General features: G+C 31.7%; 7 protein-coding genes and 1 pseudogene across 24 annotated transcripts in view; 4 read left to right on the plus strand and 4 right to left on the minus strand.

Annotated features, from left to right (window-relative positions):
• The window catches only part of LOC100775414 (lipid phosphate phosphatase 2), a 7082-nt gene extending 6733 nt beyond the window's left edge, over positions 1–349 (minus strand). Inside the window, exon 1 of one of the 5 annotated variants that reach the window (XM_006589602.4) lies at positions 94–349. The gene's annotated coding sequence lies outside the window, so the exon portion shown is untranslated. The other 4 variants (XM_006589603.4, XM_041005981.1, XM_041005982.1 and 1 more) reach the window with 4 other exon arrangements.
• A 17639-nt stretch (positions 350–17988) lies between these two features.
• Positions 17989–20644, plus strand: LOC100775954 (neurogenic protein mastermind). Its single transcript, XM_003535668.5, has 2 exons — positions 17989–19344; positions 19538–20644. The coding sequence occupies exons 1-2, from the start codon at positions 18098–18100 to the stop codon at positions 20412–20414; spliced, it is 2124 nt and encodes a 707-aa protein (XP_003535716.1). The 5' UTR covers positions 17989–18097; the 3' UTR covers positions 20415–20644.
• Positions 20645–23301: 2657 nt separating this feature from the next.
• On the minus strand, positions 23302–28498 carry LOC100806450 (elongator complex protein 2). The gene is made up of 10 exons (XM_003536618.5): positions 28190–28498; positions 28022–28109; positions 27797–27882; positions 27513–27666; positions 27258–27418; positions 26474–27145; positions 25847–26168; positions 24642–24859; positions 24220–24397; positions 23302–23886 (listed from the first exon to the last, which is right to left on the minus strand). Exons 1-10 carry the CDS (start codon positions 28340–28342, stop codon positions 23399–23401), a joined length of 2520 nt encoding a protein of 839 aa, XP_003536666.1. The 5' UTR covers positions 28343–28498; the 3' UTR covers positions 23302–23398.
• Positions 28499–30503: 2005 nt separating this feature from the next.
• Positions 30504–35433, plus strand: LOC100776497 (uncharacterized). Of its 4 annotated transcripts, none has more exons than XM_006589604.4 (11): positions 30504–30873; positions 30968–31045; positions 32500–32773; positions 32855–33213; positions 33385–33487; positions 33633–33733; positions 33837–34011; positions 34210–34380; positions 34470–34570; positions 34957–35080; positions 35205–35433. In XM_006589604.4, the coding sequence occupies exons 1-10, from the start codon at positions 30616–30618 to the stop codon at positions 35011–35013; spliced, it is 1677 nt and encodes a 558-aa protein (XP_006589667.1). In that variant the 5' UTR covers positions 30504–30615; the 3' UTR covers positions 35014–35080; positions 35205–35433. The 4 variants fall into 4 exon arrangements, with proteins under 4 accessions (XP_006589667.1, XP_040861917.1, XP_003535717.2 ...); XM_041005983.1 differs by having other exon boundaries at positions 32855–32967; XM_003535669.5 differs by having other exon boundaries at positions 30505–30873; positions 32500–33213.
• Positions 35434–38440: 3007 nt separating this feature from the next.
• On the plus strand, positions 38441–39982 carry LOC100777024 (auxin-responsive protein IAA32). Its single transcript, XM_006589606.4, has 4 exons — positions 38441–38737; positions 39191–39430; positions 39535–39643; positions 39750–39982. The coding sequence occupies exons 1-4, from the start codon at positions 38593–38595 to the stop codon at positions 39829–39831; spliced, it is 576 nt and encodes a 191-aa protein (XP_006589669.1). The 5' UTR covers positions 38441–38592; the 3' UTR covers positions 39832–39982.
• Positions 39983–44307: 4325 nt separating this feature from the next.
• LOC100807517 (receptor protein kinase-like protein ZAR1) lies at positions 44308–46964 on the minus strand. The gene is made up of 2 exons (XM_003536620.5): positions 45228–46964; positions 44308–45117 (listed from the first exon to the last, which is right to left on the minus strand). Exons 1-2 carry the CDS (start codon positions 46708–46710, stop codon positions 44462–44464), a joined length of 2139 nt encoding a protein of 712 aa, XP_003536668.1. The 5' UTR covers positions 46711–46964; the 3' UTR covers positions 44308–44461.
• A 7365-nt stretch (positions 46965–54329) lies between these two features.
• Positions 54330–56449, plus strand: LOC100777547 (uncharacterized; annotated as a pseudogene).
• Positions 56450–62901: 6452 nt separating this feature from the next.
• On the minus strand, positions 62902–68044 carry LOC100808051 (alpha,alpha-trehalose-phosphate synthase [UDP-forming] 5). 11 transcript variants are annotated; one of them, XM_041005985.1, is made up of 5 exons: positions 67387–68044; positions 64918–67016; positions 64352–64625; positions 63658–63961; positions 62902–63357 (listed from the first exon to the last, which is right to left on the minus strand). In XM_041005985.1, the coding sequence occupies exons 2-4, from the start codon at positions 66900–66902 to the stop codon at positions 63659–63661; spliced, it is 2562 nt and encodes an 853-aa protein (XP_040861919.1). In that variant the 5' UTR covers positions 66903–67016; positions 67387–68044; the 3' UTR covers positions 62902–63357; position 63658. The 11 variants fall into 11 exon arrangements, with proteins under 11 accessions (XP_040861919.1, XP_040861920.1, XP_006589674.1 ...); XM_041005986.1 differs by having other exon boundaries at positions 62902–63280; positions 64918–66979; positions 67503–68043; XM_006589611.4 differs by having other exon boundaries at positions 62902–63280; positions 64918–66979; positions 67387–68043.
• Between the last annotated feature and the right edge of the window lie 3709 nt (positions 68045–71753).

Here is a 71753-nt window from a genome sequence, read left to right on the forward strand (position 1 = left end):
ATCACAAACAGAAAATATAAATAAAAGTTAAGGAGAAGCGAATGGGAGTGTTAGTGGGGAAATATCAACTTCCTCTGTTTGTTGTGTTGTTACCTTTTGAATTAGAGTGAGAGAAAAAGATAGATATTGAAGATTTTCTCGAGAATATTATACGATAGAACTGTTGCGTTCGTTTGTGAAGAAGAAAACAGAATGAACTCTCCGCTTCGAAATCAAAATGGTTTGGCGCGGGGCCAGATGGAGCTATTCGTGCTTCAACCAATTCCAGATCCCAGGTAACTAACTCGTTTTCCTTTTCTTAAAAAAACACTGAAAATATAATTAGATTGTAATATTTACGTATTAACATGACTTTTTGTACACCGTTGTTTAATTATAAATAACCCTTTAATTTATTAAGATAATTATTATAAAAGTTAATTAAAAAAAAACGCATGTGTATAATAAGGTGCTACAGTTTAAAGAATTTTACATTCTTGACTAATTAAAAAACATCTTAAATGTGACTTATAAAAGATTATTATAAAAGTAAATAATTTTATCTTACTTAAAAGTTTATTATAAAAGGATAATAAAACTTTTATATTATTTATGTATTTTAATTAAAATTTTGTGATAATTATTTTAAAAAAATTATATCTAGAATGGATTTTGTTATTATCGGATTTGGCATTATCTTACACGATGTTTCTCGGTAGACTCATTTACGAACCTTGATAAAATGTACCTATGAAGACAATTTAATACTCAAGTATCAATAATAGGTTGGAATTATGTTGTCTTATTGAGTAAAAAGGTTTGTCGAATCTGGACAATTGAGTTTTTAACTAATTACTAGCATGTGTCAAAATTAAACTCATTTTTAACAATAATTTATTTTTGCATTTTCAAGTCTGAAATTATATACATGTGTAAAAGTGGAAAATAAATGTTTTTCTCTATAATTCTATTATTTATACATAATAGAAACTTATAGAGGAGAGTAAAAAAATACTATTAAGAAATAATTATATATAATATTGAATATTAATTATTTAATGTTAAAATAATGAATTGCATCAGTATTATACTTGCAAGGCTTAAATATATTAGTGTTTTCTGTGATATATCCGAATTTTATTTTTATTTATTAATAAGTTTTTTATTCGTTTCTGTTTCTTGTTATTTCAAACATTTTGATTTATATCCTTGTGGTTAGTCAGATCTGTTGTTTATCTGTCTGTTAGTTAGACAAGTTAATTGTTATCTGTTGTGTTACATCAAATGACAGAACTGCCAATATGATAAGTAAGTAATGACATGTTTAATCACAAGATTGTTAATAATTAAAAAGTAAAAAGGAATTATTTCTGTCTCCTTATGATCTTCTTCTCTCACTTCACTCCATCTCTTTGTCTTCTATGACCAACCCTCTGCCAGCTCTAGCATGAGGGGTATATGATGGAAACCGAAAGGGATTATTTCTCTTTGGTTATAAGATTTTTATGTGGCTAATTCTTTTGTACAATCTCCCTTTTCAATGATCCCAACCCTCTGCTACCATTGTTGTGGTTCACGGAGGAAAGAGGAGGGTGTGGTGAGACAACTAGAAAGAAGGGATGGATGAGTTGAAGAGAGAAAGAATTTATTTTTCATTTTTTGATTTATTAATTATTGATAGACACCTTATTAGACACATCATCCCTTACTTACTAATTTAATCTAATTTGACACAAATAGACAACCTCTTAAATTAACAAATATATCAACAACTAATATAGACTTGGCTAACGGCAGGACATCAACCAATATATATATATATATATATATATATGAAACACTAATATATTTAAACCTGCTTACAGTTATATTACATGTCACATGTTTTGTTGTGAAAAAAAAAAAAAAGATGTCGCATTCATTTTATCGTTAAATTCAGTCTGACCCAAAAACCTTTCAAAAATAAACTATTGTTAATCATTCCATTGAACTGAATAATACCTTCTTTTTTTTTAAACAAATTCAACGGATCAAATAATGGAACATGGTACACTTTTAGTTATAATTGCTATAGAAAGTTGCTAGCTAAAATTAAAATATAAAAAAAAACACATACACAATTAAAGTAATTTATTCAATGTATTTTTATGGAAAAGTCAGAATGAGTTGGTGGTGCCGATTATTTAGTTATTAATCATTGATAATTTAATATAGAGGTGTACGTTCAAGTGCAATAGATTATAGTTGGATAAATCAATGTAACCTAATTAATTTATACTCCCGATCAAGAGACTTTGATTTATTCATCAAGTGATTAAAATTGTTGATTACTAGTACATGGTAGATAAGACGTCCGCATCACCCATTTGCAAGACGGGATCAGTCCAAGTTAATCGGGCGATTAAAGGTCTCACAACCTTTCCATATGGGACCAGAGTTGCATATGCATTAATGTCAACTTTCGGAGTATATGACAAAATCAAAATAATATCAGTCATAGGTATTTATGCATAATCAATTTCTTTTTATATCATACAGCTATGTTCCCCTCTTTGAATCAATTCTAAATATGAATAAGTATAGTTTGTTTTTGAGGTCATGTTTGTGAACAAAAATATACACTTATATCCAGTAATAAGTTTAATTTTTATGCTAAATAGTGTAATGATTTTTACATTCACAGTCAGCTATAAATTATTTTCCACAAATGCTTGTATTTTTTTTACTCTCATCAAGATTACTATAACTTTCTCTCATACTAAAATCATTATTATTTGTATCATTCGTATTAGTTTAATCTTAAATTGGAATTGAGACAAAAAAATCTTCAACAAAAGTTATGTACGTCTTTTTGGTGGAGTAAGTATAAATGATTTGGTAAATATTTTCAAAGAATCGACTTAGTGACCAGAAAAATTAAAGGATCTACTGATTAGATTTTATTATAACCACTTGAAATGTGTAACAATTAAAAATTTATCTTCCAAAAAAATATTATTCATTTAGATTGATAAGAGTCCAACCATATTACATTGTCAATACTCATATTAGTATATTTGGGAAAGGTTAACCTCCTTGTCACAACCCATTTGCATATACTGTTGCTGACCATAAAAAAAAGGTTATGTATACTGACCTATTATTTTTGCGTATTTCACGTATAGGTTGACTCGTCCATTTTTTTTTCTTTTTATTTATATTAACCTAATCCCAATCTTAATCCAATTCTAAATTTTATTATTAACCAATCCTTTTTCCTATTCATATTTACCTCTGGTCTCATTTAAATAAATATACGTACAGATATTATATTTGTATTTATTATTTAGATGAGTTTCCTTACTCACTTATTTTTAAAAGTAAAAAACAAATATTAATTTGATGGTGATTTTTTTTTTACTTAGAACAAGTTTTATTTAAATAAATGAAAGAGGTATGAAAGTAAATTGAGATGAAAAGATCTAAAATAATTTAAATTAAAGTATAAAAGTGTGAAATTCACACCAATTTTTAAAATTTTCATCTCAAATACATTCAAATGTAAATCAACCAAACATTACCTCAATGTTTGATCAAGATTGCTCTAGTATTTTTTTTTTAATTTTAAAGGTTTTCGTTGTCTTTTTTTAATTAGTCAATGAAATTATAGCTTACGTGTCTCTCCATTGTTCAATTATAATACTAATACAATATTCATATTTCAAATACTTAAACTTGAATGTAATGCTATGTAGTATTTATTAGAATATCGCGTCACAAATTATACTGCAAAAAAAAAAAAAAAACTATGCAAATAAGACTTTGTGACTGAAATACAACTTTAAAAAAATATTAAGATCACTTAATGATCTGATGTGACAATAAAGCATACACGACATAATGTTATTGATTAACTCAAGTAAAAGAGACATCAAAACTCTACAAAACTAAGCATAACCAGAAAAATCAACATATTTGATAGCAAACAAAAATTCAGAATCAATACAAGTAAAGAAGAAAAGAGAGCAGGAATCTAAAGAATAGGCAATAGCAGCGGGTCAAATAATCTGGATCATGAATTCGTCATAGCAGAGGGTTTCAAATTTCAATGAAGCTTTTGTACAAGCGTAAGGAGTAGGGAGCTTTGAAATAGCAACGCGATTACACGCTTCTGAAACACCCTAGAAGAAAAATGTTACACACAAATTATTCCATGACTGCTACTAATATGAACGGTTTCACCAAATACCAAAATCAGCAGCAATTGGGCCATTTCAATGGAAACAAAAATGTGCAGGAAACGCTTCTACGTCACAAAAATAAAAGTCACCAAATGGAGCCTTAATGGTGTGCCTTCTTCTCTGCCGGTCACTTGTTCTAGATTGGCCTCTGCCAAGATTTTTTCGGATTTAAGGCAACTTAATTGTTGGATCTGTCTATATCTGGTGGCATTTTTCTCTATAATTGCTTACAGTAATTTATTTTCACTTCGTCATTCAATTATCAACTTGTAAGCAATTAATATGTAATAAAAAAATTAAGAGAATGTAACTTAATTGACTGAATAAAATGCTTGGATATTATAAATTTTTTTATATTATCTTTAGGTATCAAAAATAACAATGAACCAACGGGTGTTTACATATAATGTGAGTGTTCAAACTCACTAGTTAGTGTGTTTAAAAATGTAATTGGACAGTAAAAAATCACCTTAAATTGATGCAAATAAAATGTGAAAGGTATAATGATTTCTTTCAATATGAGTGGTACCATTTTTTCTCAAAATGAATGGATTTGATGGAAGATGATTAATTAAATTTCAAATAAGAAGTTATACGCTTCTGGTTAAACAAAAAAATAATCATGTTAAATGTAATTGTTGACGTGTGTTCAATCACGTTATAAATCTTGTGAAGAATTTCGTAGTGAAAATAAAATTAAGGACAAAATGGGAATTATTCCTGTATGCTACTGAAGGTCGTAACCCAAATTTAAATCCTCCCTTAAAAAATGTATTTTTATAACTAGGGGAAAAATGTTTGAAAATCTGATTTTACTTATATTCTCGAAAAAATAAATTGGTACGAATCAAAGTTAACTGATTAAGTTTTTTAATGAAATTGAAAATTGAAAGATTATTGATGTGGCCTAACAAATTATTAACTGTTTTTTTCTATGGCAAAGATTAAACGGATAATTTTATTTTATTTATCTCAAGACATTTTTTGCCAAAGTTCTTTGGGCTTCAATTTCTTTCTTTACGTCCACCGTTTCGTTCACTACTAAATTCTGCAATTGGGCTTTCTTGAAGATGATTATAAGCTACAAGCCCAAATAATGGATTAAAATTTAGCAACTTCAAGGGTTTGGGTAAGTGTAATTTTTTTCTTGGTAGTTATTTCCACTTGTGGGTAATTTGTTCTCAAATTCAGGTTCTACCAATAACAGAGGTAATACGAGTTCAGAATTATATATTTGTTTGAAAACAATCGAATAGAAATATTTTATTATTTTTTTGTATTCCAGGCCACACTGAATGGTGTTGCTGAAAATGAAAAATGTTAATATTGAAACAGTTATTGCTATAAAATTTCAACAACAAAAAACCGAGTTAAATAAAGAACTTAAAAGAAAAAAAATTGAAAATAAGAATCTAAAAGAAAAATATTGAAAAATTCAGGTACCAATTTCAATAAAATTATATTTTGGAGGATTAAAACCAATATAGTTAAAGAAGACAAAAATCATATTTAACCCTTTTTTTTAACTTTTTTTTTTTTTTTTGCCAAAGTTCTTCGGGTTTGAACTTCTTTCTTTACCTCGAGAGTTTCGTTTATTGCTACATTCTGCAATTGAGCTTTGTTGAATATGTGAAGGGAACAATTAATGGCATTTCTACTAACTTTGCTAATAACACTGCCCACGTGGTACTCGAGTGTAGCAAGCAAGGATCCCTGGGTAACCATCCACCAACTATGGTGATTCTAGACTACCAGATTAAAAGTTTTCAAGACCAAAATATAATTTCGTTGTACATTACAAACAATAAAATCATATTTCCATTGTTGTTTCAATTTGCAAACCCTTTCTCCCCCCTCTCCCCCAACCCATCAATAACACAGATTCAAAACACTTCGCCCTGAACCCATAAACCCCTTAACAAAATCCAAAAAATGGTGGATTGTGGTGGTGGGGCGTAGGGGTCTGTTGGATCATGGTGGTGCTGTTGGTGTTGAGGTCGTTCGCGCTAAGCCTTGGAGGTTCATATCTGGGGCCAAAGATGGTGCAATTAGGTGGAGGCGCGATGAGGGGGTTAAGGGAATGGGAAGTGGTAGGAGAAGGAGAGGGGTTATGGGGTGTAGGGATTTAGACTTGTGGGTAAAAGTGGCATTTCATCCCATTTGATTGTGAATAGACTTCTGATAGTGGGAATAGTAGTTCCCATGTGAATATAGATTATGAGCTACAAGCCCAAAAAAGTTATGCAATAAAATTTAGCAACTTTCAGTGGATTGGGTATGTATCATTTTTTTTTACTTGGACACTATTGCGATATGATTCTTTTCTTTATTTGTTGATGTAGAAATAAAATAAAAAATTAAAACGACATTTGCTGAATTACAATTGGCAAGACCGAAAACCGAAAAGTCAAGCTAGACGAAAACAAAACAGGAGACAAGAACCAACTTCTTTTTTTTTTTTTTTAATGATGTTGTTATTATACTGATTATTTATCAATTTTATCAATAAATAATTTTTATGGAAGAATTTAACTGACTATTTTTAATAAGATTTTTTATTTCAATCATGTTTTTTTTATTTATAAGAATTAATTCGGAGATAATCATCTGTTATTTGAATTTAGTTTTTTCTTATTTTTCTTTAAATAATAAATATGAATGATGATGCATTTTGATTATGTAATTTGTTGATCTTTATCATTCGAATAAAAATTGATCAATAATTATTTACACTAAAAATTAATTTGAATAATATTTAAATAATTCAACTTTAATTTTAACACATTAATTACTTAATTATAAAAAAGTATAAGTCTTTCTAATTAATTTTTATAGAAACTTAATGTTTTGGACCTTCACCTACGTCTATTAAAAAAACATTTATTTTTCAAACTGCTTGAAGCAGACAAAGACCTCGTAATTCGTAAAATTGGGGGATTGAGGCGGTTGAAGTCGTTGAACTATAAAATCCAAATCATAGAGTAAAAGATTTTTGAAAGGCTAGCTTGAAAATTTGAAGGCCGTTCCATTGTGCACTGGTCATGAATATGATCTTGCAGAAGACATATTTAGTCAAGAAATGCTAAGGCATATTTAGCAAATTGTGGTTTTGTGAAAATCTCGTTTCATTGGGTTGCAAAATTATTTTTTCTTTATCTATTCATTGCAAGAATTTAGCCCCGTGTTGGGATAATCATCAACTATCTGATCCAATGAATCTTACGAATATAGGCAGAGACACGGAATTATGATCGTAATTGATGCTTTCTAAGCCGTGCCTTTTTACTACATTAGTCAAACAAGTTGCTCTTAAAAAAGGTTGATATCAGTATGAGAGATTCTCGTGTTAAGAAAGTGCTACTTCTAAAATCTTTAATATTTCTTTTTAACTTTTTATACATCATTCAATTTTATAAGTTATAAACAAATTATACAAAAGATTATAGTGCAATTAACATAAAATATATGTACACATGTAAATGTTTAAAAATATTATAACATGTCCTCCTATATATAAAAATTATACCAACTCAACATAATATGGTAGATAGTAAGGTAACATATTCATATCCTATAAATATACTAAACAATTCATTAAGAAGATAATTTATCTTATCGTTGTTGGCTGATGCTCTTGGCATAACTGCTACTAAGCTCTCTTAGCTTCCTTGTTTTGTCTTAATTTTCTGAATTAATTTATTTAAAGAATATAATATTTATTGGAGCATCTGAGAGGGAGTAGTTGGGGACAACCTGGGGCTATTAAACGGGGGGTCTCCCTGAGTGCTTGGAAAAGTGAAGCCCAATAGCCTTAAACTTGATGGCTGTTCCTTAAAGAGCACACACTCCGTCTTCTACATTCCACTCTTATTACTCTGACCTTTATGTTCTCAGTCGGCTACAGGACCTTTTTCTGATTACATTATTTTTATAAACATTTTAAAATTTCAATAAATCAGGTCTAGCTTAAAAAAAAACTAATTATACTATGTTATGAATTATTAATTGTAAATATAAACTGTGGATAACTAAAACAAGGCTTTGTATCAGCATTCTTCGGTATAAAATAAAAATTATATGATAATTTTGGTCCCTTATCATTTTTAATTCATAATTTTGATTTTTTTCATGATTTTGATATTTTATTTTTTAAAAATTATAATTTTAATCTAATCTTTAATTATATATATATATATATATATATATATATATATATATATATATATATATTTCTTTTATTTTAATTCAATTGAACCTAAACCTAATATATTCACTTAAAATATTATAAAAAAACAATTTAATTAATTAAAATATAAAATAAAATAAATTTGTACGAATGAATATTCAATCAAAATTACAAATTTTTTAAAACAATCAGAATCAAAATAAAAAAAAAATCGCATATTATAAATTATAAGAGAACCATAATTATAATTTAACATAAAATAAACTACATCATCATATACATAAAACACACATCACTACATCACTAACAGTATAAAAATTATTGGTTCGATTACGGAGACACCAATGAAAAACCATACTGAATCAATAGGTTTTACTTAAAAACAATCCAGTAGAATCCAAAAGGAGTTGGTTTATCACGTGTACATAAAATTAAATAAGCTAAATGATAATCCTATTTTTTATTAAACTAAAATTACTCAAGTAATTTTTTTTAACAAAAAAAAAGGTTCGATGAGTAGTGACCTAGTTATACTACAGTCAATTCCTATATTATAAATTTAAGATTAAGTTGCTCTCAGTTTAAAAATAAATGTTTATATTCACCTCTTTTATCATTTAAAAATATAGTCCCCTTCTATATAAAAAAAATGAAAACGAGCCACAATTTAAATTTTCATTATAAATTAATTTACTAACAGTGATAAATAATTATGGATGCGTTTCCTAAGTAACATATTTTTTTGTTTGTTTGTTTGTATAACTTTCGATGTCACTGACAACTAATTTTAATTTCATAAAAAACAATTAATTTTAATTTTATATGAAAGATGAATTAATCAGATTTTCTTAGAGAGATTATTATCGCCAGAATTGATAAAAATACTCCATGTTTATAATATAATATTTATAAAAAGTTATATAATCATGATAAAATAAGAACCCCAGACATTGTATTACGTTATGTTAATTCACCCATAAATTAGCAGTTATTATTATTTTGTTACCCCAAGCATCCCTTCAAGTTATTGAAGTGATTCTTGCACGGAGAAGCAAGAAGAATAGAGTAGGGGTGTCATCATTGACCACCTACACATACACCATATATTAGATTAGGCACTGTGTTAAGCCTAAAAAAACAGTAAATTAGTGATAATGGACCCATAGAAAATAAGGTGAAATATTTGAGACCCACCTCATTGGAATGGAAAACTTTGGAATAGTGGGGCCATTTATGAAAAGACCAGTGTTTGTCTTAGAGCGGCATTAATAATAATAGGGCGAATATTCAATTTTAGTAGCCTCAACACATATCACACTACAAATTCAATCCATATCTTTCTCTATTTCGGCTATAATATAGGATCATTACTATGATTTAAATCTTGACTACAACCCTTCAATGATGGTAAACCATACTTTCTTCTTTTACATTTTGTCGCTAATATTATATTATATTGTTCAAGATTGATCGTGTCCCCATGTAAAGACATGGTTTTCCAACTAGTTTGTCTTTAAGCAATACTATGCTTTTACCCTCCCTGAAGATGCTGTTTTGTTTTGAGTAAAATATTGACTTGAACTTAAAATTAGTACCATTAATTAATCTAGTTTCTAATATTTTTAAAAAATATTTTCTAGCTACAACATTTACTAATTAATAATTATTTTATCCATAAAATCGATACTAGTAGATAATTTAATCCTTAAAATTTGGAATAAAACAAATTCAATTCGTTAGTTTTAATATTTTATGAATCAATTTGGCCTTTCATGCACCTGTTAGAGACTAAATTGACAAATGTACGCCACTATGAAGTTGACTTTTACTGAATTCATGGATCAAGTTGATTTGTTTATTTATGTAATATTTATGAAAGATTAAATTGACTAACAATGTTGGCTAATTTCAAGATCAAATTATTGTTTTTCTGTAATGTCAGTGATTACAATGATAAATTGTATAATATTTTACATAAAAAAATTTGTATAAATTTTTAGTACGGACTTAATGTTTTACTCATCTGCTCTTCTTCGATTATTTCTGGTTTATTTATATGACAAACTAAAAAATATATATCATTTTTCAAGTAAACGTACTAATTTTTATGGGAGTTGGACCATAAGCACGTTTGAAAATCAAATGGAAAATGATTTTTGAGGCAAAAATAATTTTACAAAATTATCAAAAATTCTTATTTTTTTATTCGTTGGATTTGTATTGGAGCATGGGTCATGAAAATTTTAACTACAAACCAAACATATACTATATTAGTAGTTAGTCATACTTGTAAAAACAACACAAGCCTACTTTGTTAAATCTTTTATGATATTTGTTCTGAGTGAAATTTATTCTTATATTTGTTATTCATTTATTTTTTTTAATTTTACTTGAATTCTTAATATAGTTTTTTTAATTCGACTGAAAAATAAATGCGAGTAATCAATGTTAATTTGGTCATAAAAAATTTAATGTAATATTTAAGTGATTTATTATTTCGATTAAGGGCATGGATAAAAAAGCCATTAGTTAAAAAAAATAGCAATAGGATGATAATATTTGCATATTAACACCAACAGGATGATGGTATTTAAGTGATTTACTGTTTTAATTAATGGCATGAATAAAAAAAGATACACTATTATTTGAAATTACATTAAAGTATCTTTTCTAAACTTTGATTCTAATTCATTTATTTAGAAAGTTATTTCTCATTACTAGATTTATAGAATTAAAATTAAAAGTATTAATATAAAAATACTTAGTTTTACTTTAATTTTATTTTTATCCGTTAAATTTAGATTGAAATATGCGTCAACAATTTTCACTGCAAACCAAACATAGGCTATGTTAGTGGTTAATCATGCTTATATAAAAAAAAAGACCTACTTTATTAAATCTTATATGATATTTGTTTAGAGTGAAATTTATTCTAAGATTTGTATTTCATTTAATTTTTGTAATTTTACTTGAATTCTTAATATAGTGTTTTTAATTTTACTAACAAATAAATGTGAGTAATTAATATTAATTTGGTCATCAGAAATCTAATGTAACTATTAAAAGGAATTGCGTTTTGCCGAGAGTCGAACCCAGGTCTATTACTTGGAAGGCAATTATCTTAACCTACAAACGCTGTTGATGTTGTTAAATTGGTATTTGTTATCTGCACAAACTCGATTTTAATATTAAGTTAATATTCTTATTTATTTATAACTGTTAACAAAGATAATTATTTTTTTTAATGTACACATTTCTTATTCATAAACTACTCATTAATATATATATATATATATATATATATATATATATATATATATATATATATATATATTCATAAACCTTTAAGATAGAATTATTATCACTCTCTTTAAAAAAATTATTATCATTATTTTTTTAACTATTTTTTCTTTTTTAAAAATAAAAATAAAGACACGAAGTGTCTCTTACTCTCTTTTTAAACTAGTTTCTTGGCGACAATGTACCATTAAAATCACTTGAAAAAGGGTATGTTGTAACTTGTGATAATTGAGGCTGAAGCTAATTTTAGAAAAAGGCGAAACAACAAGAGTGGAGAGGAGATGGAGAGAGAAGAAAATTAAAACAAATTTCTTCTAAAGGGTTCTTTCACTCAATTCTTTAAAAAAATTATGTATTTTCCTTTTTCCTTATGAAAATCAAGTTAATTATTTTTAAGAACTTTTAAAAATGTATTTCACTTAATTTTTTCTTTTAAAAAATAAATCAAATATTACCTTATCCCTATCTTATATGTTAAACATCTATCCATTGAAATGCAACTGAAAAACGTGTGCTGTGTAGAATAATGCTAAATACGTAGTTTTCATTTTATATAACACTTTTTTTATTAATCAAACACCTACCATATTAACTAATAGTTTACTTGCTTTAAAACAAGACTATCAGCTTACCTATCATTATCCGTTAAACTACGTGTAGTTGATCATATTTTCTATCAGAGTATTTAATCAAATACAAATAGTTTTTTTCTTATGAAATGAATTTAACAGTTAGCTGTTTCATTAAAATTTGATATCTAGTTAATGAGAAAAAATATAACATACGTGAAAAATCTACTAGGTTCAACCTTGTGATAGAAAATTTGAACAGTAAACATGAAATTGTAGGTTTTAACCTCAGTTACACGAGAAAAATAATATGAAATTAATGTTTACGTACGTGTTATAGGTCTATTTCAAAGAGGTTTAACGTGACAATTCTAATATAATCTTATTTGAAGTTTGCACTAGATGGCACTTTGAGATTAGAGAATTTAAGTTGCTGACTCATACCTTCTAGGCAAATGTCTTTATATTTTTAGGAATTGTTGTACGCTAACGATTGTTATACCGGTATAACAATCGAATAAAAAAAAGGCTGTTGTATCCACTCACGCTATTTCACGACTAAATATATATTATATATTCAGATGTTAGAATTATAACCCACTCAATTCTAAGCCTAAGCCTTATCAACAGAAATAAAATACCTATCATAGACTCATACTACTAAATATTTACTCTATTAATTTATGTTTTTTTTTTTGGTGAAATATTGACCACAAGGGCGCAAAAAGGATGGAATTAAAATCCATCTGAGAAAGAAATCTGAATTACATTAGTGAGAACTGAGAAAGCAATAAAGGACTAGAATAAAAAATAAAACATCCAATACAAGTCAGACCATACTTAACTAGTAACTTAAATGTTAGACTTTCACATGTATCACCTATATTCTAAAATAGCATTCTCACCCTTTTCAGCTTGGAGTACTAAAATTGGGCTAGATCATTCCGTTTTATATATTAAAAACAAAAATTGGGCTAGATCATAAAGTTACCCTCCATTTAACAAGTACTTTTAGTTTTAGTTTCTGCATCAAGGTGTTCGCATTTTCTTCAGAGCTTAATTTGTGATGCTTCAAAGTGAGGGTGGAGATGAGCCATACGTTTGTTTTTTTGGCTTCATAAATGAGTTGGCAACGGCATCTTCCAAAATTGGCTGGAGGTGGGCCATACACCCATGTCATCTTTTGAGAAAATAATTACTAATTATAAAAAACATTTTTACAATTCAATAAATTTAAATAAATGTAAACTTACTTTATTTATAAGGCAATAAATGTGCATGGAGTGATCGAACTGTCATTTAATAAACATAGTGTGTACTCTACACACACGCATGCATATATAATTTTTATTATTAAATTGAAAATCTTATTAAACAAATTAATTTTTCATTTTTATATAAATTTATTTTCTTTAATGCTTTGTACACAATAGTTTTTACTAATTTAATCGTTAAACTAAATATTCTTATTCAACAAATCAACATTGCAATTTTTTTAATATTTAAAATCAAAAGAATGTTGTAAAAGAAGTGAAAAATAAAATATAACAAATAATAAGATGAAGGAAACAACAAATATAAAAAATTATATAAATTATTGTATGTGTATATCTGATTTTAATATGCTATTTTTAAATTCTAACTCATGATAACAAATCCATGATATAGGAATAAACTCGTGTTACAAAAGCCTAATTCTTTGTCAAGAGTAGTACTCCTTTCAATTATAAAATAAACAAAAAGACATGTAAGCAAACACATAGCACGGAATTATCGATTCTACTTCTTTAAGATGCATGATTTTTTTTTTTTCATTTTGTCTACCAATAAATACTAGAATAATTAGTGTTTCACGTAAAATGAGTAACTATGAAATTAAATTGTAATTTTGAGTATTTTATGCTAATGTTATTGTTGGTTTCGAATCAATGGAAATATCAACTAACACTGATACAAAAAAGTCTTTTAACATCTAATAGTTTTTAGATTTTAGATTGATTCCATGGGTAGAAGTAGAATCAGTTAGTAATTTTTAGATTGATTTTGGAACGAACATAAAACATTGTTTGTGAAAACCAATGTGAAAACTTCAAATTTCACATTAATTTGTGGCTAGAACTTGTATATAACAATCGTTTTCTACATCACACCTCTTTCAATATATTTCAATTATAAAACAATTTCATCCCATTTATATATGGTACATCTCAAATGTAAAAATACAAGTACAAATTTTTTGTTACAAAATGACCAATAATATATTTTTTCCTTCTAGTTACATGTGTCAAATGCGATAAATTTAACTATTTCCTTTTGTTTTTATTTGACACAATAGCTACACTAATTCTTTCCTCCAGGTTAACTCAATTTTTTCATATCTTTTGTTTCACGTTTTTTTTTGTTACTCCCAGGACAATGTTAAGCATTAAATACAACATTCTCTTTCAACAAACATTTAAACTTTAGTTCATTATATTTTTTAGAACTAGCCTCTTCCACCAAACCTAACCTCATTAGTTTTAATGCATTATTTGAATAATCAATATATATTCACAAGAAAAAAAATTAAAAAGTTAAAACAATCAATTTTCCTTTATGACATTATTAATTTATGTACTTTAATCTTATAAAATCCTCTTATCTAATTTCTCCAAAAATTAAGATATATAAATTAATTTTAACTTATAAATTATTTTCTTTTTTTATAAATTTTTATTAAAGACCTTTTATATCTCAATGATAAAAAAAATATTTATTAAGAAATTGCATAGCTAAATAACAGGTAATTGTGTTTGGTATTTATGCTGTTACTTTGTAGCATGGGATCATTTAAGTAATTTTTTTTAATAGATTACAACTTTCTTTTTACTGAAAATAATTATGCTGGAATTGGATAAAATTACTTAAACAGTACGAGATAACGATTTAATTTTCATGCTGGGATCCGAAGGAATTTAAGAGTATTTTTATTGGATATATTTTGTTTCTAAGCAAATGTTCCATTATTAAAAGCTAATAAAGTTCCAAAGAGAGAGTGAAAGAGTCAGAGAATTGGGTAGAAATAAATATATATTTTAAGAATAACAGTTAATATTTTCTTCAACTTTTAAATAGACAAGGAAATAGACTTTTTTTAAAAAACAAATAATCAAGCATCATAATATAAATTATTTATTATTAAGGTAAGATATATATTTATAAATTAAGAATTTTAATTATAATGCTATTCGACATAACTTGTGCTTACGGTAGCTTTTTAATTAATGGAATTTTATCTTATTAAAAAATATTTTTAATTATAATATAATTTATATATTAAAAATATTTTTTTAATCAAATTTAGTTATACAAAATTGAAAAAATTACATGTTGTATTGACTAAAGTATCAGTGTAATTAGTTTATTTACACACTTAATTATATCTATATTTGTTTGTGGGTATCATAGTATTTTATTTTCTTGTTTGTCGAGTTCAATCCATCATTCTCCATTGCTTTGCATCGTTCTTCAGTGTGTGTCAAAGAGAGCGAATATTTGTGAAGACACCAAGTAATAATGAGAATGAAAAGTAGTTTTACATTAAAAATCTCATCTTTAAATACGCATATTAATGGGTCTAGAGTCCTTGAGCCTAGTCTTATTGTTACTGTGGTGTCAAGGAATGGTTATCTAATGATATTATCTTAATCTCAAGATTATATCCTTGATGTCGTTATTGTCAACTGCAATAATGACCTAAAATCTTGATTAATAAAATATTATTTTATTATGCAGTTACCTAAGCATCTATTTGAATGGAGAAAAAGTGGAAGGAAAGAAAATTAAGAGAGAAAAAAATACACATCAATATCTTTTTATTCTCCTTTATTTTCTTTCCTTTGACTAATTAAAGATAAATATATTTTCATAAAAATGTGGTGGCTTAGCTTTGAATTTCTTTCCATTCATTTTTGGCTTTTTCCTTTTCTTATTCACGTTTGCAATCTTTTTTTTTTTGTACGTAAGGATCTCGTTAGAATGGCTTCTACTTCTACTAGGCCGTGAAGTAGATCAGAAAATCCACTAGATAATGAATTACAATGAATCAACAGTTAACAATTCAAAATGCTTAAATTCAATTTTGTAAATACAAATAAACCGATTTGTAAAAAAAGTGTTATAAATATTTCAAAAAAACATTAAAATCATTGAAAAAGTCCATTGGTAAAAAAATATTATACTAACCCACAAAATTTTTATTTATCTTATCACCTAGATCTTGTTGCACTTAAGATGTAGAAGATCATAACATGAGTGATTAATCCAACTTTTTTTTTCTCCAAATTTTAATCTTCTATCCCATTATTTTAATTTTGGAATCGAAATATCTAATCTAAATAATTAATTAGGGTAAGGCTAGAATGTCTCTTAATCATCTTATTAATTTTATTTAATGCTTTATGAAAAAACAGTAAAAGCTTAATATTGTGTTTTATAAATATTGATAGGGAAGCGGGTGAGTTTGCAAGCACAGCCAATCCTAGTGAGGCAGGCGTCAGGTGAAAACATTACTGTGGCAGTTGTCAGTTGTCACTTTACAGCGTTGCAGCTTATGGGCGCCGTTTACCCCTAACCCCCACGCGCCTTCTATGCTAAGGAACAAGCAGCGACGCTTTGATGCGCGTGGAAGCTACTCATCCTCGTATATTTGTGTGTATCTTGCGTTCTTCCGTTCCGTATCGTATCGTATCATATCCGTTTTAACATAAAAACGTCATTACGTGGTTACGTTACGTCAGCGGCTACATACCAAATTTGCTCAACTATGGTTTAAGGTTCCAGTACAGATTACAGAAGGTAAGCGCGTACGATTAAAACCACCTACTCAGACCCCTAAATGCTACCTATTCACCATTTTTATTTTTACTAGTCTAGTTTATGCTATTAACCCTATTCATTCTATTTCCCCATCAATCAGATCAAAGCTTATATATAAACAATTTCTAATATATTATAATTTATTTTATATTTACTTATAACTTGTTAAACTGTTTAGTAATCTATGTTTTTCTTTAAATGTCCATTGAAAAACATATTTCTTTTATTGACCAGTTTTAAAATTCTAGAATATTAATTATTATTTTATTTGTAACTTTATCTCTACTTTTTTTCTTCCTCTTTTGACATAAAACTAAAGAGAGCTAAAAAGAAGAATAATTAATGAAACCAATAAATAAAACAATAGAATATTTGGAAAAAAGAATAATAATATATTTTATTAATGTTAAAAGTAACTTAAAAATAGAAATTTACATTATACAAAATTTACAAATTTAGAATAAATTCAATACTACCAATTAAATTAATTCTTATAAGTTAATTAATTGAGTCTTATAAAAAAATTTTAAAAATACCACTTATAAATTTTAAGATGATACATATTTTTTTTATCAAATATTAATTATTAATTTTTTTATTAGTGAAAAAATATATAAATTATCTTTTTAAATAACAATAAATAAATAGATAGAAGATGAAAAAAAAAGGATAAATCTTACTAAAAAAATATGGATGATTATTTAATCCAGAGTGGACAAAATGATGATAATTTAAAATTTAAATATAGATAGGCAAAGTTACTTGATTTGCATGGTTTAGTCATTAAACCCAACTGGGTCCAATGAGTAATCTAGCTGTCAAACTCTTTCCCACAGTATTCCTATTCCACCCCCAACTTGGCTTTTTCCAAGGCACAAAAATATTTTAATTAATTAAAAAACGGAAGCAAGTTAAGTTACTATAAGACCATCACCTCAAGCACGTTACTCCCTCCCTTCTCTCTCTCTCTCTCCCTCACTCTCACCATGGAGGCGCAACCACCAACCCCCTCGACTGCGCCGCCGCCTCTGCCGCCACACCTCAGCTACCCCGACTCCGTGGAATCCTCGCCTCGCTCCCGCAACACCGACTCCTGGGACGAGCCCTTCGCGCCGGCGTCCACCAAGCTCCGTCTCATGTGCAGCTACGGCGGGCACATCGTCCCCCGCCCCCACGACAAGTCCCTCTGCTACGTGGGTGGCGACACGCGCATCATCGTGTCCGAACGCGCCACCTCACTCGCAGACCTCTCCATGCGCCTCTCGAAAACTTTCCTGAACGGAAGACCCTTCACGCTCAAGTACCAGCTCCCCAACGAGGACCTCGATTCCCTCATCTCCGTCACCACCGACGAGGACCTCGAGAACATGATCGACGAGTACGACCGCACCGCCGCCTCCGCCACCTCCGCCGTCAAACCCTCCCGAATCCGCCTCTTCCTCTTTCCCACCAAACCCGAATCCACTCACTCTATCCCTCCCCAAATTCTTGACACGTCAGCCAAATCGGACGATTGGTTTTTGAATGCGTTAAACGGCGCCGGATTGCTTAACCGCGGGTTTTCTGACTCTGCTTCTGTGAATTGCCTTCTTGGACTTGACGACGAGGTTGCCGGGAATAATCTCGAACCCGGTTCGAAGGACGGTGGGGATGGTGGTGGTGGTGGTGGGGTTGGTGGCGGTGGTGCTTCGCAGGGTGGATCTTTCGGGAACGGGAAGAATTTGAAGCAGGATGTTCACTCCATTCCCGATTCGCCCATGCTCGAAACGACGTCGTCGTTTGGGTCCACTTCTTCGTCGCCTTCGCTTGCGAACTTGCCGCCGATTAGGGTTCATGTTGTGGAGGATCAGAAGGTGTTGGGGATTGAGGAGCAGTTCGCGCAGATGGGGGTTGGTGTGGGGCAGAAGCAGCAGCAGCAGGATGAGGGTTTTGTTTTGCTATCTTCGCCGCCTCCCCCGCCGGTTCCCGCGACCCTCGCCGCCGTGGGTGTGCCAATTGGGCCCGCCACGGTGGTTGCTGGGGAGTATCATAACCGCGTTGTCTCCGATGATGAGAGATCAGATCATGGGGTTTCTGTTGGGTATAGAAAACCACCCACTCCTCCACCACAGGTTCAGTCACAGACACAAGCACAGTCACAGGCACAAACGCAAACACTTGCTCCTCAATTTCAACAGAAGTCAACTGGTGGTGGCGCCGTTGTTGATTTGCCTTCTCCTGATTCAGTTTCAAGGTATTCTCAATTTCAATTTATCTTTCTGGTTTTGGCTTTGAATTTTTAGAATTGGATTGTTTATTTCATTTGTATCATGTTATTGTTGGGTTTGGTTATTAGTGTATAGGGTTAGTAAGGGATTTGGTTCTTGGTGATGGATTCAATTGGCACTGTTTGAATTAGGTTTTTGGTGTTTGTTTTGATCCTGCAGTGATAGTAGTCTTGCGAATGCAATCTCGCGTTCGAAACCTGCTGTTTATCAAGAACAAGTTCAGATTCAATCCGGGACTACAAGGGTTCCCAGTAACCCTGTGGATCCAAAGCTTAATGTGTCTGATCCGCACGGTCGGATCCAGATGCAGCAACATGTACAGGACCCTGGATATTTGTTGCAACAACAATTTGAACAGCACCAGCAGTTGCAGTCACAACAACCGCAACAGCAATTTGAACAGCAACATCACCAGCACCAGCAGACACTACCGCAACAGCAGCAACAGTTTATTCATGGCACACACTTTATTCACCATAACCCTGCTATTCCTGCATATTATCCTGTATATCCTTCCCAGCAACATCCCCAGCATCCACAGGTTTACTATGTGACTGCGAGACAGGCGCAGGCTTACAACCTGCCTGTGCAGCAGGCTAATATGGGTGAGTCTGCAGGGAACATCGCCTCTAGCCGACCACAAACTCCACCAAATCCTTCTACATTGGTTCAACAACCTGCTACTTACAACCCCATCAGAAATGCTCCCATGCCTAAAACTGAAATGAATGCTTACAGAGCTGCAACTGCAGGCACCCCTCAACTTGTTCAAGTTCCTACGAGCCAACATCAGCAGCAGTATGTCACATACTCACAGATTCACCATCCTTCTCAGTCCATGGCTCCCAATTCTGCTGCCCCTGCCAATTATGCTTTTGATTATGCGGATCCTGCTCATGCTCAAATATACTACTCTCAACCTATGGCACCCACAATGCCTTCACAGTACCAGACTATGATGATGCAGGAAGGTTCAGCTCAGCATCCCTCAGACAGCGTGAAGCAGCAGCAGATAAGAACCTCACAACCATTATAAGCCAGTCCTTAAAAAAAAAAGAAACAATTTTGAAAAAAATGGGTTTGTTTCCCTTTAAGTTTTTATATGCAGTTCTTGTCGTCATGTTTGATAAAACTGTTTGTGGTATGTATTTGGATAGGGAAAAAAAAGAATAATAAGAAACTGTGATCATCTTGTACTTTTTCTTGTATGTCATAATTTATAATTTATATAGGAAATGAAATTGGTCCAAAGATTATACTGTAAAAGGTCAAGTCTGAAACATTGTATTGTGAAAATTCAAATATCAATTCCTGAAATGATTGTCATATAAAAAAATTAGCGGGTATTCTTTCTAGCTCTGGTCTTGTGATCCGTGGTTCATGATAAAACTATTCAATTCTGTTGATAAGTGCAATGGATGTTGCCATTTGAAGTTTTGGACTACTTGCAGTTTGTCCTCGGTCCCTTATATGACCAAAGCCATGCATGAAGGACCACTAGTTTGCACTTGTGCGTGTAGTCATAAATCCTACATCGGTCTGGTCGCATTTTCAATCCCCTTGTTCGTTTTATATACAAGAAAATCACGTTTCTGCTGATTGACCTCAGGTTTTGCTGCGCATGACCCAACAATAATGTCCTTGCGAGTTTTAGTTTGAATTTGATTCTCCTTGGTGAAACCTAAACCTTGAATTATCATCTACATGCCAGCTTTTAAAATGCATAACAAATAAAGATCGTTTCAAGTTGCATAGTACGACTTTATACAGAGATTAGGTAGTCCTATAAGAATTGACCACCCTTGACAAACACTGTACTTATTCTCTGCTTTGGCCTAATGGCTTTCTTTTCATATTATGCAAGAATACTATCTCAAGCAAATCTATTTCATTGTTAAGATAACTCGAGGATCTGAATTCAAATGCTATACAGCATGCTTACGAGAGTTACTATGTGAAAGGCTGGGCATTTACGGGTACCAAACCAATTTCTTGAGCAAGACACAAATGTATGATGATAACAATGTTAAGCAAAAGTGTTCGATTGATGTGAAATTTTAACGTATAGTGAATTTCAAGATTAATATAAACCCTCACAACAGAGTGCACGTTACATATGTTGATTTCGCTGAATTTCATGTGACTTTAGTGGCAAGGTACACATAAGATTCGATGCTTTATAGTATTAAAGTATGCACTAAGTACTAGTTAGCGGTCAATATAAGAATAGATTAACTGTACGAGGTTTAAAAGTTAAGATTAGGCGTAAGATTGAGCTGGTTACATGCTTAGGAGTACAATTTTGCTAGTCTCGAACCAAATAGAAATAATATACGATTCAGAACAAACAAAACTATGCTTATGTCTCAATTATTCAACTATACGTTTGCACGATTAAGCCGCTGCCTACACTCAAATGTTGTCATCCTCTTCTTTATATTAAAGCCTGGGGACTAGTGGTTGATGCTGACTCTGCTTCAAACAACTATATTGCATACTTGTGATGTATTATTAACATTATCATCCACATTAATGATGGAGCTAGCAATTGTCAAATGACTTATGGTCCCTACTTGTTCAACGTCAACGTAGGTCAGGGTCCCTCACTATCCCATAAACTGGTTTTTGCTTAGAAGAATGCTACCGATTCAATGCACATAATTGGTGCATTATTGCCGACCGAGGTCTGATGGAGCCATAGTCCAAAGTGGAAAGTTGGGCTGGTCATGGAAACCCATATAACTATATGAGAAAAGCATGGAAGAACAGTGTGTATGTGCACCCCACCGAAATTAATGCAATATTTCAATGCGTATTACCTTACCCTTTACTTCCGAGAACTGAATTCCATAATGATGGAAAGGGAATCAATGAGCCATTTGCTCAAAATTTGATTCTCTATCTCCGAAGATTTTAATGGATTGGTGGTGGAGTGTCAAAGGCACCAAGTAAAAAGCTGTCTATCAAGGGCCCCACTTAAGATGATCATAAAGTCCCTAACAACGGTGTCTATTTCTCTTAAACTCTAATCACCAAAAACATTGAGCTTATCAGGGCTCCACAATTTTTAAACAAAAGAGAAGCTATGCCTATAATAGATAAGAGTCATCCGAGTGAACAATATTTCTGTCATAATGAACATATCACGTTTACATATTCTTACTGGAATATTCGAAAGCTTTTGCATTTGTTTAGTAGTGGGAAAGGATGAACATAACATTTATTAATTCATAACAACCGTGTAATACTAGAAGAGAGAATAAAGATTGCAACTCTACAAATCTTTTCCTCTTTTTAGTATATCTGTATGTGTATCTTTTTCTTCCATTCATAAAGAACGAGATATGATACACTCTTCCTATATTTCCCCAAACTTTATTACAATCAATCGAATAACATATCATTTAGGCTTGAATCCACTACCGATTCAATGAACAACTTTTAGTCGATGTAGGTTGGCAAGCATATGCTCGGTTTTGCCTATTTATACATAAAAAACATCTTCTGCCCAATGTTCACTTAAATCACTTTCAAGCTTTTGATTACAAACTTTTCACCCTCTCACCATGATGGCAACGTTAATTTCACGATACAATGACAAGTGATCAACTGATGACCGTTATAAGAGAAACTTTTGGAGGGCATGATTACAATCACAATTCACATGGTAGTCATGTTATATGTCTCGTGACTACGGACTAAAAAATATTGGATAATGAAAATATTTCGCTTTACATAAAAAATATGATAAAAATTATTTCAATAATAATGTGACACCGAATAATTGTTACAAAATTCGACCTTACAACTTTAATTTTTTAATATTAAACTACCCTCTTTTTAAAAACACAAGAAACTGCTAATTTAGCCAAAATAAAAAGACATTCCTAACAATAATAATTCGTATTTCTGGAGAAGAGCAATGCAAGCAGGGACAAATTTTCTTAGCCATAGCTATGAGGATCAAAAAATCATTCTACAGATATATCAAAAAAGAAGGGGTACAGTACAATAATCTAATTACTCAACAGTTACATCAAACACTCTCACACAATTATCAGCTCCACATGAAGCAAGTTGCATACTCATGTGATCATCCTCATTTTTCTTCCATGCTAGACGGTTTATGGTAGATGCATGGCATATAAAAGGATCTATACGTACTGCAAGAGAAGTAGCCAAACCTGGTGCTGCTATGCTCCCATCATCTGCTCTGTTATAAGACAGATTCCACAATTCTATTTGGCCATTTTCCATTCCAACAGCTAGAAGTCCATTATTCCTCCTATGATGGAGACCAACCCAAGATAAAGCTGTCACACTACTCGTAAATTGCGGTAAAGACATAAGCTGCCTGATGGAATCCCTCTCTATGGCCCAGATTTTCACTGTCTTATCCCTTGAACCTGTTGCAAATTCCTGACCATGCGGATTCCAAGAACATGACCAGATAATCCGCTTGTGCCCCTCCTGTCTCGCAAGAAGACTACAACTAATTTCACCGGTGCCTGTAAACCACAACTGCATGATTAGGGTATATGTTGAGTTGCAGTATAGCCAATAAGAAACTCTAGCAACTATTACAGTACTAAAAGAGTCCAGTAAATAATTGTGAAATATTTAACTTCAAAATTACTTTTGCTCATTCAGCAATTATATTGCTAAAAAGGGATGCCAACCAGTTAGATAACGGTTAGCTCAGTTTCATTAGTTTTCCGCAGGCTTGAGACTTGGACATTCCATCTCAAACAATGTCAGGTGTCAACCAAGGAAAATTGTCAAATAATAATAATAATGGAAAGGTGCAAATTCAAATGCCTAAACAATGATGACATATATACCTGTTCTTGTGATAGAAAAGACAGAGAACTGGCGATCCCTTGAGACAGTCAAAAGAAAGTTGTCGTCATGTGAGAACTCCATCTGTGTCACTGTTAAGCTGTGGGATTGCAGGTGGCCAACTGCTTTCCATGAACCCACCTGCCAAAGCCATACCTCAGCAACTGCTGCAGATTGGGCCTGCAATGCACACAACATATGTGCAATAGCAATATCAGAGATAAAGCAGAAAAGTGAGCAAGGTAGAGACTGACTAACAACAATCTAAACCAGCTTTGGTTGAATGAAGATTAACACAATAAGCAGTGTCAAGTTATAAGATATGCAAGCAACAAGGATTTCCGTACAAGTAGGCACTACATCTTCTGTCTAATAACAATAATATACAGGTGCACCGTGCACAGTTAAGACTAACACTACATACCTTACATGAAGAAGCAACAAGCTCACCCTTATGATCGCAACATAAAGAAAATAGTTCATTTCCATGACCATAGAGTTTGTGTGATTCAGGCCAAAGTGTATGCCAAGCTAGTTGATCTTCAATTGGTGGTTCAGTGAACACAGTTGGAACTGCGTCAGGAATAGTTTCAAGGGTGTCGAGGCCATTGACCCCACTTCTTTCAGGGGCCTCGTGCACAGCTGTAATGTAGAATTGCCATCAAAGTTATTAATTTTTGAAAGACAAACACGCCAGAAAACATTTATAACTATTTCAAAAGTTAAATTTCACATAGGAAAATGAAACAAATCTAGTTTCCCATTCTATGATATCAGTCAACTCTTAGGTAGATAATATGTCCCAATTCCTAAAACTATATTCAAGGGATGATCACAAAATAAATTTAGACCAGATATGCTAGTTGAAATTCCTAAGTAACCAGTGAGAAATATACCTTTATTTCTAACCAGTGAGAAATCAGGGAGTTTACTATAGACAAGTAACCAGTGTGTTAACTAATTAATGCAAGAGATTAATGACGAACAGAGTCAGAAAAAAGATTTAACATTCACATTTCTAAGTTGAAAGTCCTCTTCCAAAAGGCCAGGCAGAAGGAATGACTATAGTACAGGATAAAAGTTCACATCAATGCTACAAAAGGGAAAATTTAAAAGTGCAGTTTTCAAGAGCTTATATTATACTGATCATGCAGAAACAGATGAGTTAATTAAGCTATTATCAGATTTCTATACATGCCATTACAAGCACTAAATACAAGGGTTGGATACATAAAAATATGTCAATATAGTATTAAGAGCCATAAAACACAAAATATTTGGATTTTAGTAGTTACATCTAGGTTAATATTGAAAGATTAAAAAAGTTAACCTGTAAATTACATTGAAGTATGAATTAGCTTAGTTTGGGTGCAAAATTTTACCTGACTATCAAGACTAATAAACCACCTGATTATAATTTTTTTTCTTAACTAATTGCATCCTTTTTTAGCTTCAATCAGTGGCTCTATCTGTTTAGGTAATTACAACCAGATGTTGTTGCTATAAGAGTTAACACCAGTAGATAAACATGAGAAAGGCTGAAAGAGCACAAAAATTTGAAAATATGATCTCAAAATCTGTTTTTTACGCATCACACCATCAATTTCAACTTTCAATGAAATGACTGACCTTGAACATAAATAGGTTTCTGTGATAGTCCAAGAGCTGACATATTTGCACCCAAAATCTGAACATCTCCCATGATATCATCGGAAGAACAGGACTTCTGCAAAGTGGCATTACTTAATGTCTTCAAAAATGATAATGGGGCTTCAAATACTCTGGCAACTTTTTCTTCAGCTCCACAGACAAAACGATGATTCCCCTTACTATGAATAACTGCCATACAATTTATATCATGTCCATGAACTTGAGGGCGAGATATTTCATGCCAAAATTCTCCATCTTGGAGAGGAGCCTCAACTTTCCATGGAGCATAAATTCTAGTTGTCTGCAAATTTTGCATAGCAAACAATAATTTTCAGAGCCAATGAAAATTCAAGAAAAATATTCAGAGTTATTATTTGAAATACCACTAGCAGAAACTGAAGCAATTACTCAAGCAGCTAGAATTTCATTATTTTTCTCTTCAAAAGCACAAAATTCACATAGCCGGTGTTCATACACTAATTGAACACAACAGAGTGCAAGCCATGTTTGAAATTCAAGTTCATATGAAATCATAATAGATAAAATAATAGACATGATGGATCAACAGTATAGCTTTTGTGGACAGAATGTGTTTTAAAAAAATACCTGGTCATGACTGACGGACATAATATAATCACCAGATCTAGCCCATGCAATATCAGTCACTGATGCAAAATGACCAGAGGGAACCTTTTGTGGCAGCCAATTATCATTACCAACATTTTTCCAAAGATGGAAAGATCCACCATATCCATGAGCTAAAATTGAATCTCCATTCGGGCTCCAATGGCCACCATAGAACCCCAGAGCACAGTGGCTTAGTTCCCCAACAGTGACCACATTCATCCAGACATCAGAAGTCTTTTCAGGTTGCCAGATCATCATAGTCTTGTCCATAGATGCAGATAAGATACTTTGTGGTTGATAATAGGCATCCCCTTCCATGGATGCAACCAAAGGGGGTTGCCACATTACTGAATATACCCAATCCTCATGTCCAATTAAAAGAGATTCTAAGGATATCTGAAAAGAAGATGAACCAGCCACAAGCACAGGACCTTCTATATAGGATGATAGGCTTATTTCTCCTTTCTTGTCTATGCCGTGTCCATTGGACATAGAGCTGCGTAATGCCATCTTCCAAATTCGAATGCCTTTATCCTGAGATGAACTAACCAGAAAAATATTGTTTACTTCCCCATTGATGCTTATAGGTAATGAGAAGTCCAAACTCCGGATCCAATCTGTATGCCCTTTTAGCTCACATGCATGTACAAGCTGGGTTCATATGTAAAAGAAAAGTAAAATAACTTAAACACCAGCCGACAGATAAAACTACAAGAAACCAAAAGTTCAAGTTAATAATCTACAACTTAGGGGATGAAGATACCTTTCTGGTCCTTCCACCGCAATAAAGGTGAATCTTGTTATCCAATCCTCCCATTGCAAGAACAATTTGCCCACTATCTCCAGGCAGTTCAGCTAACGATAGGGCTACCATAGATTTGGAACCAACAGAGAAAGAATCCAGGCACGATAATTTACAGTCACCTAAAAATGATGAAGCAAGTCTCAATCAATGTAGACTATAAAATTACTAACATGGTACTAAGCGGGGTCATTGCCATTGGGAATTATGGCTTACCGCTACCAGTCGTTGGAAATACAAGTTCCCATACACAAGCAGTGCCATCTGAAGAAGTAGATGCAAAGATTGCCTCGGTTTGAGAAACCATAATTCCACTAATGCATGTAACACCTTTCTTGTGTGATTGTGGCAGCTGTAACATTTGCCTCCACTACAAACAATTCAAAAGACAAATATGCAAGAAACAATAATTTATAATTCCATCTAAGTTCCCAACTGACAAATGTCTTTCATAATTTATTTGTACAAAAATAGAGGGAAAAAAAGGAACAAAATTGTACCTTCCCATCAGCAAGGGACAGTTCCCACAAAATAATAGCACCATCTGCATCTCCAGATAGCAAATAGTGCTGCTCCAATAGTTTTGCTGCAAATCAAAGGGAAGAGGGGATATTACCATTGATTAAAAAAAATGAACTTTGATCCATATCCCAGTAAAACTTTATGGCAGTAAAAAAAATGAACTAGTAGAGTTCAAGTTTATAAGAGATGGAGAAAGAAAGTACCTTTAAATAGAAACTTGCTAGATGGAAGCCAGTGGGTGCAATTCACAACTGCCTTGTGACCCGGGAGAGTAGTCAAAATTTGAGCACTCTGCGAACATAAAATATATATATAAAAAAAATCTAAGATAAAATGGCAAGTGAAAAAGTAGAAGAGAGTGCAAAGTGGACCTTGGGGCAGAAAATAGCAACGGCGTTGTGAGCTCCAAAAGAGAGCAAACCAGAAGCACCCCATGAAACGTTGTTGACTATTCTGTTGCATCCCGCTCCAATAAACACCCTTTTCACTTCGACTTCGCCGCCGCCGCCGCCACCACCACGCATTCTCACGCACCGTGCACAGAGGGAGAAACTTTGATGGCGGCGAAAGCTTTTTGATTTTTTATTCTCAGGCGTGAAGGGCGACGTCGCCGCGATTGTTGGAATGAAGAAAGAGCATTGGGGCACCTAGTGGGCTTCGAGCGTGTTAAATAAAGGCCCAACTATGCAGGAAAGAAACTTTGATTTTTGATAACTTTTTTTGAGAAAAAATGAAGGCCCAGGTAAATAAATTATACAGAAGTTTTTATACTAATTTAAAATATTAAATTTAACTCAAATAAATAATTTTTTTACAATAATATTTTTTAATGTAAAATTAATTTTAATTATAAATATTAATTAATTTTAAAATGTAAAGAAAAATAATACAACACATATTATCTTCTTATTTCACCTCACTTTTAGAGTTTTTTTTTCATATGTGGGGGAAAAAACACTTAATATCTAAACAAAAGTGAAATATTCACATTTCTCTCATTTTCATTTTCTTTGTTACTATTTGCCCTAAAACAAATAGGTTAAATGACCTATTTGATCCTTTATTTTATTTTATTTTATTTTATTTGATAATTTATCTTTTAGCAAGTTTATTTTTGTCATTTATGTTTTAAAAAAAATATCAAAATGATTATTTTGTGAATGCAAACTTAACACCATTAATAAAACTATGACAATAATAACTAAAAATCACCATAAAATATAAGTTTTTTTTCTTCCCTTCTTCCTCCTCCTTCCTCCTCTCTCGTCTTATTCGTCTCGAACTCAATAACATACAACAAAAATCTTCAAATCTAGAATATCAATCACACCCACAATCAAAAACGAGAATGCACAATCCAAAAAATAAAAATGAATGGTCTCAAAATGTTGAGAAACTAACTCAAAACGAACCCCTCAATTTCTCAATTAGGATTCAATCTAATTTTTTACCTTATTTTCTGCCACTACCTCCATCGTTGGCAAGGTCCAACTCCCAATGCACCTGACATCCTTGTGCTCCCCAATGTCTACAAAGAGTATGTCAAGCACGTGATCTCGCATCCAAGTTCGTCACTACATAAGTCTCCTTTTCTCTCCAAACCACCACCACTTCCTTGAATTCTTAATGGCATCTCTGACATAAACAACATTGTCACCTTCCAACTCAACCATAAAATGACACAATTATCGCCATCAAACAACAATTTGGGGGGGGGGGGGGGGAGTGTTATGCTTAGACGAATCTCCTCCCTTCTTGGTACAAGATTATGGAATCTTCCAAATCGAATGGAGAGGGAAGAAAGAGAGAGAGGAAGAAGGGAAAACATGATTCATTTGCTGAGAGAGGTGTATTTGATAGTTTCAATTTGATGAAGTCCCATGCTTGAGTTTAGGTAGACTTGGAGGCCAACACTAAGAAGGATTATTACTTTGACCTGGACTTCTAGGATCTGGGTTGATTTTTTGATGTGAGAAAGGAGAACGATTTTGAATGTGGGAATATGATTGCATTTTTTAAATTTGTAAATAGTATAATAGTGACAACTAAAAATCGTTAGTATTTTAGTTTTATTAACGATGTTAAATTTTCACTAATGGAAGAACCATTTTGGTCCTATTTTAAAACATAAAGGACTAAATATAAACTTTCTAAAAGATAAATGATTAAATTAAACTAAAAAATAAAATAAATAACCAAATAGGCAATTTGTCCTAACAAACAAAGGGGTCAATTAAAAAAATACAAATTACATTGTAAGAGTACTATATGTTAATTTTTCTAGTTGGTACTACCATAATTAATCATGATTGTCTAAGGTATCCTTACAAGTCATTTAGATAGACCACAAGATCAATCTTCTGTTTCCAAGAATATATTATGCAAGAATTAAACTCACATTTTTTTCCATAAACTCATGTATTTATCAATTGAATCAATTTGTATTGTTAATAAAACAAATCATTTAAAAAAAATAAGCATGAAAATTATTAAATTCAATTGACACATATTGATACACATTTTCCGGTAAAAAAATTCACCTCTTTGATGTGAAAATTCAAAATTGTACTAGTTTACTTTTTGAAATGGTATTCTTTTTGTGGTGTATCCAATTCCAAATTTCCAGTGCAAAGCCATAATTTTGGATAAATCGTCAACCGCCATAGAGACAACCAACCGATTTAAAAAGTCAGTGACAGAAACGAGAAACGAGAAACACGAGTAAGAAAACTAGATACGGATTACCGCATAAAGGAAAAGTACTAATGAGATAGATAGATCATAGAATTGAAGCGTTATGTTACCCAAAATGTCAACCATGTCTATGTCCATGTCCATGTCCATTTCCTTCCAATCCGACATGCTCTCTGCTATCTGCAAAGGCTCTTCAACCTTCTGCTCCCTCCCACGCGCCACCGCACCGTTCCGCCTCAGGGCTTTCTCCACTGCCGTCGCCGACAAGCCCTCCGTTTGCACCGCCGACGAACTCCACTATGTGTCCCTCTCCAATTCCGATTGGAAACTCGCTCTCTGGCGCTACAACCCTTCGCCTCTCGTTAGTTTTGATTTTTTCATTCGAATCTCACCTATTTATATTTTCTCTTTATAATTTCGTTACGTTTTCTTAGGATACAATGTTTGTTTCGTAGGCACCTCCGAGGAATCATCCTCTGTTGCTATTATCTGGAGTGGGAACTAACGCCATTGGATATGACCTTTCCCCTGAGGTATTCAACTTTTTTATTTTTCTTGTAATTTTATTTGTATCCTGAGTGTTTTTAGATCACACCATCGTAATTGTGAAATTGTGTGCGTTTCTGTTCTGTGTTTAGTTTGCCTTTTAAGCCTACTTGTCCTATGTTCTCTCTGTTTCTTTCTTTTCATTTTTTGTATCTTGGAATTTGTTGTTGATGCTTGTATTATTATCATCATTGGAATATGATTTGCTTGTGCTGGTAATCTTGTTATGGAATTTAGTGGGGCAATTGGATGACTCAACACAAGCAAGTTTCATGTTTTTTTATCAGCAAATATTAGTTGTTAATTGTTAGTTTTTGTTAGCAGAGAATCGAACCAACAACCTCTCCCTCCCTTCTATTACTCCTAAGCAAGTTTCATGGTTACGACATTCAAGTTAATATCATGCTTGAATTGTTGTTATGACTTACTTTTAGGTGATATGATTGATGCATATTATATCATGGGGATACGACTTTGTTTTTTGGGTGAACCCACAGTCGGGAGCTAATGACTAATCATTCAAGGTACTGAGATCCATAATATATATCACATGATACAACTATTCTTAACATATATAGGATACAATATGTGCAGGATACATATGTAGATATGCATAAAATACTCATAAAACATAATAATCACTATATAATTGCAATTCCACAAATCTAAATTAAGAGGATACTTCTTGGACAATTCTAAAATCAAAATAGAAATTATAAATCATTGACATCATAAGTCATGGTCCATTGTCTACAAACAAGAATAGTACCTATTCAATTCCCTCCCTGAGAATCATCAATAAAAATGATAGCCTTCATGTCTAGTTCACCAAGCAAAACTTCTTCTAAGCTTCTTTCTTATACATGCATGTATGTCTTGTATCTGGGTGTATAAGATTTGCATAACATTTTTTCCTAAAAATGCTTCAATGCTTCACAAATACATATTAGTGATGTATCCATAAGTATCAATATTATATATGTATTTAATACGGATGTGTGAAACAAATGCAAGTATTGGCGCTTCATCTCTATTCTTTTATTCTTGTATAGGCGAACATCCATCTTTTATTATTCTCATTTTTTGTACCCTGATTTTAGTATAAGGTATTAAAGCTCGATAGCAATGTTTATGATCATTGGAACCAGAAGCTTTTGAGTTTTGACACTAATGTACTATTTTAAATTGCATTTTGATTGCAAAATTCTGAATGCCTCTTCCCTTAAAGATGCACCAAAGCTACTTCGTTTGATTCTATATTATTATTATTTCCTCCATATTGTTCTGGTTTAAGTTTCATTTTTCCTCTGTGCTATTCTTTGCTATCAACCTGTGTTTGAGTAACTAATAATTCTGTTTGCCTAATTATAGCTGGTCAGTAGTATTTTCTTTTCTGATTTTATGTATCAGGCTTCCCACTAACACATGGTATGTACTGCAGTCATCATTTGCACGTTACATGTCTAGTCAGGGGTTTGAAACTTGGATTCTTGAAGTACGAGGAGCTGGGTTGAGTGTTCAGGGTTCAAATTCCAAAGATATTGAACAGTCTGCCAATGCAATGTCTGAGAAGATGGAAGCTGCTTCAGAAAGTGCTACTGCTACCAATGGAGCTGTGGCTTCAAACAAAGAATTGAATAACATCTATTGTGCGGTATCTGAACCTGAGATTTCTACCCCAAATGGAGTAGAAACTGAGAATGTGGCAATCAAAGGTGATCTAACTAGGTTAGGTACTGTTTGGGATGAATCAAAGTTGGTGGCAAGATTGACCGAGACTTTAATGTTTTTGTCAGAAAGAGTCTCTGGGTTTCTGAGCGAAAGTCAATCAAGGGTGATGTTTGCCAAATTTCTAGATCAGATTTCAAAACTTTTGGTGGATTCTCCATTATATGAACAATACAACGAGGTAAGGGAAAAGCTTTCGACTTTGTTTGAAACAAAGCAAAATGCTGGTATTACTAGTCAAATAACTGATCTGAGTCAAAAACTAGTAAATATTATTGAGGAAGGTCAGCTATCTGTTTCTCCTCAATTATTTGATCTACAAGCCCGCTTTACTTCTACAATCGAAGATTTTCAGAAGCAACTTGACTTGATGGTGAAGTATGATTGGGACTTCGATCATTACATGGAAGAAGATGTTCCAGCAGCGGTGAGGTGACATCTTATTATGTTGGAAAGCTATAAATCAATCACTCATTAGCTTTACTGAAAGTAATTAACAATTATATAATTAGCAATACCTTTTTTTTTACTTCTGTTATTTAGAGGAGACTCTCTGGCTGCATATCCCTTATACGACTTTTTGGTTTTACCTGTACAGATAGAATACATAATGAAACAAAGCATGCCTAAAGATGGAAAATTACTTGCAATTGGACACTCCATGGGTGGTATCCTGCTTTACTCCATGCTATCACGGTTTGGTAAGTTTTATAGAAATGTAAATCTAGGACAAGCAGAGCATCACCTCTTTACATATACTGACACATCTGTATTTTCATCTGCACAGGCATGTATAAAATAAATATGTAAGTTATTTACGTAATATTTGTTTTAATTTCATGTAAGGTTTTGAAGGAAAAGATTCCAACTTGGCTGCAGTAGTTACACTGGCATCGTCTCTGGACTACACATCATCCAAATCAACTCTGAAGTTACTCTTACCACTAGTAAGTGAATGGTTTAGTTGTTTCTGGTTACTTCCTACATAGATTTAATTTTTAACTTGCCTAATATCTGTTAAGGTACTAAATTTAGTCACTTGTTGAACAGGCAGATCCTGCACAGGCTCTGAATGTCCCTGTTGTTCCTTTAGGGGCAATGTTAGCAGCAGCTTATCCTCTTTCATCTCGTCCACCATATGTATTCTCATGGTTAAATACTTTGATTTCAGCTGAGGACATGATGGATCCAGATTTATTAAAAAGACTTGTTTTGAATAACTTCTGTAAGTATTTTTATCCATTACAAATCAAAAACTTGTAGGCACCATAAATTTTTATTGTTTTGTTAAGCAAATTATATATTGACTAACCAATAGACATGGTTGACAAATCATAAATTTTTATTCTTTAGGTAAGCAAATTATATATTGACTAATCAATATTAATATCTGACCTTCTTATGATACAATTACAACTGGTAGGCACCATACCCGCAAAACTTGTCTTGCAGCTCACTACAGCATTTCGAGAGCGTGGTTTATGTAACAGGAATGGGACCTTTTTTTACAAGGACCATCTACACAAAAACAATATCCCTATCTTAGCTATTGCTGGAGACCAGGATCTGATTTGCCCACCAGAAGCTGTGGAAGGTATTTTTTTATCATAAGGTGTAGATGTTTTATATCCCTGTTTTGCTATTTCAAGAAGTGAATTTTCTTAAAAGGTATTTTGTGAACAGAAACCGTTAAGCTAATTCCTGAGCACCTGGTTACCTATAAAGTTTTTGGAGAACCTGAAGGCTCACATTATGCTCATTATGATTTGGTTGGAGGAAGGCTGGTATGAACATATTCCTTTGGTTGTTGATGTTTATGTTATTTTAGATTAGGAAATTGTCAAGAAGGAAAGAATAACATGCTCAATTTTATATTGTAATTAATTGGTTATGACCTTATTGGTTGTCCCACACCAATTTTCTCAGAGCTTTCTGTTCTATTCTCACCTTTCTAGTTTATTCTCCAATAAATATACCCTTACCTTGTTTTTTTCTCCCTTTTGCTTCATTCTTAATTTTTTTTTTCATTTTTAATTGTCTTATTTGAGCATTGTTTGTTCTTTCGTATCAAGAATTTGTTTTGACATAAATAATTGGTCTATATTTTTTTATGCCTACTGCTACTGCTGCTTTCTTTGTAATCTCTTTTCTATGATTATTTTGAGCACAGGCGGTGGAGCAGGTGTATCCATGTATAATTGAATTTCTTAGCTGTCACGACAAGTGATGTACATCGTCAATTTTCATCAAATACATACTTCTTGGATCATGCTTGATAACTGCATTCCAAACAGGTGTGAGATGCCTTTCTCTTATTGCCTTTTGTACATTTCGTTGGAGCTTATGCAACACTTGCCTATGTTGTTGTTGACGGTACAGGCAACTGAGACAAGATTAATTGTTTGGTTATTTTACTAGGTACATTAAATTATGAAGAAAAGTTGAAAGAATTAATCAGACATTTTGTGCATTGGGGTTCCGCATTTTTGTTTCCTAACCATAGCAGCAAAAGGCAGGACTCTGAAATACGATCGAGGATATAGAAATAGGAATTATGAGGAGTCTAATTGTTTTTTGCAGCAGTGCCTCTGAATTTCTGTAAAATATATGTACAGAATTTCCTACTCGATACTTTTCATCATGACTATAACCTGCCTGAGTTTCTTAAATGTGTTTTCACCAAGTGGGGTTTGTGTACACGGATACTTCAAAAAATTGGAGACATATTTGTATCATATCGATTTAGGATATTAGAGGTGTTCGCACCTGGTTTTGGTTTTGGTTTGGTTCGGTTCTTTAAAAAAATCGTCCAAAGTTAAACATATTACTAATAAAAGTAATATGTGGTTCAATTTCATTTGAGTTAAATGTAATATTGTATTAAATTTGAACTAAAATAGATTGAACTTTGGATTGATTATTTTGATTTTAATTTTTTTAGGACTTTGGAATTTGTTTTTAATTTGATAACCAGTAAATTATAAAACAAATTGATATAATACAAAATCCAACAACCAGGTAAGTTCTAGTTAGTCCTTAAAAATGACATTTATTTAATCATAAGTAATAAAATAACAAAAAGTTACATGTGATATATATATATATATATATATATATATATATATATATATATATATATATATATATATAAAATCATAAATAATAACAAAATCCATTGATATAATGAGATAAAATATTTTATATAAGACTATAAGAGTGAGATGATTAGATCTGAATCAATAATCATACATAAATGATTTTTATTATGTACAATTTTTATGGTTGAATTATTCGCTCACGTACATAGCCAAAGTCGGTGGCTTGGTTCAATTGTTTGGGAAAATAAATAAATTTTATGTAGGGTATAACAAAGAAAAGAAGTAATTTTATTACATTAAAGGTGTGGTTTGATTTTGATAATAGGAATAAAAAATTAAACTGAACTCAAATGAAAATACAATTTTTTTTTCAGTTATTGATTTGGTTCAGTTTTGGACATTCCTATTGAATATTGGTTCACATTATATGGCTGTCTTCTCAAAACGTGGCTGTCTTATAATTCAACCTTTTATATATGTTTTTCTCTTTGGATAGAGATGAAATTATTATCATAGCTTAAATTATAACATGAGAGACATGGTGAGAAGCTCTTAAACTGTAAGAGTTTGGGAGAACCTTCGGAGAGCTTCTTATTGAGAATTTTGAGAGAATCTCATCAAATAAGTTACTCATCAAATAAGTTACTGATGTAATTGAAAAGTACTCCAAGGTCTTAAGTTTCATACTTTTATCATGGGACTCAAGTCTTGAGAGAGACAATGGCCAGATCAATGGATTGAGAGGGAGAAGTTGATGACTCTTCAATGCACCAAGTTTATTTCATTTCAATGAGACACCAAAATGCAAAGCCATTAATATAAATAAATAAAGTAAACATCACATTCAACTCAAAATCTTAATACATCAAATTTATGAGTAGTTGCTACTCATGTTGTTTAATTTTTTTTTTATTTTGATCTGATTCGAGACTTTTGTTTACACTAGACACTTACAATAATTTCAGGCATCAGTTTTGATCTCGACACCCCAAGAATTATATCTAAATCAACCCTAGATTTTACTAAAAACAATCGTTATAGCGGGAGGTTAGTACTCAAGAAGTTGATGTGTCAAATGTTCTTTCGCTAATAATTAAGCCTGCAAAGTGCAAATTTTGAATCTAGTGTGTATTTAAAATACTGATATCTTTCTTATCAGCATTAAAATATCAGATACCATATGCCTCCATTATTATATTTGATCCAGGACTGGTAATATCTTATATGGAGACATAGGTACAGAAACTTGTTTTCTATATATTTCCAATCTATGCAGCATGTTGAAATCAATATTAAAGTTAATCTATTTCAATTTAGTACCGCTAGTATTTGTTATCTCTACTTGTAACCCATTAAAAAAAAAAACAAGAAACGACATTTCCTGCTAAATCATAGTGGCATGGGATGCTGTGATCTGACCAGATCTTTGTTCCCTTGAAAAGTGGTACTCCTGTCATATGTGGATAACTCAACAAATATTCAAATGTGAGCTTTATGCCTATATCGCCACGTTGCTTGGATGAGCTCAAGGACTTTGTAGAATTTAAAAAATTCAAGCCCTAAACCCTAGTAATCAAGTCCACTTATATGCTAATTTTTTAAAATAAAAACTTAAAACTTATATGCAAGTCTAATGAATTCCTATAAGCATGTCATATTGGATTCGAGTATATTTCATTAGTCTCTGCAAATGGGCATGGATTTTCTTCTGACAGAAAATGCTAATATTTTTTAAAAGTATTACTTATTTGGGACATGTATAACATATTGAAACTATTTCTGCACATGCTTCTTCATTTACATAATTACATCACTTTTTTAAGCAAATTAATTGCATCACTTTTTGACATCAAAGTATTGTATATATAATAATTGATTTCTTTAAATCTCCTAAACACAGTGGATCACTGGATCCCCCCTATGCAAGAATTGGAGCGATGTATAAAATGATGCACAGAAATGTTGGGCAAATGTCAGTATCCATTGTTCATTTAGCCTATGAACAACAAAAAGGATTCACTGTAGGATTCAAGGTTATGAATTGTAATGATAATACTTCTAAAATTAGACGCGCCATCTCTGTATCGATCAGATACTATTACACTAAACCAACTAGAGTCAGCCAAGTGGTGAAGAATTTAGATAGTATACATGAGATCATAGGTTCTAACTTTAAGACGATCATTGTACACAAGAAAAAAGACTATTACACTAAATGCTGCTAGTATATTATCAAGACTGAACTCACAATAAAGTATTAGCTTTTCCTGTATAATTAGTCTACCATTTTTACTCTAATAAATGAATTTATATGTTGGTATGAGCCAGTTTAATGTTCATTAGTATTTTCCATTTGCTTGCCTCGGGTTACTATCACCATGGAATATTGTCATAAAAAGAGTCTGAGCATTTGTAGCAATGTGAGGAAGCACAATCCAGAATAACTTCTGTTAGGATCAATTTGGCCATCCTTTGTTCTTGGGGTGTCTTGTTTTTACCTTGAGTTCCATGTTGACAGTAACAGAAGATAAGCTTTGTGCATTTAATGATTGATAATGGAGGACGCTTCCTTGTCTTCCATGTGCTCTTTCATGTCTCATTTAGATACTCTATTTTCACTATAAATAGGCGAGTCTACAAATGCAAACTCACTAGACCTTGACTAACAATAGCTACGTTGAGAAGTTAATTTGTCCAGCAGTTCCCAAATGGAATCAAACACATCAAGCTTTCTTTTGAACTCTTCAACTTTGCACTCAGTTTTCTACCAAGACAAACAAGATGATGGCATAATTGATCTGGGTCTTAGTCTCGGAACTGTTCAACATGAAGCTTACCATTCTTCTGCCAACTGTATGGGTTCACCCCCTCCTTCATTCTTTTAATTCTTCATCTCTTCTAATTTATCATACACCCTTTAGTCAGATATTTTTTGATAAAAAAGAGTAAATAGTATATACACAAAAAATATAAAGGATTTTTACACACCATCAATCTATCAGAAATTGTCATGTCTGGTAATTTTGTTCTTAAAACTTATACCAGTCTGATTTTTTATAAGTTGATAGTGTAAAAATTGTTACATTGACATTACATGGAAATTAAACTCGGAAGAAAAATCATAATTCAATTCAGTTTAGTCATGTGTAATTAATGTCTTCTGTCTGTATGTTGACGATTCATCTGAGACTGAGTTGCATTACTAACATTGTTAGCAGGAAATCAATTAATAATTAACGTTCAAGTTGCGACATTAACAATATGAATTTGACTAACATAGTCTAATGAAGTTATATTTGGAATCAGTGTATGATGAAGACCTTATGGATTGGCCTCACTCCAATCTCAATCTAAAGAATTCGAGCACAATGCATTCTAGATCTGCCCACCACCAAAATTTTGATGAAGAGATAGAGGGGGTCCAGAGCAATGAGAGGTGGGCTTATGTGAAGGTTAACATGGATGGGGTTACCATTGGTAGGAAAATTTGTGTACTTGATCATGGTGGATACTCAAGTCTGGCACTCCAATTAGAAGACATGTTTGGTAGGCAGAATCAATTATGCACGCACTTCCAAGATATTTTTTAAATTTTTAGTATAATTTTTATTCAAACAAGTAAAATGTTTTTAACTTATTGTACCATTCAGGAAGCCATTCTGTTTCTGGATTACGATTGTTCCAATCGGGATCAGAGTACTCATTGTTCTACAAGGACAGACAAGATAATTGGAGGCCTGTCGGTGATGTACCATGGAAGTAGGTCCCATTTTTCTTGCCAAATTTTCTACATTCTATTATAGGTCATTTTATCAATAATTCTAACTTGTTTTTTTCTCTTTCACTTCTTTTATTTTTGTCGCAGAGAGTTTATAGAATGTGTGAAGCGGTTGAGGATTGCAAGAAAGAATTCGGGCATTGTTTCCTGTTCATCAAGATACACCTAAATTCTCTGTCTCTTACTTTAGTAGAAATTAAATTAATCAAAGTTGTTCTGATGTCCTTCTGTCAAGGTGTTTTTGGCCATGTAATACTTGATGGATTTAGACTTTAGAGCATGTATGATTTTCAGTTGTAAAATTACATTTGAAGTAAAAATAATTTTGTTAACGAATTAAGACGTTTATTTTTGTTTTCATTTTATTTTTAATTGTTAAATTTACATTGAAATATTGTCGTGGTATTTTTAATTATAAATCAAACATGTCCTTATTTAAACTAGTTCACATGGTATCTTAGAAAGCAAGTCTTTGATGGAAATGTACCGTACGCAATATGTAATGATTAAAATGGAATACAATAATCACTTCCAAAATTCAATCAAGGACTTTTAAGGCTTCATTTGGATGACTATGGGTCCATCGCTATAATGTAGCTCAGTTTCCTCGGTACCACACTGTTGCATTAAATTAATGCCTTGTAAATAGCAATCACTACCGAAACATCTGTTTTCCGTTATTTCTCTCAAACTTCATGAAAATACAGTTGTCTCAGGTTGCTTTCAATGTGACAATGACATTTTTCCCGCCATTGACTTATATCACAGATCTTCATTTATACTTATCCAATTTATTGGGCGTAAATGATAAGTTGTTTTAGGTAATAATAGATTATTTTGGAAGCTATGACACTATTTATAGGATAGAGTAATTAGTTATAAGCTATTAAGGGTCACATTGATTTTTTTTATTTCCTAATGATTATCTATCATTGTTTTTAATCTATCAATTAAATTTAATTTTTGTCAATTATTAAATGACAAAAGTTTTTATTTTTATTATTCCAGCTTTGGCACTAAATTCACAGCATACCATGTGAAACTCGAACTGGGTGTCAAAGTCAAAATAATAATGAAGAGACTAATTAGCATTAGCAGTTAAAAACAAATGACAGCCAACAATTTTCCCCCGTACGGTTGGAGTCTAATTCACCTCAATTCGCGCCACATGGTTAGGCCATCCCAAGCCTAATGTCGTCTTTATCAATGTAAAGAATGTAGGGTATCTCATAATTTTCAAAATCTTACTTTGAGCGGAACATGAGGAATACTTATGATAATATAAAAATCATTTAATTACTAAAATTTGTGAAGTGCAAGCAACTTAACATAATATTTGTAAAAATCAACTCTTTTAATTTCTCATTTCTCATCTTAGAATAATCAAATTTAAGAAAATTGGACTTTTTATTTTTTAATTTATTGGTCAAAAGATAAGTCTCTTTTAATTGGAGTTTTCCTTCGTACCAAATAGCGGTGCTGTATTATGATTTATGATAAACTACCGATCAGTTGCAGATTCTTGCGATACTCACAATGAAGAACTATCATTTTGACTGGTAAACATTTTCAATTTGGAACTTTAAACAATTTGCATGTAATAAGTCAACTATAAACTAAGAAACTTTGCATATCAAAAGCAACTCTCAGCACTCCCATATAACACTAGCGCTATTATAATTATTATAATTTCAATATTTATCATATGCATGCATAAAAAGCTCAAAATATTAAACTCATTATCTAACGTGATACTTGTAAACTTGACTGTAATTTAACTTTATCTTGCTTTTTAATATCTTATAAGTTATATAATACAAATCTTATTTTATCATAAATATTATTATTTTGTAAAAAAATCATCTTTTATTAAATTAAATTAAAATTCTTTTAATAAGAATATAATATAATTTTTTTCTTTTGATAAAGATATGATTTTTAAAAAAATATTATTAATAATCATATATCTTTTAATCATTTCTATCTTTCTTTCTATTTAATATGTTAATCTATTATTGTCTAAGCAAGCTACCATTATATTACTAATACTATATCTCGTACAAAATTTTCTTATATACTATCTCTTCATATTATTTTATAAGGAAAATGTTAAATAAAAGTATATTTTTTATAAATAAATAAATAAATAATACTGTATTTAATACTCCATCCATCTCAAAATAATTATCATATAAAAAAATTACAAATTAATTATTATTTTAATTTGTTAATAATATTAATTACTTTTTTTTCATTTATACTTCTAATAACCACTACTGTATTGCATCGTTTTTAACAAAAAAAAAAGATTAATAGTAATAAAGTTAATTTAATAAAAAAAAAAAACCTAGGCTGGTAATTTAAACCCCGATAACTACTATTTATAAGTATAGTCTATAATTTACGTGTATGTTTTGGCATTGAAACCGACTTGACGCTCATTCACCAAAAGCTATACAATTTTGCTTATGTCTAAAATCACTTTTGATGTGGTTTATTCCTCACATATAACATGTGTATTGCATATTGGACGTGCCCAAAAATGAACTTAGTGCATATTTGGGTAAACCTTAGGAGAGTTCAAGCATAAATTTACAAAAGGTTCTTCTTCCTTACTTTTCTATATGAAACACCTATGACAGTATTTTCAGCAGCAAAACAAACACGATCTTATAGTTTGTTTAAATTCAAGTCAATCATATTTAAAAAAAATATATATTCAAGTCAATCCTTAAATTAGATTAAAAGTATGTGACCAAAGAAATTATTTTGTATGCTTATGTATTATTATGATCAATCTTTATATAACTTAGACCAAATAATTTATTTAATCTTTTATTTTATTTATTTAATTTATTTTAGTTTTTTATCTTTTAAAAAAATTATTTTAGTCTTTAATCTTTTTAAATAAATTTAAAATAGTCTCTTCATCCATAAAAAATTAATAAAAAAAATAATATTGTTTATAATTAAAAATATTGATTGCTAAAAATGTGTTAATGTTCTCTTCTACCTCCGCAGACCCAAGAACTCAATATCTTCCCTCAAATTCCTCATCCCCAAAACCCTAACTCCCTCGAATTCTGCTACGCCCTATACATCCTCTCTAGTTGCCTCTCCCCCTCCGTCGCCGCAAACGTCACTGCCATTGTCGACTCCATCAACCACTGCTTCGCCACCCACGACCAACACTCCGAAGTGCGAAGTGTTACAAACACACTTGAGGTGAGTCAACCAACATGAAGCATAACAACAAGAGTTTGAGACTGTGGTGCAAATCCCACAATTCCAGTACCAAAATCTCAACTTGAACACTACCCAATTTCCCAATTCAAATTCTCCTTTTGGGTCTTTGTTATTTCTTGGTCCCTGCATCTTGTTCCCGGAAGCCCCCACCTCTTCCAATTTTGCCTCTCTCAACGACGTTCCAGTTCCTATGACAACTTAGCGGCATGACCCTTTTCTTCCACTTGTGGGTTCTGCTTATTTCCATATCTGCCTTCAACAAAGGCCGGAAGCACGACGTTCTCCTCAATTTTTCCGATCAGTTATTGTTTCATTGTTTGAGGTTTATTTGTAAGGTTTTACAATTTGATGTTGGGTTATGGAGGCTTTGAATGAGAGGATCAGATTTTGTTTTTTTTTTCACTTTTTGATTTTGAAGTATCAACCTTTGTAGATTTGTTACAGGGTATATAGGTGCACATGTTCTTATGCTTTCTGGGTAATTTCCAATTTGAGACTTTAGTTGTTGTGGCTGTTATGAAGTTGGACTTGAGTTTGCAATATGACATGTGGTGAGTCATAAAACTTTAAGATTTAAGAGAAACAACAAATATTCTTAGGGTTTTGAGTTTAGAAAGAAAGGAAGAAAAAAAAATTGAAAAAACAAACTCATTTTGTGTTGATTTTTATTTTTTTTCAAATTAATTTTAAATAGAAAAAAAATAATTTTGAATCAATTTAAAATAATAAAAATCAAAATAAATGATCAAACTCAATCGAAAAAAAACAAGATTATGAACACCTATAACTTAACTATATTAAGTCAAAATAAAAAAAGAAAAAGAAAAACTGAATTATATACTATCTTGTGAAAATTAGCTAAAATTCTGAAAACCGTACAATAATAGGACTTCAAACACATCCTTAATCGTGGAAAAAGGCGAATGATGCGTCAACCCCATTATGATACTGATTAGAGGGGTTAAGAATAAAACGTCTAGTCAGTTTAGTATTGTTTTGGTGAACGGTGATGCGATATTAAGATCACCAGTTAGGAACCCAACCAAATCTTTCCACCGCTCTCATCATAACAAGAATAAAACCACAACACTGTTCTTTTAATTTGACATGAAGGCATTATAACCCATTAAGTCCACCTATTGTGGTTTAGATAATTTACTTGGAACCTTAGGTTATAACTCCATTGTCCTGTAAAAAAAAAAAAAAAAGCTTATTCATGTACAATGAACATGACACATTTTAACAGTAAACCGATGACTTGGATTAAATAAAAACTAATTTGGATCATATGGATGGTAAATTAAATTAATATATCCGGGTTAAAAAGAAGATAAAAAATAATGAGTCCCCAAAGCATGCCATGTCTCGTAGTCGTAGGTTGTAGCAGAAAAATTGACGATTTTTCTCAAGCAAATTCAATTTCTCTTCTAGTGTTCCAATTACAAGGATTCATGAGCCTGAAGAAGACATTGTTAAACGTGACCAAGACAAGAGGTAAAGGCAAAAGCTACACAAATGAGCTGGATTCACAGTGCACAGCTCCCTGAAATTTCTCAATCAGAGGAAATAGTCAATTTATCCAAAGCATCAAGCACGTGCCTCATAGTAGGCCTCTTTTCAGGGCTGCTATGAACACAAGCCATTGCAATCTTCAAAACTCCAATAATCTCCTCTTCTCTATCTGCATCTTCACCCAAGTAAGGGTCTAACACCTCCAAGAGTGGCTTCTTTTCCTCAATGCACAACTGAATCCACTGAACAAGGTCCATTTCTGAGTTCCCCACTAGCACAATGGATGATCTTCCTGTGATAATTTCCAACAATATCACACCATATGAATACACATCCCACTTCTGTGATGGCTTCACCACTTTCATTGCTTCTGGTGCCATGTAACCGTTTCCCAACACATTGCTTGTGACTTCATTGGACAAGCTCTTTTGTCTTCCCTGTAGTTTCTCAGCGGCCACTCGGTTCGATTGCAAGGTTGGAGACCCTCCAGCGATGTTTGCAAGGCGCCCAACTCCGAAGTCAGAAATGTGGGGTTCCATGTTTTGTCCAAGAAGTATGTTACTTGGCTTGAGGTCTCCATGGACATATTTTTTGGGACTAAATTCATGAAGATAGAGCAATCCCTTCGCAGTTCCTTTCATGATTTTCAATCTATAGGACCAAGATAGTGGCACAAATGTGTCAAGTCCAGCCTTCCCTGAAGTTATAAAATGGAACCAAACAATCAAATAAACAAGAACTAAGAGTTAGGTTAGGCCAAAAGATCAGTAATTGCCAATAAGAAAACTCGTGTTTAACAAAACTTACCATGAATTGCTGTAGCAAGGCTTCCATTGGGTACATAATCATATATGAGAAGCTTCTCATCAACAGACCAGTAATAGGCTCTCAGAGTTGCAATATTTGGATGTCTTAACTTCCCTATTGCTTCTACCTCTGTTTGGAACTCTTTAAACCTTTGAGAACCTCCCTCTCCCAATCTTCTCACAGCCAAAGCAAGTCCATCTTCAAGCACCACTTTGTACATAATCCCTATTCCACTCTTACCCAGCACAAAAGCTGAAGCCTTGAGAAGCTCATCCAAATCAAAGTTCACATGGGAATCTAATGGGACAAGATCATATTGCTCAACATTATTATCAGATAGGACCTCAGAGTCATCTTTTCTGAAGCAGAAGCACTCTTTCCTCCCTTTCTTTCCCTTGCTAACATCATTCTCATCCAGATCCTGGTTAAAACCACAAACCCTTGAGTAGCAAAAAGAGAACAGCAAACCTAAAAGGCAAATTCCAATTATATCACCCACAACAATGCCAACCACAGCTCCCTTACTTAGCCCTTTGTTTTTCTCACTTCCCATGGAACCATTACCAGTACCCTGAGGTGAGTAGTTATCAGGAATAAATGGAAATGAGGAAGGTGAATTAGCAGATGAAGTATCAGAAGCACATGAATTCTTCAAAGGAGGACCACAGAGACCAGGATTGCCAATGAAAGCAGTTGGCCCTCTATTCATCAAAGCACCATTTTGGGGTATTGGACCATTTAAATTGTTGTACGTAAGATCAATGTAAACCTTCTCAGGAAGATTACCAAGGCTAGCTGGAATTGAACCACTAAAATAATTATTAGACAAATCAACAGTTCCTTGCAGGCTTGACAGATTTCCCAAGTCACTGGGAATTGACCCATTGAAGTGATTGTAAGAAAGGTCTAGTCTTTCCAGAGAAGACAAACCAGTACCAAACCCATCTGGCAAAGGGCCAGTGAAATTGTTCTGACTGAGAATAAGGGTTTTGAGTCTCTTGCATTGGACAATTCCAGCAGGCAATGACCCATTGAAGAAATTTTGTGATAAGTCTAGAGCTTGAAGGTACCTGAGGTTCTGAATCTCAGTTGGGACAGACCCAGAAAGCGAATTGCCATAAAGCACCATGCTTTGAAGTCCCTGAGCCTGAAAGAGCCGTGGAGGCAAGTTTCCAAAGAGCTTGTTGTTCCTGAAGTTGATATGGCGAAGCTGGGAGAGAGATCCCAGAGAAGAAGGAAGAGAGCCATAGAGTTTCCTCTTAGGGATGCTAATGGACACAACAGTTTGGTCCTTGCAAGTGATCCCATTCCATGAACAAGGGTTTTCATCGAAGGAATTCCAGTTACTCATGGACCCTTGTGGGTCTGTGAGGGTCTGCTTCAGTGTCAAAAGCACAGAACCTTCGGCATTCAGAGAATACACCACGGGTGCAAGAGAGTTGCAGCAAAGAAGAAAAAAGAACAAAGCAAAAAAAGGGAGCATTTCTTCTTCCTCCAACAGAGTGACCGTTGGAGCAAATCCAAAATGCAAGGGGAAGAAGAAGAAGAAGAAGAAGGGTCACTGAGGTTAGCTTAAGCTTAAAGCTGGTTTGAGTTACGGAAAAGGAAAGAGAAGAGAAAAAGAGGTGGAAAGACAGAGAGAAAGAGAATGCAGGCTAGGCTGTGAGAGAAAAAGCTTGAAACAGAATAGTGTGAAAAGGAAGTGTTGAAGAATGGGAAAGCAAGACCAAAGCCTCGGGGAGAGTTACAACTTTGTTGGTGAGAGACACTAAAGAGAGAGAAACAACAACTCACTACACGAGTACTATTCTCAAATTATCGCGACATTTCTTTTATCAAAGAAAAGACTGACCCAAAAATGGTTAAAAACTGACCCAAAAACTATCTGTAATTCAAGATAGTTAAATTTATTGAATTAAAAGTATTTAATAAAATATTTATTCAAGAAATTAATAAATATGAAATGATAAATATATATATGCTTACAATATATAATATTTTTATAAAAAATAATTTTGGTAATTATGAGTTTAAATTTTTAGTCAATTTTAAACTCTTACACTTTTACTTAAAAATAAATTATTTTAATTATATATTTTTAGTTTTAATTATTATATTTTTTCATATTACATATTCTAGAATTATATCTCAGTTGGTATGTAAGTGTTGTAAATTTTTTTGGCATCGTATTTTAATTATACATCCTATTATTAATTTTGTTATATTTTAAAATATTTTCAACTAAATTTAAAATAAAAAAAATAAAAGATACTTATGTATGCTAAAACAGGGTGAAAGAAAAACATAAAATAAAATTCTCTGTTATGTAAAAAAGGTAAAATTAAATTTAATAAATATTTTAGAATAAAAATAACATAAAAATTTAGAAGTTAAAAATTAAAATATTATTTAAACTAACATAAAAAAACTCTATAAGTTAGCAAAATGAGCTTATTTACTAAACATTGTTATCGATCAAGCTTTTTAGTTGTTAACTTTTTAAAGAAATTAGTTGAAAATGTTTGTCTTGTCAAACATAATTTAAAGAGAATGATGTTTTTATTCTCCTTTTGTTTATTTAACAAGAATGTATATTTTTTTAATAATGCATTCTAATAAGTTTTAATTTTCATTATTTAGTTTAATTATATTATTAAAATTTGTTTTTCTCATTTAAAAATAAAGAAATTTAAATTGCATTTTTATAACTTATATGGATTTTTATATTATTCAATATTTTGTATAGATAATTTTATTTTCAAAATTATTGTTGGATTAAAAGTTTTATCATATATATAAACCATATTTATAAAATATTGTATTGATATGTATTTTTTAAATATATAAAAAGGAGAGTCTTTATCATATTTTTTAGTTATTCAATTTTAATATTTATTATTATTATTAATATCAAATTCTGAATTGAAATCATCAATTTTATCTATATACCTTTTAAAAGTATTACAAGATCTATATTAATAAAATGAACAAAATATATCAAACTGCACATTTTGTACTTGTACCTGCTTACCTGGTGTTGGACAAGTAAGGATGGATCCAGATATTTAGTTGCCAACGATCATGATTGTTAATACACACTAATAAAAATAAAAATATAAAACACAACCGTGAAATTTGAACAGAGGAATGAATACTTAAGAGGACACAACAATGGACAGCGATGATTGTTCTCTGTGGGGAATATTCTTCATCCGTAAAGCGCCTCTTTAGTTTAATTCAATTTGAGATCATTTTAATGAGTTGAAATCTTACAAATTGGATCTCACTTAGTTTCAAAAATAAAAATATTTTTATATACCCAAATTTCATTCTACAAGTATAAAATAAAAAGAAAAGTGATAGATGTAATAAGAAAAAGGAAGATAAAAAATGAGAAATGATAATGAAAACATAAATGAATTATATTTTGAATAATTTCAATTTGATAAGGTTTTATATATGTATTTTTGAAAACATTTTCTTAATATAACATAGAAATGAAAAATAACTTAATAAATAATATTTTTACATAATATAATATTATTTTTATATTGATATATTATTTATTTTGAAGTACACACTATAAAAGTATATCTTAATTTTTTTTGTTCTAGAAGTATAATAAGGTTGATCAAGTGGTCCACGAGCTAGTTGATTTACACTTCCATACATTGATCGATTGCACAACTTCCTAATGCGGTAACTTAACTAAAAAAATAATTATTGCAGACCACGTGTCAGTGCACCGCTCAAGACGATACGATTAGGAGAAGGGCGATAAATTGGGATGTGATCGTGAAGGGCGCAAGTAACCGTTCCTGTCGCAAGACGCTACGGGGTGAGTGGCCCGTGTTAACGTTGGAGTTTACACTATTCTACATTCACTAATGTTTTATATTTCCTAGCGAAAATACACATTGTGTTCACAAAAATAATATAATATATTATTATTTTTGTTTCAATCATGCAAAACATTTTAAGATAAAATAAACAAATGAAAGTAGAAATCAATGAGCTATTATAACAATCTCGATTGTCTTTATTTGTTGATATAGATTTAATGATTCCAATTTAATTTTTTTAAATTCTAAATTAAATGGATACTAAATTATCCAACAGAAATACAGAATTGGTAGATTCAATTGCAGTAGGCCTCGCGCTACACGCATGCAAGTTAATACTATCGGTTACTCCGTCTTTTTCGTAAGATACTTTCAATTAAATTTATATATTTTAAGAAAATAATAATTAATTTATTTAATTACATATAAATATGTCAATTATTTATATTATTATTTTAAAAAATATATTTTATATTCACTTAATTATTTCTCATTGTTTAGAGAAAAAATAATTAAATAAAATTATGTAGAAAAAATAATTAAAACATATAGAAATTAAAAATTAATCTTATAAAAAAAGATGAATAAATTTCTAAAAAAGTTATTATAATTAAAAAACGGAGGGAACACAAGGAAAAAAAATTTCACACTTATTAACTTCATTAAAGTGTTTTTTTTTTTTCTTTTTCTAATGGGTTGGACAAACACCCCCAAACTCAGATTAAGATATTATTGAATAATCAATAAGAGAGACATCCTCCATGAAGGAGTTACGAGCAAAGTCTGGCAGAGAAAGGAAGACACAATTATCTGTACTAATAGAAAGACCATGCTTAGCAAAGCTATCACCAAGCATATTCGACTCCCTAAAGATATAGTTCACATAACAATTATGAAAACTTCTCTTTAAGCTTACAAATCTCATCAACAAGATCAACAAAAGTATGCCCCGGAGAAGAACCACCATTGACAAGGTGCACAACTTCAAGGCAATCAGATTCGATAATGACATTGGGCATTTCTGCATCCTTCAACATCATCATTCCAAATAGCAAGGACCATAGCTCAGCTTCAAGTATTAAACAACTTCTAAGTTTTCTTAAGAAGGCACGAATAAAGTGGCCTTTATAGTCACGGATGACTCCTCCACAAGAAGTCATACTCTGACTTTGGACCATAGCTCCATCACACTTCAGTTTAATAAAATCAACTGGAGGAGGACACCAAAAACGAAAATTATAGTGATTATAATGTATATTAAAGTGTGTCAATATCCATTTAAAAAAATATTTTCTTAAACCATTTTTCATTAAAATTAGATATCAAACATAAAAAGATTCAAAAAAATATTTTTATCAAATAAGATAAAATTAATTAAGTTTTATTTATATCTGAGACAAAAAATATTTTTTTTTCATCCATTTTTTATACTAATGAAATATTAGTCTCATTAAAAAAGTAAGACTTAAACTCGTTTGATAATAATATCTTTAAAAGTATATAAATTTAAAATATATTTATTGTCGACTAAATTAATTATTTTTTAATATTAATAAATTAGGTAATTAAATTTTATAACTAGAAACAAAGATAGTACTATCTGTTTAATTAATTAATAATATAAAACTTTTATAATACCAGATTATCAGGAGATGTCTATTGTTTATTGTTGTCCTTTATAAGGAGGTACTAAAACCTCATTCTGTAACAAAAAAAAGAAAAAGAAAAACCCAACAAGAAAAAGTAGGTTCCAAAGTTGAGGCAAAATAGATGTGGTCTACGTGGATATAGGATATTGAGAAAAGTAGTAACGGCAACAGGAGCGTGACCGTTTCGCTCCATTGAGCCCAGCCCGCCCACCATCACATCATAATGCTCCATAGTCCATGCTTACCTGGCTAATGGCTATAAAACCTTTTTTGTACTTTTCATCTTCAATAGCTTAATTTTTTTATATTATTAACCGAAATACATTTTTTTAGAGGAACTGAAGTACAATATTAGTCCTCACATGTATCATCTATTAATATAAAAAATGTTGAACACATTTTCTAACATTTTTAAAAATATTTTTATTTATTAAACTTTATTGAAAATCACAATTTAATAGATCTTACATTTTATTTAATTGACATTTTTCATGTTTTAATTTTTAGTAGATTTTAACTGATAATAAGGTGAGTGTTAAAGAAAATGTAATTAATAGAGTGAGTGTTAGGAGTATGTAATAATCACATAATTATTATCCCGCACGGGTTTGAGTAGAACATTGATGTCATTTGTGTGAAAGAGATTTCACCTATCCAACCTCCACTCTTGAGTCTTGATTGTGCTCACTTGCTTCTTCGCAATAGCCATAGATTCTCTTATATGCAAATTACAATGATGGTAGACACTAGACACTCACAAGACACAACATAATAAAAATGTGTTTACTTAACAAGATGCCGTTAATTAATTATAAGAAATGAAAGATGAATTTTTCGGATTTCAATTGGGCCCTCTTTGTACAGAAGTGGACAGTGAATCAACATTTCAATTTTGCTTGAGCGTTGATAGATCTCAACCTAAGAGATTGAAACCACCTAATGCCTAACAAAATGCCCTTTCTGTACAAAAAAAATGTAGTAATTCTTAATATTTGATACACAGGCTTTTATTAATTTTATCAGAAAAATATTTATAAATAAACATGTTAATGTTAAGCAGTTGGAAGAAGGAAGAAGTTTCACCATAAGGTACATAACTCAAATGCAACATGAATTATGATTCATAATGCTACTAGAACTAGTTTATATATTTGTGATGATCAATGGAAAATGATTTCAGCAATGATATCATGGAAACAACCATACATGAACCTTCAAGAAGGTGAAGCATGAAGTCTATTAACAACTCTTCATTTTATAGCTCCAATAAATTTTAATAATGTAGTGTTTGAATTAGACTATATGGTAGTTGGCAAAATAAATATTGCATGCAAGGACTCTATTGATCCATCCTATAGAATATGATTTGTTAAGAGGCAAACCAATGAAGTTGCTTAGCAAGGGTGACTCTATTGATCATGTGATTCATAGTATAAAAGTAGCTAAGTGTAGAAATATTTTTAGTGTAAAATGACCTTTGAGACAAAAATAATTATGTTTTCTATCAAAAAGATCAAAATTCTTACTTTTATTTTTATCCATTTAATAGAACTTGTTATACCTCTAGTCCAGAATTATTTACTTATTTTTCTATTTATGCCAAGAAATTCACATTTGTCAGGCAGTCTTGTGTGATTAACCTGACACCACCTTGTGAAACTACCCCAGAAATTGCTATAACCGAATCCTACTTTGATGAGAACATGGGTGGGTTAATGTTACGGGTTTGATAAATGTATCAAATGTCCAAGTAATAAAGTCTCGGAAATCCGAGTGTCGAATTCCACATAAATTTTGTGTGTTGTACTTATTTTGGATACTTTTCAATTTATAAGAGGAAGAAATAATAAAAGAGGGGGATAGAAGAAAGAATAGGAAGCGGTAATAGTGAAAGCAAAAGAATTAAAGGCAAAATAATTAAAGATGAAATTTAATAGAATGCAAGTGTTAGGACCTAACATGTTCTATCTGCCTAGGATTATGATATTATGATTTTTCTTTACCAATTCAGGTGATTTTATCCTACCCACATCTATTCATTTACATGCCCCTGGTTCCTCGGGATGATAAGCCTATTTTATTTATCTATCTCTCAAATGTCTTTGAAAATATTCAACAAATAAAATGTATGAAGTCTGAATTCTAGATGTTTGTAAAAATGCATGGGCATAAAATTATCATTCTATGTCTAGCAATGACTTTCTTATGAAATCTTTTCTTTTTGTTCTATGAATTACCCTCTTCTGAGTATCTAACCCCCAAAATTAATGCATGCATATTTTCTTTAAATCATAATTAGAAGTTACTCTCTTCCGAGCACATAACCCCTAAAAGAATGAATGAAAAGATGAATAATGCATGAATAGATAAACAAAAAAGATAATAGGATAAGAAAAATCTGGTATTGCATTGATAAATAGTGAGTACATCATGCATCACTTGGCTTTTAGGTCTGTGAGACCCTAACTAGAGGTTTAGCCACTCATGGCCATTGAGGGCTTTATAATTAATGGGGTATAGGAACTGATGACAGAAAAAGGGTAAAAGAAAGAAAGAGAAAAATGATAAAAGAGAGAAGATAATTCCCTAAGGAAGAGTTCTCAGGCTCTAGGTAGTAATGAGAATGCTCTGAGACTCGGTGTGTCATTTCCCCTTGACCTGGTTCTTTATTTATAGCTGCTGAAGTGAGTTTTGGGCCTCCATAGGCTTGCTTAGCGCGACCTCTCTTGCTCAGTGCGTGTAGATCGTGCGCTTAGCAGACTCCTCCTGCTTAGCACATTCTATTCTGTTGGATCGCGCGCTTAGCGAGCTCCTCTCGCTTAGCGTGTTCTGTTTCTGTTACGCGCTGAGCGCGAGTACTGACTCTCGTGCTTTACATCTCGCTTAGCGCTTATGTCTTCTGTTGCGCTTAGTGCAAGTTGCATGCTGAGCGAGACACTAGGCTGGACCTTGTTGATTTCTTTTCGTTATTTTTCCAATTTTTTGTTTTTAGCCTCTCCAATTTTTATATCTACAACCAAGATTTAACAAAACATCAATTTTTTAACACTTAAACGCAAATAACTACTAAATAATTATTTTTAATGACAATTTTACTTTATTTTCTATTATCAAAATACAACTATTTAGCAATTGTCAGTTAAATTATAATGTGCTTTAAGTTTGTAATTCAATTTTGTTGAAAAACACCGAGAAGTTGGATGGGAATTTAAGGAATTAGAAAACAAGCTGATGGAACCTTTTTGGACAGCGATTAAAATTGATAACTAGCTTATCATCAACATGAGCTTATTATTGGAGCTCATATAATGTTTTTTCTGATGTTTTCTTGCTATTACTTGTCCATGACTTCCTATGAAGATATATTTTTCCTAAAGTTGTATTAGTAGTAGAGGGCAAGCCTTGGTGCATCAGTAGGGTTGTTGCCTTGCGACTTGGATATCATTTACCCTCTCCAGACCCCACCAGGTGGGAGCCTAGTGCAATGGGCAGTGATTTGTTTATATAAAGGTACAAGAAACAAGCTAAGCTCAACGACAGATATGTGCATTACTTCTGCTTTTCAAGTTACCTCTGGATTTATTTTTGTCAATCTGAGTGCATGTGCATGACTCTCTGGACCTTGTTAATTTGTCACATTTTCTTTAAAGAGGATCTTTCCATATTGCACAATTGTACTCCCCCTCTTCTCTTAAGTGTCATTTTTGGGGAAGACTAATCCCATGTGAACTTCTTTTACTTTTATGTTTATTTGCAGATTTTATATGTCAATAAGGACAGCCGACCAACTTTGGATATCAAGCGTGACCTTGACTAAGGTACTGTTATCCTATTCTTTTTTCCATGTGTTACTCTGAACTTGATGCTAATCATTTCATAATAGTATATATTTATTTATTTATCATTTTGTTTATGTAAAAAAATATATATTTATTTATTCATTCTGCAAACTGCTAAATTTTAGGGGCTTCGTACTCGAGAAGAAGAGGGTAGAGTTTCTAGTCATCTTTTGATCAAGGTGTGTGACGGGTGAAAAAAATTGTGAATATTGTTGTTCTGCTATTTATTTGCTCTCAAGTTTTTCTTCTGTTTTTTTTCCTTTTTAAGATTATGTATAAGAACATTGGAGATCTTGTAAAATGAGAACAGGAATATTTGGAAGCAAAACTTTCGCGTATTCCTTACCACATAAAAAAACTATCGTATTCCTTCCGACAGATTTGTTTTAAAATCTTACTTTGCTTTGGCTTTCTTTTTGCTCCATTTTCTGTTCTGGTTCTAGGTAATTGGAAATGCATGCAAAGTTCCAGCAACATCTGTTTGATGAATGTGAAATACAGTTCAATAAAGATCAACAGTTAGAACTTATAAATGGTCAAATATGCTTTAAAATTTACCCATTTGAAAATGGTATGGTTAAACCTTTGAGCAGAAGCAATATCAATTATTAATACAGTGACGTTTACATTCTACTTTCTTATTTATAATTTTTTATCTTTTGGTTGCAGAGATACCAGTCGAAAGGAAAATAATAATGCCTGGTTCTTTCCATCCATTACATGATGGGCATCTCAAGCTTATGGAAGTTGCTACTCGGTACATAAACTTGTGTTATTTTTTTTTTTAAAAAAAATGCTCAAATATTTTTTATAGGTCAATCTAATGGACTAGTCATAAAATGTGATTTGCTTGTTTTTTTTTCTGGTTTTATTTTAATATGCTTGTTATAAATATATGCCTTTCAATGGGCTACTCTATTAATTTGCTTTTAGAATTTAGTCTAAAATATTCGATGGTATTTATATTTGTTGATAACATTAATGTTATTTATTAAAGTAGCTACTACTGGACTGGAGTAAAGAAATATTTTAACTTTGACATTGACAATGAAATATTCTCTTTAGAAGTTGGCATCGTGTCAACACCATATAATAGTCAATTCACCAAAAACACCATAATAATCAAATATTATATCTGATTGGGTAGTGAGTGTAAAATTTACATTATATTGTAGAAGTTTATAATTTTCTTTTGAGAATCTAATTAGGATCAGATATCTATACGCAACGCATGATGATTTATTTAAACTTAGATTCTTTTGTTCATAATTTTATTTCAATATTTCTCTTATTAAGAATACATCTAAGCAGTATTTGTGGTGATGGGTATCCTTGCTTTGAAATATCTGCAGTCAATGCAGACAAACCTCCATTATCAGTGTCTCAGATCAAAGATCGCATCAAGCAATTTGAAAAAGTTGGTGAGGTTCTTTTTTGCTATCCCAGATTCTATATTAACCATTCATAGGTCATAACTTCTAAATGCATGAGTTTCTTAAGTATCATTGCATCTACCAATTTATGAAACGGACTCTGCTTCCATTTTTATATCCAAGAATGGGTTCTTACCTTTCTATTTGCACAGTGAATACTGGACGGAATTCACATGTTTTGTTTTGAGTTCAAAAATTTAGGATAAGTTCATATGACAATATCATACTTGGAGTTTAAGGCTATGTTTGGATTAAAGTTTGGAAAGTAATTTTGTGAATTTTAATGCATGATAAGGAGTTCTCATGCATTAAATGAAAAAAGAAAAAAAATTGTTTCTTCTAGAGTAAAAGTACTTTTGAGCTCTCCCAAATTTAATTGAAACATGTACTAATTCTGTTTCTGAGTACTTAGCTTGTCATTGTTTAATGTGCCACCTAAAGTAGCAAATGGTTTCTTCAATGGCAGGAAAAACGGTAATTGTATCCAATCAGCCTTATTTTTATAAGAAGGCTGAACTTTTTCCAGGCAGTGCTTTTGTAATTGGGGCGGACACAGCAGTGAGGCTTATTAACTTATGGAATTACTTACTTCTTGGATTAAATTTACATGATTTTCACCTTGTCATGTTGATAGCAAAAGGCCATCGGGGCTGGCTAACAGAAGAATTAAAAGGAAGATAATCTAAAGAAATAAAGAAAAGCTAATTTGATTCAATTTCTGTCTGACTTCTTCTCATTCATTGCTTGATATTTATAGGCTTACATTGCTATTGGTACTTCACAGACTATAACAATTCTGTTGAGGGAGCACTATGGCTGTCCCCTAACAGAATGGAGAGCACGAATGCTTTTCACTCTTATGCATAGTCATTCAGGTAAGTGGGCTTATTGTGGTTCCTTATTCGTCTGATAGTTTGTTATGTCTCCTGTGGTGCTGCATTGCTATCACATGTCCTGCACTTTTTTAATACTTCTTGCTTCATTAGTTGTGTTTGGCATGTTTCTGAGGTTGCAACTTCAGTTCTGCAAAATGTAAAGCAGCTCAATCCCTGGTTTCTGCTGGATCATGTCACTGTCCCTCATGTTTTTGTATTTTATCCGTGGACAGTGCTTTTGCTTTTGAGGAAAAACACGTTTTATTCATTAGAATGGGTTAGGAACCAACAATTGAAATAAAATAAAAAAAAGATTTTATTTGACTAGCAAAACAAGAACAAAAATAGGAGAGAAAATTGTCCTCCAAAGGTTTTCTCTTTACAAAGGATTTTCCTTTCACAAATAGCTAATGCATCTACAAATGATAAGATTTCTCTCACTCTTATCCTTCTTTTCATATTTATATCTAATAAATCCTTTTAACTAACTAATCAATATCTTAACTATAGTAACTAACTTATTAATACTCTAACTATCTTAACTAACTTTTCATTATTTATATCCTAATATCCAAACAGAATGTTATTTCAGTCTTTTCAGAAAACATATTGCTTATGCCATTTTTTATAGCTGAATGGAGTAGAGCAATCTGACTGTAATATGTTTCCCTATTCCGTTGGTTATCATCCTGCAGCCCTCTGGTTTATGTCATGACATGACATTCGTTAAGTGGACTGGTTTTTGTGAAATAAAATTGTGTATTTATTTTAAGTTTAAATATATTTTTTCTTATAATTTAATATTTTTTAATTTTTTAATTTTAGTCTTTATAAAATGAAAAAAAATACAACAACAAAAATAAAAAAATATTTAATTTGAGGGATGAAAAAGTATATAAACCTCTATTTTAAGATAGTTTCCCAATATGTATAATTTTTGTCTGGCACACTGAAATTGTTATCTCTCCTTAAAGACAATTTGAGTTAGATTGAGCTAATTGAGACAGGGAATATTTCCAACAGATTGACTAATTTTGAATAAGGACCTAAGTACCAGATTGCCTGCTTTAACTAGCTTATTAGGTTGTAACTTGGCAGGGAAAATACTCTCTACTAGAGAACAGAAACTAAGAAGCGTGTGAATATCCTTTTTGAAACAGTATAACTTCAGCAGTAAACATAATTATGTTTATATGAAATGTTTTGTTTTCATTTTATTTTCTGTTTCCAAATATAAGAATAGAAAATAGTAAAAGCAGTTTGCTATTGTTTTCCTATGCAGACTTTTAAAATCGAGAAACAAAATAAAAACAAGATACTGTTTTTGTAATTAAAAGTGAAAATAAAAAATGAAAACAAAATATTCTCTTAAATCAAACTGGCCAATAGGAAGAAACAAGAAGTGTCTCATTCTCTGTTTCTCGTTTCTGCTGCTCTATTGTGGATGCCAAGCCAAAATGACCAGTTTCAGTACTTAAAATTCTCACTTTGTATTTTCTTTGCAGTTAAGAATAAGTATACTTTTATTTTTTGTTGCTTCAATAGATTTTATTAGTTTAGTATTTTCAAATTCCTACATGTTACTCTTGCAGCATCCTAAATATTATGATGGTGACTACAGCATGATGCTGAAGATACTTGTTGGTTGTAAAGAAACGGGATGCACTTTCCTTGTGGGTGGTCGGAATGTTGATGGTGCTTTCAAGGTATTACTGCATAAGAAAAGAGCGTTTCTAATTGTGATGTTCCTTTTTAAGTTCAGTGTTAGTGAGGCCATTTTGTGGTGGTACAGGTTCTTGACGATATTGATGTTCCAGAAGAACTAAAGGGCATGGTCGTCTCCATTCAAGCTGAACAGTTCCGCATGGATATTTCCTCACCTGAAATAAGAAATAGAAATCACTAACACTAAACAAAAGGGTTTTTATATTTTTTTGAACTATCTTTGTCAATTGACTCAATAGTATTTTATTATATAATGATAAAAAAGAAAACATTTTGCACTTTTCAGGGTCATGATCATTGCAGTTTTGAAAGGAACTGTAGAACATCTTGTGATTTATTAACGAGACGTATTGAATAGTCATGCTAATGCATAAGACACGACACTTGAAATCCGAAGGGGAGATCGATGTGTCTGTAATTGTATAGTGTTCACTGTCCATCCTTCGTAGTTTTGTTTTTAGTGTAAAAGACAATAATGTCTCTGCAACGTTGATTGAAAAAGAGGGAAGGGTGATGTCGATACGATGCTTTTAGTTAGTGGGGTTTGAGAAGTTTGGTTGTTTGTATCTTACACCGCAAGGGGAGAGATTTTGTAGTAATCGCGGGGCTCTAATTTTATTGTTGCGTTAAGGTTAGACCCCTAAAATTCAAGTGCGAGTGCGAACTGAAAAACTTACCTTTTTTTAGTATGGGTCTTTTTCCTTTGTGAGAAAAAAATATATATGTAATTAGAGCATGTTTGGTATCCAGTTGCAAGTTACTCAAAGATACACTTAGTGAGTGTCAATTGAAAAACCTACTCATGTAGGTGAAGTGTGAGTTTGTACGAGTAATGATAAAATTGTTTTTTAATGAAATTAATTTAATTATTTTAAAATGATGTTGTATTAGTTGTTTTTATTATAAAAATAAGTTAATAATAAAATTTAATATAAATTATTTAAAATTGTTTTAACTCAACTAATTTTGGATTCATAATTTTTTAGCATAAAATTAAACATGCGAAAATTTACTTTAAATTGCATTAATTGGTATTTTAATGTAGTTTTAAAAAATTTAATGTGAAACCAAACACAGAGTTGTCAATGTGAAAGTGAGTGTGACAATGCATTGAAGGTACCACAGAATTCACAATTGTGTTTAGGACAGAAACTTTGAAATATATTGTTTGGGAGGGAGAGTGCTACTATGTTTATGGATTTGATGCTTTTCTTAACGATCTAATTTTAACTATAGAAGTTAATTTAATTAGAACAAGTTAGAATTTAAACTTTTGAATTAACCAAGACAATACAACACAACAGCTATTATTATTATTCATAAATGTGTTTTATAAGATGTAATGGGGACACAATGTAAGTATTTCTTTTAGTGAAAAATTTAAATTGCAACTGTTCTCCTTGTAAGAAATGAATCCATGCCACTTAAATTGTAATTGAAAACTCAACTCCACCTTCTTTTTTTTTCTCTTTCGTTTGTTTTATATATATATATATATATTCATTCAGCAAGGAATAAAGAAGGAATAAAAAAGGCAGGGTGATTTGATTAGATTTCACGCATTTAGTTTGGGTCGTACAACGTACAATCAATCATTTCATTTCTTAGCATCCTATACCATTTTGACTAGAACGAAAAAAACAGAAACATGTGCCAAATAGATTAATAGATACTCTCGTCTCGTTAGTTAGTTCCTTCACGTCACAATTCAGAGGTGTACCGTACGTGCCTGAACCCTCAACCACCGCAGCCTCCACCACATGCTGCCCCACACCCGGTGGCGCAGGCAGAACCACCGTAGTTGTTGTCTTGGGAGGCTTTCTTGGAGTTCTTGGGCACTTCATCTGCACAGAAGAAGATGATAGTTGCAATAAGAGAGAGGGTCACACATAACACAAAAACAAGAGTTCCAATTCCAAGCTCTTCTTCACCACTCTTCACTACTCCCATCTCTTTCAATTGCCTCGCCATCTTGTGGTTTCTAAGCTTCTGATCTCTGCCAAAGATAAAGAGAAGGTGTTAGCTACAAATGGTTACTGTCCTTTGCGCCACGAAAAGGTGACGTGGAACAATGTCATGCTACAAGGAAAATAAAAAAGAACATGTGAATTTGAATGGTTCTAAGACTTTCAATAATTATAATTATCCTCACTTTTTCTTCCTTTTTAGTTCTACTTTTTTTTTTATTTTCTCTTTAGATTTTTCTCTTCCTTTACCTCTATACATCCATATATAATAAATATAATTAATCTACAATTCTAGAGTACTAATTAACATTTTCTCTAAAATAATTAAGGTGGATTGAAGTAGAAAAATGAGAGATAAAAATAAAAAGAAAATAGAAAATAAGTGATATCGAGAAAAAATAAAACAAAAAATTGAAGTCAAAATAAGATGGGAAAAAAATATATAAGTAGATGACTATAATTCTTCAAAACTTTACGCAGTTGACCGATTAACTTAATATTGATTCCTTCGCTTTTTTAGGACGGCGAATTAAAAAAATATTCGTGTGCCAATTATGTGCACATTTAGTTGGCAGCCACACAAGTCTGAATTGTTAATGAACTTAGTCCTAATCTTATCCTTAAAGTGGCAAATTAGGATGTGAATCCGAGAGAATTTAATCCTTGCGTTGCAGCTAAAATTTGACACGACTTAACTAAAATTTTCTCGCTCGTTCATTTTCTTTACTTTTTCTATATTAAATAATTTTAGTATTAAGAAATTTGCTATATTTTTAATTTCTGAAACAAGTGTTATTACTTTTCAATTCTTTCTTAATAAAATTTCTGTATAGTATACTGTTTTTCTTCCTATATACTACTTTCATTACCATGTATAATGTCATTCCAACTAATTCACATATAATTTTTTACAGTTAAAATTTATGATAAATAAATATTTTTTAATATCTAAATTATATTTTGAATTTACGATAAATAATTTATATTATGATAAAAAAGTTGATTAATAAAAACTAAAACAGACAAGTGATTAAGAAAACTAAATATATGAACAAAGACAATGAGAGTGGGTCGATAAAGAAATATATTAGGTTAGTTATTAAATTAAATTAAAATTGAGATATATATGAAATGAATAAATAAAATATAAATGCTTAATATATAGGATTCTGATAAGACATATAATTCAACGGGAATGATAGTAATTCTTAAAATGTTCATTTGAGGATAAGTCCTGAAAATAATCTAAATATTGAAGTTTGAAAAAGTTATAATTTTGAAGTGGATTAAATTTCAATAGCTTTTCTACAAAAATATCAAAGTTAAAAATAATTACATCACTATTTAAATTATTTATTATAAATCTAAAATATAATTTATATATCAAAGATTCATAAATTATACATGTAATGTGATTCATATATTTAAAAGTATTTATTTATTATTAATTTTAATTATATAACATAAATATTTATTTTATAAAATGTGAAAGCGAAAATACTAGCATCAAATATTAATCTCATAAAAAGTTACTAAAGTAATTTAGCTTAATTATTTAAAAAAATGTAAAAATTATTATAAACTTTTTAATAATGAATTCAATTCTTAAGAATAAAAAAATAAAATAAAAATCTCATAACAAGCTTATGGTTCTACTTGAACCAATGCAAAAGGTGATGGTGTTTGGTGTTTCATAACCAACCTATTCCGATAGTCTTTGCCTCGGGATCCATCTTTTCATAGATAGTGATCCCTACCCTATCCTACCTACCAATCAATACATGGATCGTTTACAACTTCAGGTGAGTATATTAGCTGTAGTTACGGTAATTTGCGGCCCAATAACGCTTAAAGGATTTTTTTTTTTCTGAAGTTAAACGAGTTTAATCTACATGCAAATTCATTTATTTATATAAAAAAATAAAAAATATACATTTTAAAAAAATGTAAATTAAAAAAATAAAGATATTCTGAGCTAGCTGGTGAATTATTTTGGCCAAACTATAGTAAAAGATTTTATAAACGAGGATAAAAAAGTTTGCAAACCAATCCATGAGTTGGCCTATTTAACTGAAAGCTTAAATGAAACATTGGGCAATTTAAATTTAGGCCTACATAAATTGGTCCATTTAAGTATTATTTTGGTTTGAGACCACCGATATCTCGTAATAGAGGCAATCATTCTTAAGTAAAGCAGAACTACTGTTGTAACTAATTGAGTCATCATGGCAGCTACTTAGCTATGGTAGGCCTAGGGCCTATATCTCTGTTACAAAAAAAATGACACAAACGATGAATTAGTAGTTTAGCCAACCCGAAATTTAATAACCATACATAATTAGAATAAAAATTAATGTTTTTTTACTATAAGACTCCTGCATTAAAATCTGTATAGTTTCGTAACCGACATCTTCGTAACTAACTAACCCAACAATAATTAATTGCATTGAAAGTGAACTACCATCTGAGACCCAATAATAATTATTTACATTAAAAGTGAATTGCACAATCTGTGAGCAATCTATTGACACAAAACTGAGACAAAACTTCTCTGCAACATTAGGACTATAAATTCAGAAATGACCACCTCGGTAAAACATTTATATGACCACAAGTCCACAGCTTTCGGCCCCCAATTAATTGTACGAGCAATTGTTGCTAAAGAAAGAAAAGAACCACTCACTGAAATTTGTGCACATATGAAGAAAACTGACCAAAAAAAGCTGCAGCAGAATTCATGAGCCTCGTCAATGCCAACAAGAGATGTTACTTGATACAGTACATTCACTGATTCACAATCCTAGCATTCATTCATTCCCAATCAAAAATCACTTTATCATACATCAAAATGGCCCAAACCAATAGTCAAGAAAAGAAACAATAAATACAGTACCCCATGTAATTCATCTACTTTCAAAACAACCTATTGATAGTTGCAACATAGTTGGGATATCAATAAATGAAGGCAAGTCAGCCAGAAAATAAAATAGATCACGAAATCTAACACAAGATAGATATCCCAGTATAGTATAGAAAAATAGTACTACATTGTAGCCAAATTGTGTGTGTGTGTGTTTGCACTCTACACATTAAAAAGAACCTTAATGAGAAGCTGGTTGCAAAGAAGTTCTAGTAGAGTGCTCAGAAGCATTGGCAAGGCCTTGCAACATTCTCAAAATCTCACTTGTGTCTTCCAAATAATACTTTGCCTTGCTAGGTTTCTGGCCAACAGTGCATGGAAACACTTCAGCAACTGGAGATAGGGTTGCCTTTGCATTCATGATTACCCCAAACATGTCCTCGTCTGATCTGTCATCTCCAATGCATAGAACAAAATCTGGAAACACTCCCTTTTGTTGCATTGTTAAGAGAAGACGTTCTGCTACAATACCCTTACTCACACCCTGCACCAAAAGTTGAACAACAAGAGGAGATAATCAACCCAACCACATTTCATGACCAAATATTAGAATTAATTCCTGTGATCTACACAAGTTCTTTAGAAGGAATCCAATCCCAAATGCACTCCAATTGTTTTGAACAGAATATTATGGAACAAACAGCAGTCAACTATGCAAACATAGAACATAACAGGGTTGTCAAAACATGGTTCTGGGCCAGTTATGAGCACCACTACAATTAAATCACCTTGAAGGTCCAAATCCAAAGATCCTTTCTGATTAAAGAGGCCACACAAGTCACAACTATAAGATGTATATAAAATATAAACTTCTTCAATTATAAATATGTGTAACCTAAAAATGACTAAAAGTGGAATTTTTTTTTTTACTGACCTGAGGTTTCACTTCAACAATGTTTGGACTACTTTTAACAGAAACAGGCTCATTGGCAAGAACACTTTCCAGATGATCAAAAAGCTCCTTAGCTTGGCATGAACCAAAGTCTCGGTCTGCATACTCGTAATTCCAAACTAGAGCACTTTCTTTGGCCTCTATGTTTGAACCATCAGTTGTTTCCATATATAACTGCATAACCGGCTCAGCAATCTGTTTCCACTCAAAATCAGGTACTGGAATACAAGTATCCCATTCTGCATTTCGATTTGTCCTGGATAAAAAAAGATAAAGTTCAGTTTAAGTACATAAGCTAGCTCTGCCAAGGAAAAGTACTTTTCCTCAACATTCTCTCATACATAAATTGAAACAGTGAGTTTATTTTGCTGTTAATGATGAAAAAAATCCAATATGATCCCTCAATCCAATCAAATTTTGGACAAAAAGAATCAAATTGCATCATTCTTAAAATTAACAAAATAAACAAGTAAAAAGAACCATTAATATGATTTGCAGTAACCACAAACTCTTCCTGCTCCTAACACACACAAGGAAAGAGGATATACCTCACAAAATAACCATGCTCTGCAGCGATTCCCATCCTTTCACAAGAAGAAAACCATTCAGTAAGAGTCTTTCTCTCCCTTCCACTTACAATGAAAACACAATTCTTGGTGTCCCTGCACAAGATGTTCAAGATGCTAACGGCTTCAGCATTAGGTGTTAAACTCATCGACCCAGGCTGCACCATAGTGCCATCATAATCCAAAAGAATTGCTCGGTGCTTGGTCCTCTTATAAGCTGAAACAATATGTTCCACAGATAGCTTTCTAAAGTTTGGATCCAAAGCAATCACTCGGAAGCCTAAACCAAAACCAATTCCCCAGCATCTCCTCCTCAGATGATCTCTACATGCCCTTTCCAGATCCTGCAAGAAGCTACGTGCCCAATACGCAACATCATGTGTACTAACATACCTATAATGCTTCTCATGCCGCATCTGCTTTTCAGCCTCTGGGACCATCAACGCAGAATCCATAGCTTCAGCGACAGAATCAATGTTCCATGGATTCACTCGAATTGCCCCACTTAACGAAGGGGAGCAGCCAATAAACTCAGACACCACCAGCATACTCTTCTTTTGAGTAAGCAGGTCTGTCCCTAAAATCTCATCTATCTTCTCATTTCCTTGTCTACAAATGATATATTCATAGGGTATAAGGTTCATCCCATCTCTCACTGCTGTAACAAGGCAACATTCTGCAATCACATAATAAGCAATTCGCTCATAACTCTGAAGTGGTGTATCAATCAAGACTACAGGTGTGTATCCAGGCCTTCCAAATGCATTATTTATCCTCTTCATCGTGGCATAAGTTTCACTTTGTACCTCCTGCACATCCTTTCCACGGCCTCTTGCAGGGTTAGCAATTTGGACCAGAACAACTCTGCCCCTCTTATCAGGATGTTGTAAAAGCAATTGTTCCATGGCCAAAAGTTTTAAGCTGATTCCTTTGAAGATATCCATGTCATCCACCCCGAGCAGCACAGTTTGATCTCTGAACTGTTTTTTTAACTCTGCAACCTTGCTTTCTGTCTCGGGATGACTCATGACAGATTGGAGCTGACCTATATGAATACCAACAGGAAGAATCTTAATGCTTACTGTTCTTCCATAGTACTCAAGGCCAATGTAGCCACGCTTGGATTGGTAAGAAATCCCAAGCATTCTGCTGCAACAGGAGAGGAAATGCCTGGCATAATCAAAAGTATGAAACCCAATAAGGTCAGAATTCAGAAGAGCTCTAAGAAGTTCATCCCTAACAGGAAGGGTTCGGTATATCTCAGACGAAGGAAATGGACTATGGAGGAAGAATCCTAGCCTCACCCTGTTAAATCTCTTTCTCAAAAATGTAGGAAGTACCATCAGATGGTAGTCATGAACCCACACAAAGTCATCATCAGGGCTGATGACTTCCATCACTTTATCCGCAAATATCTTGTTCACAGAAAGGTAAGCTTGCCAAAGGGACCTATCGAATCGACCACCAAGATCAGGTGACAGGGGAAGCATGTAGTGAAACAAAGGCCATAGATGTTGTTTGCAGAATCCATGATAGAATTTACTAAAAAGCTCAGGAGGGAGGAACGTTGGCACACATTTGAAAGTGTCAAGCAAGTACAGAGCAACATCATCTTGCTCACTTGGCTCAATCTCTTCTTTAAGACAACCAATATAGATAGTTTCCACATCATCCCCAAGACCATCTTTCAGCTGTAAAAGAAGTGAGTCCTCATCCCATGTGAACTCCCAAGTACCGTTGTCTTTTCTGTGTGCCTTTAATGGAAGCTGGTTACCAACAATGATCATCCTCTCTTGAGAGACTGAGGATGGAGTATCAGAGCAAACACTGTTGCTGGTTTCATCATCTAATTCAGACAGTACTCCAGCAACAGTTGCCACTCGAGGGAGCCTTTTCTTCTCACGACTGAAAGTCGGGGAGCCACAAGAAGTAAGATCTAACAAGTTAGAATATGACCTTGAAACCATTTTGATGATGGCCAAATGATAAGCTTTGGTGGACAAGATGCAGAAGCAGGCTTCTATTAATTGTTCACTTCACAGTCCTTCAAACAACCATAATAAGGATGAAATTTCAGAAATCTGAAAAACAAATTAAATGCCATTTATAGCACGAAACTAATAAGTCCAGCAGAATCAATAAAACCTAATGTTACATTACAAGAAAGGTCCATAACAAAAGTTTGGTATGTTTTCTTTACACCTAAGGATTTAAAAAAATTCAGGTTTGGCACATAGTACTCATGAGAAAAGAGCAGAGAGGGAGATAAATCTAAAATCTCACACTAGAACCCCTTCAGCTGGGATTGACAGTAGTAGTATACTTTAATGACAAATTATATTTCGAAGAATACCACGTTGAACAAAAAAGGTAACCATAATAACAATTTGAGAAAATCCTAAATAGACAACATTTGAATCTATGAATAGAATTATTAATAATACCACCTACCAAAAAGAAAAATTCATCCACTAACACTGAGAATTGAAGCAACGTTGAGGATGGCTGCGTGAACACTTAAATGGATCCAAACACCAAGATATATAAAAAATGCAAGATTAGCCCACCTTCCTTTGATGAACGAAGAAGCTCAAGAGAGGCCAAACTAGCCCAAAAGATGAATGAACGAATGAACAGAAGAGCAAGAAAGGAAGAAACTTTTCTCAACAGCAATGAAGAAAAATCCTAACCCTTGAAAACAACAAGCAAAAGAGAGGTGTGAGTTGTGATATGAGAGACAGACAGCAAAAGATTCTTCTTTTCTTTCTCTTCTCAGTCACACACACAAACACTTCACCTGAGTGAGCAATGGTGTCAACTGGGAATCCCTTTTTCTCTTACTTTTGTTACAAAAACAGAAAATTCATAGTGATATTTTTTGCCTATTACACCCAACTAACGACAAATTGGGATGTCTTTATACAAAGAACTTGATTCTCTCCTCCCCTCAAATCTCACTATGCCTATGTCTCTATCTCAGTGATGTGTGATGACATGACTACCCCAAAACAGTGAACTCCAACATCCTTAACCACGGTTAGTTTTTTCTTAATGAAAGATTAACTCCACCTAACCCTCCTCAAATGTGACGGTGGTGCTTCACTGCCACCACTAAGACATGCTTAATGCACACTAGAGCGCGTGTAAGCACATCACCATTCATTTTTTTTCCAGTTCCAGCATATATTCCCTTGTCACTCTCTTGTGTACAAAGTGGGCTTGTCTGGTTTTTTTAGGTTCAAATATTATTCTAACTGACTCGTGAAATTAATTTAACGCAAAGTAGTGTTTAAGTTTCTTAAATTGTGATTTGGACATGGTTAATGCCTGCTTGAACAGAATTAATTTTATTATGATTTCTGGTCAGAGTCACATAGGAATAACTCATTAATTCTTTTGTGCATATTGTTTCGAAAATATTTGAACAATTTCATTTTAAAATTTAACTTTAGTAAATTTTCTAACAACATTCCTAATAAGAGTTGTTTATAGAAATCTTACAATTAAGAACTAACTCTTGTATAATTTTACCAATGGAGAAATTCGCGTGGTAATTCTTAAAAAGAAAATCTAATTTTAACTTTTTAACAATTTATTTTTAGAAAGAAATTAATTGAAATTCTCAAATTTTATATAGTATTGTAAGGCTTATATATATATATATATATATACAACAACTCTACCATAATAATATTGGAGATTCTCTTGAACAATGTACTAATTATGCTGTATTAAAATTAAATGTTAGTTTTATTTTGTAGAAATTATTGACAAGCACGACCTTAGAATTTGCTGCAGAGTATATTACACGCGCAATGTTAGTGAACAACATTGCAACATGTGTCTTTGTTAAAAAAAAAAGTGTCAATGGATAGAGATTATTTTATGAACAAAGTGATTCTTAATTGTTGTTCCGGGTCACGACATATTTGGCTGATTTTTTTTTTTTAAAAAAAAAAAGAGACTGTAGAAAAATATTGCTCTTTCAAAACAGGCTAATCCAAATATGCATTCAAATCTTAAGCATTATCATGCAAATATTTGGAAGAAGAGAATATAAGAGAGGGGTAAATTATGTAAAAACGTACGTTATAATAGAATACAACAGATTTTTTTGACAGGTAGAATACAACAATTACATAAATGACATAAATGTTACTACCATTATCATGTACATAAGTGTGATGCAACATATATATCAATTTATGTTTTTGAACATTTTATTATAAAAATTACGTAAAATAAATATAGTTTATGGTAAATATTAATTTAAATTTTTGTTAATGTTTAGACTATTTAAGTTATTTTCACCAAAAATATAAAATCTAATCTGAAATCTGTTATAAAAAAATTATTGCTTACTTATGATATTTAATGTTTAAAATAATTGTAAAATACTCACTTTAAAACATTTATATATATATATATATATATATATATATATATATATATATATATATATATATATATATGTTTTAAATTAACATCTTTGAAAAAAGGGGTGGTTCTTTCCTTCATTTCACAGGTTTATTTTTACACAACGAGGACGTGCTTCTTTAAAAAAAAAAATTATGGCGTCATTGAGCATTGGAAACCCATTTTAGATTTTCTATCATTATATCATTTTGTAACCCTTCTCTTTTACTCTTTGTGCCGTGCACGAGCCTTTTTTATTTGACTTCCTTTTCAGTCATGGAGCCTCAAGCTAAAAATTATTATTATTATTATTTTATCGTAGTTGCTTATTTGCTGTTCGCGGTGGAGAATAAGAAATTGTGACAGAGACGTTTAGTTTTAATGAATGTATAATTTTAAGAAACTAAGCTAAAAATTATCAAAATTTAGTTCAATCAATAAATTTTATTCCAACATCTCAATCAAATTCCCTTTGTTTGAATGACATGTATTTTTTTTAGACCCCTAATTTTTAATAATATATGGTCATTAATTTTTTTTCCAAAAGAATATAAATATTAGTTAAAAAGACCTCACCTCAAAACCACTTTAGAGCTAAAAATATATTAAACTAACCCTATTCTTTGGTTTGAGCCCATCATATTGAAAACTTCAGAATTCAATACTTATAACGAATTAGAATAGATCAATTATTTTATAGAACCAAATCAATCTAAGACTTTGAATCTGACTCGTTAACATCCTTAATTTATATATTTCTTTTTTTTCCTATTTAGCTTTTAATCCAAATTGTAATTATTCAAAGGTATGATTGTAATTTTTCCTTGATGTGTTGAACTTTATCTGTCCGTACATTTCATTATTTTTTGTCACTCTTGATCGTGTGTTAAAATGAAGTGAATACATGCAAAAGACAATTTGATACTTAAGACAAGACAAATATCATTTCAATACAGTAAAAAGAAAATAATAAATGAAAATGAATAATTATTTTACCTCGAAAGTCGCACTCTTTGTATATACGCATGTATAGACTTTAGGATTCATGGGTCATATTGTTAATGTGATGTTAATCCTTTATTATATGGTAATATTATCTTAATTCAAGGATTATGCCTCTAACATTGACATTGTCAACTGTAATAAGATCGAACAATCCTCTCATGAGTATTGTTGGATTATATGATTATCTAAGGGTTCTAGATCCAAGTGGGATAAAAAACAAAAACATTACTTCTCATACAAATCTTACTAACATTAATTAAACAAGGCATTAAATATATTTAATTTCTTAAAAATATAAAACGTTTTTAATATTTACTTTATTTAGTACTACTATTAATTAGGAGAATTCGTAGGAAGAGTAAGCAGGAGAATATAAAATTATTAAAGAAAACACTAGTATAATTTATCTGGATGTGTCTCATGATCACACGACCGACGTTATTTTTAGCCATACAGCAAGGGTATCTCCAAGAACATAAGTTGTTATATTTTTCTTGGCTTTTGCCGCGACATCCTTTATATTTAAAGTGCATCCCAAACTTTTATTACTAGAAAATTACTTGTCATATGATTTATAAATTGGTTCCATGGCAACTTCAATCGATATCTGGACCGAACATGTTAGTTTAGAATTCGTAACGTATAACAAAATAGATTGCGTGATCCAATGACTTCAAAAATATCACCATTATCAATTACTCCAAACCAAGTTCAGGTTACTACATATCATCTCAAATAAACACCACGCTTGAGGTCGCCAATCATGCAACGTAGAATTTAATTAATGGCCAGCTTTATTAATATTAATCAAATGTTTTTCTTTTTGCTGAATAATAATATTAATCAAATGTTTTACCACAAGTAAAAGTAAAAGCAAAAAAATCATTATTTAATATTAATTATTTTTTAAAAAATAAAACAAATCCTGAGAATACTTTTTTATTTAGACGTCCAATATATTTTCAAGAAAAACAATTTTTAAGAAAGTAAGTATTGTAAGTTTAATTGCATTTTCGGTATAACATTTACACCAACAATAAATAATAAATATTTTTTTATTGGTGCTGTTTAAGTTTTAAATTTTAATAACCTTATTTTTGGACCAGCTTCGATAACCGTAACTTTCCCTTAACATTTAACAGTCATTAAATTTACTTATTTAATTATTGCTATTACATCAATTATCATTTTTCTTTCTTTCTTTCTTCTTTATACTCCAATAGGTAGACCTAGAAGTTTATTAGAAGTCCAAGATAAAAGCAAGGGACAAATAGTGAAATAGGAGAGAACCTTCTAAGTTATAAGTAGAGTTGTGTTGGTAACATCAATGATTTGCTTGCCACTTTTATATAATAAGGCTATCATTATTCTCATTTGTGTTAAGTTGCTTCTTGACG

The sequence above is a fragment of the Glycine max genome, chromosome 10 (genome assembly GCF_000004515.6).
Source record: "Glycine max cultivar Williams 82 chromosome 10, Glycine_max_v4.0, whole genome shotgun sequence".
NCBI classification, from domain to species: domain Eukaryota; kingdom Viridiplantae; phylum Streptophyta; class Magnoliopsida; order Fabales; family Fabaceae; genus Glycine; species Glycine max.

Excerpts from the sequence above, each read along its gene's own strand:
- LOC100776497 (XM_003535669.5), top strand. The coding sequence starts at position 30,616 with ATGTTACCCAAAATGTCAACCATGTCTATGTCCATGTCCATGTCCATT. Across the intron at positions 31,046-32,499 it reads GATATGACCTTTCCCCTGAG|TCATCATTTGCACGTTACAT; the intron begins GTATTCAACTTT and ends TATGTACTGCAG. Across the intron at positions 33,214-33,384 it reads AAGAAGATGTTCCAGCAGCG|ATAGAATACATAATGAAACA; the intron begins GTGAGGTGACAT and ends TTACCTGTACAG.
- LOC100806450 (XM_003536618.5), bottom strand. The coding sequence starts at position 28,342 with ATGCGTGGTGGTGGCGGCGGCGGCGGCGAAGTCGAAGTGAAAAGGGTG. Across the intron at positions 28,110-28,189 it reads TTGCTATTTTCTGCCCCAAG|AGTGCTCAAATTTTGACTAC; the intron begins GTCCACTTTGCA and ends TTATGTTCGCAG. Across the intron at positions 27,146-27,257 it reads GCGGTGGAAGGACCAGAAAG|CTTGTACATGCATGTGAGCT; the intron begins GTATCTTCATCC and ends ATATGAACCCAG.
- LOC100808051 (XM_041005985.1), bottom strand. The coding sequence starts at position 66,902 with ATGGTTTCAAGGTCATATTCTAACTTGTTAGATCTTACTTCTTGTGGC. Across the intron at positions 64,626-64,917 it reads GAGCATGGTTATTTTGTGAG|GACAAATCGAAATGCAGAAT; the intron begins GTATATCCTCTT and ends TTTTTTATCCAG. Across the intron at positions 63,962-64,351 it reads TTGTTGAAGTGAAACCTCAG|GGTGTGAGTAAGGGTATTGT; the intron begins GTCAGTAAAAAA and ends CTTTTGGTGCAG.
- LOC100777024 (XM_006589606.4), top strand. The coding sequence starts at position 38,593 with ATGGAATCAAACACATCAAGCTTTCTTTTGAACTCTTCAACTTTGCAC. Across the intron at positions 39,431-39,534 it reads CCAATTAGAAGACATGTTTG|GAAGCCATTCTGTTTCTGGA; the intron begins GTAGGCAGAATC and ends TGTACCATTCAG. Across the intron at positions 39,644-39,749 it reads GTCGGTGATGTACCATGGAA|AGAGTTTATAGAATGTGTGA; the intron begins GTAGGTCCCATT and ends TTTTTGTCGCAG.
- LOC100807517 (XM_003536620.5), bottom strand. The coding sequence starts at position 46,710 with ATGCTCCCTTTTTTTGCTTTGTTCTTTTTTCTTCTTTGCTGCAACTCT. Across the intron at positions 45,118-45,227 it reads CCTTGCTACAGCAATTCATG|GGAAGGCTGGACTTGACACA; the intron begins GTAAGTTTTGTT and ends TTATAACTTCAG.
- LOC100775954 (XM_003535668.5), top strand. The coding sequence starts at position 18,098 with ATGGAGGCGCAACCACCAACCCCCTCGACTGCGCCGCCGCCTCTGCCG. Across the intron at positions 19,345-19,537 it reads TCTCCTGATTCAGTTTCAAG|TGATAGTAGTCTTGCGAATG; the intron begins GTATTCTCAATT and ends TTGATCCTGCAG.